This window comes from Triticum dicoccoides, chromosome 4B (genome assembly GCF_002162155.2).
Source record: "Triticum dicoccoides isolate Atlit2015 ecotype Zavitan chromosome 4B, WEW_v2.0, whole genome shotgun sequence".
Classification (NCBI taxonomy): Eukaryota; Viridiplantae; Streptophyta; class Magnoliopsida; order Poales; family Poaceae; genus Triticum; species Triticum dicoccoides.
The window spans coordinates 681,287,410-681,348,701 of NC_041387.1; the positions used below are offsets into that span (position 1 = coordinate 681,287,410).

A 61,292-nucleotide genomic window follows, 5' to 3' on the forward strand; every position below is an offset into this window, starting at 1 on the left:
ACATGGATTAGATGCAAGTAGAGGCAACATGTGGTGCACATTGAAAGTACTACAACCAAACTAGATCAAGTTTGGAATTAGTAGTAGTTTCGACATGCACCACATGTTGCCTCCACTTGAATCTACTCCACATTCATTTCACCCACTGTTATATATAGTAATTAATCATGGTCATAAAATCATATGATGAAAGTACTGTACATAAAACCACAACGAAAATAAGTTGTATTTTCAAAAATACAGAAAAAATTAGCAGTAATGCTTTTCAAAATAAACACTACTGCTACTTACTATTATCAGTAGTGCTTTCCGATAAAAGGGCTACTGCTAACTAGGTATAGCAGTAGCACTCGCTTTCTAGCACTACTGCTAACAGTTAGCTATAGCAACTTAGTGGTAACGCTTGTACAAGTGCTACTGCTAGCTACAAAACAAGTGCTACTACTAGGGTTTTACCTAGTAGTGAGTTTGACAGTTATTTCTTACTCAACATTGACATTGACAGATTATATATACACGAGACATTTTTTTAAAGGAGGCGCACCCACGGCTTCTGCATCTCTTGATGCACACAATCATTTATTAAAAATAATAGGTTCAAACAAGTAGTCTCGAACATAAGCAAAAAATCAAAGTAAATAAATGTCACAACCCGCGAAAACAGGGCTAGATGACTAAATACCTATCCTATTATTAGACTGCCATCCAAACCGGTTGTATGTATCCCGTGCAACCATCTCCTATCGGCTGCACTCAATATCCATATGCGCCCTATGGTCCGCATGGCTGAGCAAGGACCACGTACGAATCTAGGTAGACGCTCTGAAGATGACCTGCAAAAAAGTTATGATCGATTGTCTGTTAAAGGCGACGTCATTTCGACAAATCCATAACGCCCAAAGCAATGCACATGCTCCAACTCAAATATGTGCCGCGGTGAGGTGCTACCCCAGCCAACCAGTTCTCAAAAAGATGTGATACTGTGAGAGGCGGAGTGATGTTAAACGCAACGTGAATAGTTCTCCAAAATAACTTAGCAAGTGGGCATTTGATAAACAAATGTTCTATTGTTTCATCATTATCACAAAAGCAACATCTTTTACTTCCTTTCCAACTACACTTAGCTTGGTTATATTTAGTTAGAATTACACCCTTGTACGCAAACCACATAAACACTTTTATCTTTAGTTAGGATATACACGAGACATGTCTGGACACCAATTCACATGGGCTATTAATCTGACAGAGCCAACGATTTCTACTAATCGACTCACCCGCATGCGCTCCCGCGACCCACACACCCGCCGCAACCACACCGCCGCCGGTCCGTTCCTCACCCGCGCCCCCACCCATGCAGCTGCCGCGACTCCGCGGATCGGACCGGCAGGCGCCCCTCCCCGCGCACCTATACTGCAGGAGGTGGATTTTCGCCTTCCCTTTGTATACGAAGCTTTTCCGGAGACGTTGCGCCTGATCCGCTCGGTATCGGACGAGATGTTGCGGGAGACGAGGGAGCAGAGGTGGATGGAGCGGGCGAAGCGGATCCGAGACGACTCCTTCTCGTGGATGCAGTGCGAGAAGGAATGGAGGGAGGCGATGGAACGTCTGCAGGCGGAGTCAGATCCAGATCTCAAGCTCTTGAAGGAGAGGTATGTTCAAACTTGTCGGATCCAAGCAGATCAAGAGATGATGAATCTGTCGAGGAGGATTCACTTCGAGGGGTCGCCGGAGAAACGAGCTCGGATGCCGCCATTTCCCACATCGCCGGCGATTGCGACAATCCAGTGGGCGAAAGGGGAGGGGCGCTCGCCCGACCCGCGAAGGAAGCGAAGATGGATTTCTCTGATTGGGCGTCAACCAACAAGTGTTCCTCCGCCACCGGAGGCAGTGGACCCTCTCCCGTATCTGTCGCCGGAAATCTGAATCAGCCCGACGGCGAACACAGGAGCAAGGCGGGTAAGGAGACGGGGGCAAAAGATGATCCTGACACTTTTGATCCGGGTGGAACAATCAGAGTGCGCAGCGGGGAGAAGAGAGATAAGCCAAGAGGAAATCAAATTGGGGGCAAATTTTGGGCTCTAGAGCAAAGTGATGATTAAGATGGAAGAGAAGATGTTTCTGAAGAAGTTCAGAGAAGTCCGTACCTAGCCACCATTGCTGATGCTTTTGCTTGTGCCAAGAGAGGGAGAATCAGGAAAAACAGAGGTGTAGAGATTTCGAAAGAAGTCAAAATCAGAGAACCAACTGTGATGCAGTCAAGCAATAACTCAACGAAGAAGACCCCAGCAAAACACAAAATGCCAGGTACTGATCGTTACAGAAATACCACCTTCCCCCATGTTCACTGCAAATCTGTTCGGGTTGATAGATGGTATCAAGTAATTCAGGGTAAAATTGTTGATGCTGGAGTTGGTTTAGAGCCTAACTGGGTGCTTATGGGACGTGGGCGGGAGGGGAAGATCAGATTAACAAGGTCGTTAGCTGATTTCCCCCTTTCCATACGATCGTCTGCACGCCAGGAGGGAGAGACAGGGGATGATTTTGAAAAAAGGGGATATTCATATTTCTATTCGCACTATGGACCGGTGAAGGGGAGAAGGCCGTCCCACCGGTTTGTTGTTGGGAAAGCCCACACGACCTGGGAGTGATGGTGTGGCTATACATCCTGACCAGAGTCAGGGCATGGATCCTAACCAGTTCTTGAGGTCTAGGGTTTCCCACTTGTGATGAGCTCCCTCCCGAGCCGCCGCAGAAAGTAGTGGAGAGAACCAAGAAAACATGGCGGATCATTTCGGTCCTGGTCGCGGTGGTGGTGGGAGAGATGGAGGAGGCGGGAGCAATTGAAGGCCGACGCATGGATTCGAGAGAGATCCAGCGTATGATCGCTACGATCAGGGCTTCCAGGCGCGTTCGAGACCTCCTTTCAGAAATTTCCCAGGTAACCAACACAACCAATCTTATGGTAGAAGGGAGGGGTTTGGAGATTGGAATCAGAATGGTGGAAATTGGGATGCGTGTCCCCCTCCTCGCAGGCCTTTTGTTCAGAGTGATTTGCTCACAGCGGCTAGCACTTATCAGCTGAAGGTGAACACAGTTGTCAGTGGGGGAGGAGGATGAAGTGATGCTCAAGTCTCCAAAGCAAATTCAGTAGGTGCTGTGCTGACAGGGAATCAGGGATCTGTGGTTGTCTCTGAGAGAAAAACACCAACAAATGACAAGATCATGTGCCACAAGTGTGGAACGAAAGGACATAACTCCAAGGGCTGTGAAGCAAAAGTTAAGTGCGTGATCTGTTCTAAAGATTCCCACATCTTTGACTTCTGTGCCTGGGTACATCAGAAAAAACCAGTTGCTACTCTGGTTGGTTTTAGAGGGGAAGGGCTCGGCATTTTTGTGGCTGAGCATGCCAAAGAGATGACAGGCAGTGGTAAGAATGACACAGTGGCTCTAGTGAGATTAGGGGAGGGTTGTGATCTGAAAATTGAAGCTGAAAACTTGATCAGATGCTTGGCAAAAACTTATCCGTGGAGATGGGATTGGAAAGCTAAGAAGGTTTCTGAGGGGGTGTTCTTGGTTAATTTTCCCTCAACGGCAAGAATCAATGAAGCTGTTGTGTATGACTGGGTCCCTCTGAAGGTGGAAACATCAGTGTGAACGTCAGGGTTTGGAATGATGATGCAATGGCGGTGGGCAAACTATCGATGGTCTGGATCAGAGCAAAAGGAGTTCCAAAAACCATGAAGAACTACCATGGTTTGTGTGAAATTGGATCAACTATTAGTTACCTCCAAGTGGTTGACATGGAGCTGATGAGCAAAATTGGTCAGGTTCGCCTCAAAGTTGCAGTGGTGGATCACACCAAGATTCCCAGATGGACCAAGCTGACAACTCCTGACTTAATGGTGTTCAGGATTTTCTTTGAGGTTGAAGAGGTGGTGGAAAATGGCTGGGCTAAAGAGGAAGATGAACTGTCACAAGGATATGAGGAGTGGATGGATTTTCAGCAAGAAGAAGAGGAAAGCAGAGAGGCTAAAAAAGCAAAGATCAATGAAGAAGGGGTGTCCCAGAACCAGTTATGTGCAAGTACAAGGACCATGATAGCTGCGGAAGAGAGAGATGCTGCTCTGAAAGAACAGGAAGCTGCTGATTTGTTGATGTATAGCAAAAATACAAACAAGGACAAGCCAGGTAACATGGAAGAGGAGGTTGGGTCGGCGTCTGTTAATGGGGAAGGGAAAAAACTGAGGGGGAAAAGTTGTTAAACGATGGATCTGGTGAGGCTATGGAAGAGGAATACGAAGCATCTCAGTCCGTTAGCCTTGGCACTAAACTTGGGATATCAAATCCTGATGGGGAGAATAAAGAGAATGAAAAAGTTAACAATATAGATCAAGGAGGACAGAGCTATAGTGGGAGAATTGCGTCAAAAAACAGAGATGACATACCTATCTTGGACAAAGCCATGACTTTAGCCAGAGCCAAAAATATGGGTCTATCTGAAGCTATGGCTTCCAATCCTGGGAACTCTGAAAATATTTATGCCGAAAATATAAAACTTATTGATGTAGTTGATGTTTTAGGCATAGATTTGGGGGTTACTTTAGACATGGTGGAACACAATTTGGATTTTTAGAACAGGCTAGGAGAGACCTCTTTTGGCCAGTTCTAGAGAGCGCCCTAATAGTCAAGAGGAAGATCTCATCTTGGAATCTGAGGATGTTAATGACATCCTTCAGGACCTCTTAAGTTTGAGTAAAGATGGGTATGATGAAAATATGGATGAGAGGATGGATATCATTTTTGGAGGGATTAGTATGGGCGCTTAAAGCCAACAGTGCTCAATTTGAGGTTGTAGCTGTTAAAACCCCAGTTAAAATTGTGCTGAGAAGAAAGAAAAAAAGGAGCATTCACTAACCCCAGTTGGGAAAAGTGTTTTTGTACCCTTTTATTGTTTTCTTTTCTTTGGGTTATAGTCTTCTATTTTTTTGAGGAAAGAGGGGTGGCCTTAGTGTATATTTGGCTAAGATGTTAAGTGGTTTAATTTGGAACTGCAGAGGGATTGAAGAGAAGAAGAAGAGAGACTTTATCAAAGAACAAATTGGGAAGAATAATTTAGATTTTGTTGGTATACGAGAAACTATGAAGACAAATTTCAAGAAATTGGATTTGTCTGATCTTAGTGCATCAGAAAATTTTGTGTGGGATTTTCTGCCATCTAAAGGAAGATCTGGGGGAATTCTAGTTGGCATTAATAGTGCCACTCTCATTAAGGAGAAAGTAGAGCAAGGGGAATATTTTGTCAAGATTAAAGTCAGGAACATTGGGGATGGGTTTTGCTGGGACCTGGTTGTGGTGTATGGAGATGCTCAACCAAAGGGCAAGCCTAAATTCCTAGTGGAGCTGGTCCACATCTTCAAGAATTCGAAACGCCCCATGCTGGTAGGGGGGGGGGGATTTTAATATGACTAGGAAAGATAGTGATAAAAAACAAGCCAGGTGGTTATAATAAATGGAGTATGCTTTTTAATTCAGTAATTACTTTTGGGGAAATGATGGAGCTTCCCTTAGTGGGGAGGAAATACACTTGGTCTAATAATCATGAGGACCCCACTTATGCCTTATTAGACAGAGTACTGATTTCCACCTCATGGGAGGATAAATATCCTTTGGTCTACATTGAAGACTTACCCAGAGAGCTATCTGATCACACTCCACTTCTCATGAAAACTGGAAATGCACCTGCGAAAACTTCTGTTTTCATGTTTGAAAGCAGTTGGTTTCAAAGGCCAGATTTAGATGAGATAGTTAGGAAAGTGTGGGAAACTAAATTTGGAAGTTCCATCCTGGACAGGTTTCATAACAAAATGAATGAGTTAAGGAAGGTTTTAAAAGGGTGGAATCTGAATATTGAAGCAATCTTTAGAAGAAATAAAAAAGACATATTGGAGGAGTTGAATAGATTAGACAAAATGGAAGAAGAAGGGAAATTATGTGATAATGACAAGGAAGTAAAAAAGGAATGCCAGGAGTCTCTGAAGGGAATTCTTAAAGAAGAAGAAATCAAATGGCTTCAGAGATCCCATGACACAGAACTGTTGAAGGGAGATGCAAATACTGAATATTACCATGCAAAAGCGAATGGCAGACTTAGGAAAAATAGAATTATTAAACTTGTGCAAGACGATGGGGTGATTGAAGGGCAGGATAATCTGAAGAAATATATCACCCTCTTTTACAAAGAACTTTTTAATGAGCCTGAAATCAAGACTTTAAACATGGACCCCAGTGGTGTGGAAACACTCACTGCAGATGAACAGGAATTCCTTGTCAAGAAATTCACAATGGATGAACTGAAAAAAGTTGTTTTTGATATGGAGAAGAACAAGGCGCCTGGTCCGGATGGGTTTAATATTGAATTCTATCAACATTTTTGGGAACTTGTTAAAGGTGATCTATTTGCATTGCTTGAGGAATTATATGAACATAATCTAGACCTAGACAGGCTGAATTATGGAGTGATTTCTCTTTTACCTAAAGGGAGTGATGCAGATAGGATACAAAAATATAGACCAATTTGCCTCCTGAATGTTATTTTCAAGATAATCACCAAAATTCTAGTGAATAGATTGATTATAATAATTTCTGGAGTAATCAGAGCCTCTCAAACTGCTTTTATAAAAGGTAGGTACATTTTAGAAGGGGTTCTGGTATTACATGAAACTTTGAACTCTATGCACAAAGCAAAAAGAACGGGGCTTCTTTTTAAGATTGATTTTGAGAAGGCGTTTGACAAGGTTAAATGGCCTTTTCTTTTTCAAACTCTTAAAATGAAAAAATTCCCGGACAAATGGATTAATTGGGTGATGAAAACTGTGGTGGGAGGAAAGGTAGCTGTCAAGGTGAATGGAGAGATCGAACTGTATTTCAAAACACATCAAGGTTTGCGGCAGGGCGACTCGATGTCACCTTTGCTTTTTGATCTTGCTGTGGACAATTTAGCTATTATGATGGATAGAGCGTTTGAAGGGGGTCTAGTCTGTGGCCTGGCCAAAAACCATAAAGAAAATGATATTTGCATTCTGCAATATGCAGACGACACTATTCTCCTTTTCCAAGATGACTTGGAACAGGCTAGAAACATCAAGAGAATCCTAAGCATTTTTGAAATCATGTCGGGACTGAAAATCAATTTTCATAAAAGTGAAGTGATATGTGTACGACCCTGATTAACTCTTCCCTGACTAGCCTAGTCCTTTTTATGCTCTCCTTTTATGGGTTACCAAAGGGAGTCAAAAAAAGATTGGACAGGCCCAGAGCAAATTTTCTTTGGAGTGGTGAGGAGAACAAACATAAGTATCATCTAGTTGCCTGGGAGAGAGTGTGCAGGCCAAAAGATTTAGGTGGTTTGGGGATTTTAGATTTGGATTTTATGAATATTGCACTGCTGTCTAAGTGGTTGTGGAAGGTTTTTAATGAAGAAAGCTTATGGCAAAGATTGATATGGAATAAATATGTTAAGAACTCCACCTTCGGACAGGTTAATAAAAAACAAGGTGACTCACATTTTTGGCAGGGACTGCTAAAATGCAAACCTTTGTTCTTAAACTGTTGTAGATTTAAGGTGGGAAATGGAAAGAAGACTAGATTTTGGGAAGATTTATGGCTTGGGAAGCAGAAGTTGTCTGACGCTTTCCCTGGTTTATATAATGTTTCCCTAAATCAACACATTACAGTGCATGAAGTTGTTTCCTCCCAAATGTCTACTCTCCAATTTAGAAGAGCGTTGGTGGGGGGAAAAGGAAATTCAATGGCAAGACATGATTGATTTATGTAGATTAGTGAAGTTAACCGAGGAAAGTGATAAACTACACTGGATCCCTGATAAAATAGGGGTGTTTAGTGTGAAATCTTTCTACTCCGTTCTTCAAATAGGGGATAAATGGCCCAACAGTTTCCTTTGGAAAGTTAAAATTCCTCCGAAAATCAAAACTTTTGTCTGGTTGGTCTTGAATAAGAGTATACTAACTAGAGATGTTTTGTTACACAGAGGAGGGAAATGTGAAGCGAAATGTCTTTTTTGCAACGAAAAAGAATCAATCAATCACCTTTTTTTTCCGATGTCCGCTTGCCAGATATATGTGGAACGTTATCAGCTATTGCATTGGTTTCAGATGTGACTTCAGTGACATGGACACGTGCATTCACATCTGGTTAGATGCCTTTGGGAAAGAAAATAAAAAGAAAGTTTTTGTCGGGATAGCAGCGCTTTTTTGGAGCATTTGGAAAGCTAGAAACTCAGCGTGTTTTCAGCATATATGGCCTAATGATCCTAGTGTCTTGATGCTTAGAATGTCGCATTGGATTAATGACTGGAGTTGCTTGCAGGTGAAGGAGGACGCAAAAGTGGAACTGCAACGGGGCGCAAAGCTGCTGGATCGAGTCGCCAGTGAAATTTTTCAGTCAAGACGAGGTTGGGCGACTTGGGTGCCAAGACTGGAGAATGGTTGAGGTGGAAGTTTGGAACTTTGGATAGTTCGCTTATCTTGTTGTCTGATGGATCTTTGAGTTTATTTAATAAGGTAGTCTGGGAGTTGATGGTGGTCCTTTTCTCCCCCTCCCCCTATGTGCTGCTTTTCTTCTTAGCATGCGTTGGGGTGGTCGTTTTGTTGCGTTTTGGATGTATCGAACTACTTGGTTTCTTTAATGAAATCGGTGGAAAGATCCCTTTCTTTCAAAAAAAATGTCCCTATGGATGTTGGATGGGAATTAAAATTTCATTTGGTAACAATGCATGTTGAATCCATACACGAGATATATCTGGACTCCAATCATTCTTCATGTTGGGTCTTCAAACCTTACCGTGAGACACGACTTATTGGAGTTTGAAATGGAATCAGTCTTGCTAGGTCTCAGTCAACTGAGACTTCATTAAGTTTTACTCGATGCTATATACGTGAGATCTTACATTAAGATCTGTGCAAAATTTTCTTTTTGGTTTTTCCTTTCTCTCTTGCATGTTATGTCACTTGACTGGGATTTGGTTAAATCTCAGTTGACTGAGACCTAGCCACACCCAAATGAAATAGCTGTTGTGTGAAGGCTTTGTTGTTCTATTCAACAAGGTTTCAGATAGGTTGACGATTAGTCGATCTCCTTCCCAAAGGTTAAACTAAAACAACTCTGCAACAGTAGCTCGCATGCATGATAGGCATTAAACACTTGTGGCATGTACTAGAAAAAGTCATCCATGTCGGCCTGTCGAAAGAAAATAATAATTGGCCGAGCACTACATCTCCAGACGGTTTAAAATTGTAAGAGGTATATATGTGTTGCAAAAATAAATGTTCACGTATATGAAAAATGCTCATGCATCAGAAAAAACAATGCCCGTTCATCATAACAATATGTATTCACTTATTTAAAGAAAAGATAGTGTGTATTCTTCTCCTGAGAAGATGCTCCGCAAATTCCGACTCCATGTCATGGTTGTTTTTTGCGATCAAATCAGAGAGCTTTATTCAACAAAAGAGTTTCTTGGACAGTCAGCCAGAAGGCTTGATACCAGGAAGCTCGGGGTTTTGTCATGGTATGGAATTGTGACATAAAGTGATGTCCATGTAGTATATGTAAAGTTGTCTTGGTACAACCAACACCTGTTGTGACCTGCTGCCTACACCCGTACGTTCCACCGAAGAAGAAGAAAAACGCTGCACACGGCGCAAAACATGGCCACGTCAGGTCCAGGTCGTAACAAGAGACGAAAACATGAGGAGACGATCGCGTTTGGACGCTTGGCATCACCTTTGGATGATGCGCACATGAATGGAGTCGTCTGCTAGCTTTGGCCTGCCGCCCACCGAGTCCGAGCGAGCGCAACCTCTACCGACGAACCACCCAGATGATCTCTACCCATAAGGCTTGAACGCACTACCTTGGTCGGCGGCGATGGCCGCGTACGCTGGCTACGTGCCGCCGCATGCCGAGCCCGGACCGTGCGTGGCCAGCGATAAATACGTGCCCCGGGATCGGAGTCCCTAGAAAGTAGAAACAGCTGCCACTGCGAGAGCGAGCGTGTGGTGTGAGTAGATCGACGACGACGACAGAGACAGACATGGCGATGAGGAAGGAGGCAGTGGTGGCCGTGATGCTAATGCTGGTGGTGCTGGCCCCAGGCAAGGCGTGCGAGGTGACGCAGCTGGCGGTGTGCGCGTCGGCGATCCTGGGCGGGACGAAGCCCAGCGGCGAGTGCTGCGGCAACCTGCGGGCGCAGCAGGGGTGCTTCTGCCAGTACGTCAAGGACCCCAACTACGGGCACTACGTCAACAGCCCCCACGCCCGCGAGACACTCCAGACCTGCGGCATCGCCCTCCCGCACTGCTAGGCCTCCTAGCCGGCCGAGTGTACTCAGCCAGGCTAGCTTAGCTACCTCCATGAGTCTATCTATAACTAGCCTCGCTGAGTAAGTGGATGTGGTACGCAAGTACTCACTCGTATGTTGGAATAAAACGAAGGCGATCTACGGTGCCAGGCTGCTGGCCAGTAAACTTGTGTTGAAGCTTGCATACGAATCCATTGACTTTGTGTCACTATCACTGCTCAGAGCATCTACCGTCGGATTTCGCAAATCCGCCCCTTTTCCATGAATGTCCGCATGCATGTCCGGTCGCGTATCCAAACAGTGTCAGGCGACCCTCATATGTACTGCCGGACAGCCACTCTCTTCATATCTAGGCCCTCAAATCCATCTAATCCATGCATGTGGATCATATAGTACAAACTGTTCACCAGTTCAACAATGTAACAAAGCAAAATCAACCATAATTCAACAATTCGAACACGGAATGAAATTCAACTTCATGGTCACGGTTGGACAAAGTGAAGAATCACTCGTCGGACGCCATCCGTGCCTCATGCTCGGACGTCATTAATGTTGTGTAATCTGCCGCCATCCATGGCGCCTGCGTCGCCTAGTATTCTGTATGCATGTTGATATCCTTCTTCCTCCCCTGAAGCCACTTCTTGCCTTCCGCTTCCAAGAGGCATGCGTCCGTCAGCATTATCATAGAACCCTCCGTGTCTCGAGCAAGTTGCAATCTTGCCTTCTCAATCTCTATTGATCTGAATGTCCAGGTTTCTCGAGCTCCCATTTGAGACACACCTTCTTATTCTTCAACTATCTTCTCCCTATCAATTTCTAACTTGTTGCTTTCAATGTGCAACTTGTTGTTCATCTTCTCCTGGTCCAAATCCATCATCTCTTTGTGAGCATCCAACATGAGCTTGTACCTCTCATATTTCTTGTCCTCCCTTCTGGAAAAATACCTATCCATGTGGTGGACATTTTTACGCCGCGACATTATGGACGATCCTACCCTTCCCCCACTTGTTTCCCATTACTTTCCGGTTATTCATTGCCATGGTGGCTCTTTCATTCTCTTATACAACTTCTTCCTCTTCCTCATCCAATCCAATGGACTGGTGGAGCTTGAGCCATCATTTGTCTTCAACTTCTTGTTGCCTGATGAAAGGCTTCACAGATCATGATGAAAGAGGCTATGTGGAGAATAGAGTTCGGGGCAAGGTGGTGGAAATCCAGCCCATAGAGAAATATGAGACCCCTGACGAAAGGATGGAGGCGAAATTCTAGGCCTCGGAGGAAGTGGGAAATAAAGACCACTTGCTCCCCCTTACGAGGAGCAGGAATGGCAGAGGCTAAGCGGACCTCATTTACGTGGAGGGGGGAACATAACCTCGCCGTGGCCGGAAGGTACCCGTCCGCTTGGAGCTCCGTGATGGTGCCAACGGTGACAATGGACCTTAGCCACTCTCCCCTCTGGTTGGCAGCCTCGAGCACTGGAGCAACCCCGTCTTTTCCCTCTCCGGCCATTTTTGGTGGTGAGGAGGGAGGCCGGAAGAAGACTGGATCTCAGGGCGCTGGAGCTCTGGGGAAGCTTGGAAGCGGAGGAACAAAAGCGTAAATGAAATCGGTTTACCCTCTTCCCTTTTTATAGATCAGTAAAAAAACAAAAGGTTGCCTCACTTCGTAGTAAAATCGCCAATTCCCTATACATCGTGCAGTATATGCGCGTGAGGATTGAGGCACTCTCGTTGATGATATCACTAAAAATCCGGGGCACAATCTCTTTATTGATAAGACGTGCCAATGAAAACCATCTTGAGCCATGATATGTCCAACATTAATTGTTGATGAGATGGCTTGGCTTGGCCTCCAGCGGTGACGCTTCGATTCTCGGGCAAGGAAGCGATCGAGCCTGCCCTAGCAAGCCGACACTGCTAAGTTAAAAGGATACCTCAGCCCATGCCACCGAAGAGGCCCTGTAAAAAGATATCTCCTCTTGATTCAATGCATGTACGTAATAGGGAGAGCCAAAAAAGACCTATAGGAACCAAGCATGACCTTGGAATCGGAGGCCGACGTAGAAGATAGATCTCGTCTACGAAGCCGAAGACTTAAACTTGTGAAAGTTACCCCGAAGAAGATGCCCGATGTCCTCGGCTTGAAAGTTATGGGATGGCCTGATGACCCACCGAAGACTGATGAATGGGCCCTGCTGGCCCTGACCCTCGGTGTAATCAAGATGAAGATCTCCTGAAAGCTTAGCGTACACTTTAAGCATATTCGAATAATCAACATGTTTATTCCTAGATTGTAACCGATCATGTGTAAACTCTAGGTACCCCCAGCGTCTATGTAAGCCGTGGGGTTTAGTCTATAGAGGCACGATCGCAAGGTTTAGAGCTTAGAACAAGTTCATATACGACCTCGAGGTAGATCACATTGTAGTCTGTACCCCATCACAATCAATATATGAGAAGCATGACATAGGGTTTTACATTATCAAGAGGGTCCAAGCCTAGGTTAAAGCATCGTGTCCCTACTCTTTCATGTTACCATCTAACTCTGATCACCAAAGCTTGGGACCCCCTATCCGAGGTCTAGCGGTCTATCACCGACATGGGGTACATCGCATGGCGCAACCGCAAGATGGCATAAACATGATGCCCGGAGCAGCGGGGAATGGGACGTTCAGACCAAATAGAAACTGCAACACAGATCGCAAAACTACCCTAGCAAACAACAACCTGAACCAAAGTGATGTCCGAAATCTCAAAATCCATCACTGGGCATGCCAGGAGCAATCAAGACGATGCCTTCATGAAGTCGCCGTGACACATAAGCTTTGCGTTTGCGTATTCACTAAAAAAGGACTATGATTCAGTGCTCTTTTTTCCCCTCATATATTGTATTGCTTAAACAACAGTATACGTGCAGTTCAACGCAGGTGTATATGTATATCATGTTGGCGCGAACAAGCCATGCCCAACGGTTGTGACCGGCGAGACGGCGTCCAGGTCCTGGGGACGAGCGGGCGCGCTCACCATCGTGAGACCGGAGGGCCAGGGAGGCTCCGTGAACTACGTTTCTGTTAGCTAGTAGGTTATTTGCATGGATAAGTTAGTTGGTCGCATGAGTTGTGCAACCACTGGTCATGCATATCCTGCTGGAGAGATTCTAGGAGATGGAGTTAGTGCGTGCGTGGTGACTTAGTTAGCGGGTGCGTTGGCTGTGTACGTGCTAGTGGTGGCCGGTGTGGTGGCCGAGTCTTGGCTGGGTGTGTGCGTGCAGTCGGGTATAAGTAGCCCCCCATGCATTGTAACAGATCGAGGCTTACGAGTTCGTGCTCGTGGTAGTGGCCTGGCATCGAGTTTGTGCTCGAGGAATAGAGGAAGCCGTTCGTGCGGCTGCGACGTTCGTGCGCCAGAAACCTCCTGTGCCCCCTTCTCTTTCTTCCTCCTTCGGTTTGTGCCACAGAGAGAGCGAGCAGAGAGCGGAGGTGAGCTGGGGCGAGGCCACGGCAACAACATATCCCGCCAATTCTATCATCAATAAAGAGTATGAATTCATCCATTCATCTATCTCTGGCGCTCTTTACTTTTCGCTTGTAATAACAGGACCAAAGAGACTAGCGCACCACAACACACATATACGCATGCTGATCATCGTACACCTGTTTATTCAAGCGTACCGCGCCACCTTATGTGTGCAGGTCGAAGTAACAGACGGGAACATCACGGCGGTCCGCAGTGATGCAAGAGACTAGCTAGCGCGTTTGGGCGCTTCGCATCACCTACCTTTGGATGCCTCACATGAATGAGCTCCATCGTCCGCTAGCTTTCGCCTACCACCGACGGATCGAGCAGAGCCAGCGGGCAACCACCATCGGCGAACTACCCAGTGGAGTTGAATGCAGGACGTCCAAAGTGTGCCCGTCAACCATTCTGCTGACCCTAGTCATGGCGAGCTGGTGCAATTCAGTGCATGCTCTAGGGTAGAATTGTTTGGGCGATTCATTAGACGGCTTGAGGCAGGTGGGGTGTTCATTTGCAGTGATGGACGTCGTCGCATTTCACTTATTGCGCCTGCATCTTTCTTTAATCGCTCACCTGCTCCGTCGGCGGCGATGGCCGCGTACGCTCCCTACGTGTCGCCGCATGGCATGCACATGGCCGGCTAGCTCGGGCCACGGCAGTGCGTGGCCAGCTATAAATACCCCAGCCGGGAGCTCCTAGATCCACCTCCACACAACTACCAGTAGACTCCACTCCCATCACACACACGGACACACCTGCAAGAGGAGCGAGAGCGTGAACCATGGCGGGCATGAGGAAGCAGCAGGTGGTGGCGGCGCTGGTGCTGGCGCTGATGGTGCTGGCGGCGGCACCGGGCGGGGCGCGCGCGGCGTGCCAGGCGTCGCAACTGGCGGTGTGCGCGTCGGCGATCCTCAGCGGGGCCAAGCCCAGCGGCGAGTGCTGCGGCAACCTGCGGGCGCAGCAGCCGTGCTTCTGCCAGTACGCCAAGGACCCCACCTACGGGCAGTACATCCGCAGCCCCCACGCGCGCGACACCCTCACCTCCTGCGGCCTCGCCGTCCCGCACTGCTAGGCGCCGGCAGGCCCCTGGCGCATATGGCTAGCTAGCTGCCGCCGTGAGAGTGTCAGACTATAGCTAGCCTAGCTGAGTGCGTGTTGCGTCCATGAACGCATCTTCCTGTTATGTGGTTCGACTATGATGATGCTGGAGTGAATAAAATGTTGGGTACGGTGATGATCTACGCCGGCCATGTTGCTTCTTGGCTGCTGCTGCTGGTAATAAAATTTGTGTTGCAACTTTGATGAGATCGGCTGAGTTGTGTTCAATGACCAAACCAAACTGCCCGCATCTCTAGCGGACCCCGTATAAGTGGTCAAACCCGCAAAATTTTTGTGTTTTATAGTTTTGATAAAAAAGGTGTCTAGAACAGAAACCATAAGAGTGGTCCAACCCATAAAATTTTTAAGGGCCACCGAAAATGCACATCCTAAACCCTTATATTTGAAGGTTGGAAGGCCGAACCTAAGGGGCCCCGTATACCGGTCAAACCTCGTCGGAGCAAACATGCCGCCGCGAAGTTTGCCGAAATCCGCCCTAAACTCGCCGGAATTCATTACCGCACACCGAAAAAGACCGCTAGATGCCGCAATCGATCGCCGACGGTTCGAATTGGACGAGGTCGACATTGCTGTGGCCTCCCATGGCCTCAGCCTGGCCGCCGGAATCCTCCCGGCGCGGCAGGCAAAGGGGCACGGCTCGGCCGGCGCGGCTGGCAATATAGCAAGGCGCGGACGGCGGAGGCGACGGGGCGTGGCCGACGAGGCTGGGCACAGCCGGCGTGGTGACGGGGCACGGCCAACGGGCGACAGGGAACGGCCGGCTGGCGACGGGGCGCGGCCGGCAGGGACGAGGCACGGCCGACGAGCGGGGGGCACGGCTGGCGGGCGACGAGGCGCGGCCGACGGGGTTGGGCGCGGCAGGCGTGGCCGACGCCATCGTCCGGGGGAAGGGGCGGCAGCGGGCGGACTGTAGGAAGAAGCTCTTTATACCAGTTTTACAGTTTGTTTTAGTTCTGCAGTAGCTAAAATGAACTCTTAAAATGCGTTTTTTTCGACCCGTATCCCAGTTTTACAGTTTGTGATTTTGCGGGTTCTGCTAGAGATGCTATTAGAATTGGTAAATCTAGTGATGCGGTATGTAACGGCGAAGAATCAACCGTTAGTGTTATGGTCAAGAATGGCACAATGACTTCAGGTATAAGAGGTTTGAATGGAACACATAGAAATGCTTCTGGGCCCTCTGCATTCACCATAACTTTTTTCAAGAAACAGTGGAGGGGGGGATGATTGCATTTATGCTAGATATTCTTTCTCTCTATCCTGTACAACATACTTTTATTTTATTTATGTTGCAAGAATTTATTATAGATCTTTTCCAAATCAAAAGAATGTTCTCGATTTTTCAGTACTGTTTTAGTTCACAGCGAGAAGATCTTCGAAACAAGACAAATCATCAAATAACGTGAACTAGTTTTTATTTTATTGTTGCTATCTATTTGAAATTAGTTTTAGTAATTTACTCTTTCAATCGTATTTGAAATCATTTTCACATATTTTAAAATCCATTTCATGGATTAAAAACTGTTAGTTTCACACACTGAAATAAACATTTTAGGAAAATATAAATAAGTTTCAAACAAAAAAATATGTTGTATATATCAAATTACAAGTTTAAATACTGAAATAAGAAACTTCAGAAAATATAAATAATTTTTACAAACAAAAAGTATGTTTCATAGATTAAAAATATCAGTTTACGCACTCAAACAAGCAGTTTCAAAAATGTAAATTAGTTTCACTCATTGTAAAATTAGGTTTCACATTTATGAAATAGCCAGTTGTATTTTAGAAAAATTCACTTCAACATATTGATAAATAATTTCACGCATTGAAACAACCTATCTCACATATTCGACAAAAAAAATGTTCCATGGATTATAAATATCAGTATCATACACTTATGTAGCTTCCCAAATGGTAAATCACTTTCACTCGCAAAAAAAAACAACTTTCACTTTTTCAAAATAAACTATATATAAGATTTGAAGAAAATCAGTTTCACGTATAAAAAAAGGTTTCAAGCATTGAAACAGAAAATCCGTTTAGTGGATTCAACATATTAGTTTCACTCATTGAAATTATTAGTTTCACTTCACTAAAGAACCTAGTTTCACATTTTTTAAATAAAAATTTCACATATTTGAATAAAATTAATTTCAGATATTAAGAAAAATGTTTCACAAATGCAACAATCTATTTCACATATTTCAAAAAAATACAAATTGAAAATATCAATTTCACACATTGAAATAAGAAACTTCAAAAATTGTAAATGAGTTTCACTCACCGACAAAGGCACTTTCTTATTTTTTAAATAAGTTGTTTCACACATTTCAAAACACAAGACTAGCTTTCACACTTTGAAACAATTTGTTTCATATATAGGAAAACTAACAGTTTCACATTATTTAAACTAGTCATCAACCCGTGCATCTGCACGGGCTAGAGGATTTTACACATTGTACCTGTGATTTATAAATGTAACAGAAACTTAAGGTGTTCTTCGTAGGTTAGCATATTTTACAATTATACTTGTGAACTTTTGTGGAGAAGTTATACTTATGATTTATAGTTGTAAAACAAAGTTAAGTTGTTCTTGGAAGGTTATTATGAATGCGTAATGTTTTTGTAGTTAACCATGCATATAGGAGATGTGGTGTTGTATACGTTCAATCTGCTTTATGAGGAAATTAGACACCAAAAAGTAGCACCACAATATGAGGATTCTCTATCTTTTATGGAAATTTTAAATGAGGATCAACTAAAATATTGATGGTTCTTCCTTTTCCTCCCCAAGTATTAGCATTATTGGTAATTGTAGTTAGTTTCATTAGCCTAATGTCATGCATGTCTTACTCTAATTTCCTATTATGCATGCCTACTGATAGAATGTACTCATATTTACCAACAATTGCTAAAACATCATTTTTCTTCCAACTCTTGCATACCCTATGTACTCATCGATTCGTCAACTCTTTTCATGTGATTTCTATGTGACCTTTTACATGAGCATGCCCATGATAGTTCCGTCTGACCATATCTGTTTTATTTGCACCGTGTCGTATTTTCTAGAATAATTCCAATATTATAGTACATACTCGATAGGCTATTTTGCTAATGCATTCTCTCTCTGTCAATTTCGATCATAGTTTATTTTTAAGATCATGTTAATGTTCTTTTGCCTATTTCACTTCCATATATTTTGCAATTCAATTATAATTGACAAAGTAGACCCAACTCTCGGAGAGAGGAGTGGATATGCACTATCATCACCTAGAGTCACATTGGGGGCGCAGATGCACTCCATAGCCAAAACGCCGCTTCCATTGCATAGTCCCTTCTATAAAAACGTAAGACACACATTTTCTAATTGTAAACTTTGATCATATACGTTTATTTCATTAATACTTAAGAGAAAGATAATCACATTAAAGCTGGAATTTACCAATTAATCTCCTACATTTTCTTGTAGATGCAGTTTAATTGACATGTTATTTTTTGCAGCACAACACAATTTAGTCCCCATCATATGATACATCACCCAAGACATTGGAAAAGGCCAATCCGAGTCCATGTTGGGCCATGGTCTAGCTGCCTCGTATTAGTTTGCAATCGTAGGTGTTTCCTGTACATGTCCCAGTGGGATATGATTTTTTTTTTGGCAAGGTGGATATGACTTGTTTATTTAGGTGTAGACCGTGATGGATTAGAGTTGTATGTATTGTGCGTGCATGATCCAGCAGGTTGTCCACTTGCACGTAGCAACAACCGCTTAATTTGTACGATGTATATGTTACTTTTTCTATCATTTAATCTCAATCGCTAATATTTGAATTAATGAATCATATATTTATTTTCCAACTCAAATAAAAAGAAGGGATAATATATTTTTAACATATGTGGATGAATATGGTAGCTTGTTTTTTTCGCAAAAAAATATGGTAGCGTGTTTGTATAAGATGTGTATCCTCAACTTTTTTATTGGTGTAGATCTTTCCAGTAAATCATAAATCTATGAAGATATAATTTACGATTTTTCTGATAGAGAGTGCATAAATAAATAATAATACTAACTTTTATTGACGAAAAATAGAATAAGAAGTTGATTTACTTCTACAGAAGTTCAGTTGTGTGGACTTATTTTCTAACAGAAATTTTTTTGCGGATATTTTCTAACAGAACTTCAATAAAACTATACTTAAAAGATCAAATTATTCTTATTTATCATTATGTCTTGTCTTAATAATATACTCTATATACGCTTAGCCATATATATTGGCCATTAAAATGAGCATATATCACATACGTGGGAATTGTCTGATTTTCTGATCTGTTCGTGTCTATATATGTCTCCTCCTTCCGGAGAATAATTGGTCTTTGCATATGTTACGGTTCCCAACCGGATCAAGCAATTGCCCGGTTTAATTTTTTTACTGCTAGCGTGGGACCAGGCTGTGTTGTGAGTTTCTATTCACAAATCTCAACGGTTCACTATCCTATACTCTCTCGGTTCCTAAATATAAGCCTTTTTATAGAGATTTTAAATGGACTACCATATACGGATGTATATAGACATATTTTAGAGTCTAGATTTACTCATTTTGCTCCGTATGTAGTCGCTTGTTAAAATCTTTAGAAAGACCTATATTTAGGAACGGGGAGAGTACTTTTTATTGGTTAATCTTAACCAGTAGTTTTTTAGGCTAGTGACAGTGTGCGTGCTGCTGCATTTTTTTTGGGTGCGGGCCTACAGTCCAGCTGGTTTTGGACTCTCTCATTGTGGGCTTTCTCTCCTTTCTATTTATACCATCCTGGGCTTCAGCCTGATAGACTTCTTGGTTTATCTTCTAAACTTCCAATATTAGTCCCTTTAAATCTAAGCCGTTTCCTTTTAGGTGCTTAATCTAAGCCGTTACTTTCCTTCTGTTTTACTTATATACTAATAGATAGATAGATGCGTTCACACCTATAACATGGATGCTTTTGTAATACTTTCTTTTTACATGGTACTTATGGATTAGAATTTTTTTATATCAATTAGGAGAGAAAATTTATTACTCTATATATCAAGGGACAAAAACAAATTCTATTTTAGGCCAGCGAGCAGCCTGCCCCCCGCTAGACTCGTCCAAGTATTTAATACCAGTTTTTTCAGAACCCACGGTATTCCTAAAAACTCCGAAAATGCTTCACTCCCAAACGCACCCTTGTGTTATGTATTGCATTCCAAAGTACATGGGAGCAGATACATATAGGGTGTTGGGTGCAACCGCAGTAGTAGAGACGTGTAGCCGATCGGTGGTGCTGATCGTGGGAGTACAGGAGGGACGAAGTCCACGCTCTAACAGCAATGAGGGAGGCACGTTAGCGCAGAGGCGTGCTGGGGAGAATGCGGCGGTGGTAGTGGTGGGTATGATCGGGGAAGAAGGTCGCCGGGTCACGTTCGTGATTTCGGCTGGGTTTATTTTCCGCGTACCGAATTGGGAAGTTGCGACTCGCATCTCTGTACATGAACGCGCTATATCGCAGGATCCAAGATGGACGGCATCCACTGCATTTGGCAGTTTTGCAAATAAAAAATAAATTGGCGTGCCAAATACATATCTCGATAGATAAATATTTTTTTGCATGAGATAGATAAATAGAAAGATAGACACATACATGTCGCCTAAAAAACCATACATACATACATACATACATACAAGGTATTAACAAGTTATTCATATATTAATCAACTTTCGTAAATCTGTACGTGTGGGAATTTTGCATATAGATCTATCTTTGCAAAACTTGAGATGTGAATCAGAACCACTTAGAGATCTATCTTGTTTTCAAGAGACAGAAAAATGGTAAAAATTCACATGCAATTTGCCAAACCAAATACTACGTAGGAACAGTTGCTACAGTATTAATGATTCTTATTGCGCATAACAGACATTAGTATTTCTTGGGAGAAGCAAATATGCTAGTATAAGCAAATTCGAGAATTAAGGAGCAGGTACACGAGGAGGCAGTGGCGGAGCTAGCCGAGTCATCGCCACTGGTATGTCTTGTGAAGACGATGGGTTTTTGCAATCTGACTTGCAGTTATCCATAGTGTCGTAGCAGAAATCGTTTGCGAAACAGCAGAAGCAATACCCATGGCTGGTGCAACGGTAACGGCTTACATGAACGCATAGCCCATTTGGTATATCGACCTTCTCGCTGTGCATGCCATCCATGATTCGGCCTATATATATATATATATATATATATATATGAAGTAACAAACGAGCAGTTGTTATGCAATCGTTTCATTTCATTTTAGACTAGAATAAAAATAAATAAACGCACATCATATCATATTAAACAGGAAACAAAAGAAAAAGGCCTTTCACTTCACTACGACATACATACAATTAAGCAACAGCAGCAGCAGAACATATGAGATGTACTTATCATCGTCTTTGATTAACTTAAATTATCATTATTACCTGCTGCTCCGGACGATGTTGGCGGCGTTTGTCCCGCCGTGGTCGGAGCAGAGGCGCAGTTGCTGGTTGTTAGACTATGTATAGCTTCTGTACCTATGTACGTATATGGTACATATTGTAACGCAACCATTATATATAATGAGATAAGCCACCCCTAGAGGGTTGTGCTGGTTCCCCAAAACTTATTGTCTTACATGGTATCACGCTAGGTTACGATCGCTTCCGCTTCTAAACCCTAATACCCGCACCGCCGCCGCAGCCGCCGCCGCCTTCACCGCCGCCGCCGCGCCACCGATCGCGCCGCCGCCATGTCGAGCGCCGCCACCACCGGTTCCACTGCTGCGGGCTTCCTCCCGGCCTCTCTTGCGGCTCTGCTCAACCTCCCGCTCGATGCCGTCTCTGTTCCGGCTCGATCGGGACAAGGAGCATCGGCTCCGTCTTCTCCACGCCGCCGGCGCCCTCGCTTGGGCGTGACCTCGTGGTCCACACCGCGGCGCCGCCGTCCGCTGCGGACTCCGCAGGCGTCGTCCCGCCGCTCCTGCCGCAAGCGGATCACACTGCCCCGCTGGCGGGGTTGGCGGCGTCCGCCCCGGCCGCGGGCCTTGCGGCGTCCGCACCGGCCGCGAGCTTTGCGGCGCCCGCCCTGGCTGCGGTCCCGCCTCCTCCCGCATCGGCTTCGGTGCCTCCGGCTGCCTCCATGGTGTTTGCACCCCAGGCAGCCTCCTCGATGGGATTGTCTTCGCCGCCGTCGTTTCACTTCGGTCATCTCATCACCATCAAGCTCTCCGCCGACAACTACATCTTCTGGCGTGCGCAGGTTCTCCCGCTCTTGGGGAGTCACTACCTGCTAGGCTACGTCGACGGATCGCTTCCCTGCCCACCCGCGCTGGTAGACAGCGTGCACGGTCCGGTCTACAATCCGGCCCATCGCGTCTGGACGGGGCAGGACCAGGCGAACCTCTCCTCCATCCAGGGGTCGCTCTCGCCGGCAGTTGCTGGCCTTGTTGTCTTCGCGAAGACGTCTCATGAGGCCTGGACCATCCTTGAGCGCACCTTTGCAGCGCAGTCCCAGGCTCGTGTCTCTGCACTCCGTCGTCAGCTTGGAGAGTGTCAGAAGCTTGACTCCACTGCCACTGAGTTCTACAACAAGGTCAAGGGCCTCGCCGACACATTGGCCTCCATTGGACAGCCCCTCACCGACTCCGAGTTCAACTCGTTTATTGTCAATGGTCTTGATGAGGAGTATGATGCCTTAGTCGAGATCATCAACGAGCGGGGCAACTCGACACCCATGCTGGCACACGAGGTTTTCTCTCGGCTCCTTCTCACTGAGCAACGGGTCGAGACTCGCCGCACCAGGGGCACTGGCTCCCTCTCGGCCAACGCCGCCATCAAGGGTGGCCGCTCTTCTTCATCACCCCGGTCTCCCTTGGGGCTGCCACCGTCGCCCGCCTCGGCCCCCCCACCTACTGCGACCTTACCGGGGGCTGGCGGTCCACGTGTGTGTCAGCTTTGTGGCCGCGATGGGCACTGGGCCTCCAAGTGTCATAAGCGCTTCCAGCGAAGCTTCCTTGGTCTTGGCAATGACGGCAAAGATACACGCAACAATGCCCGTCAGGTCGCCATGGCTGATCGTCCCGCGCCGCAGAAGCAACAGGGACACACTCAGTCCTACTCCATCGATCCACACTGGTACATGGACTCTGGGGCGACAGAGCATCTAACCAGCGAGATGGGGAAGCTTCACACTCGTGAACCCTATCATGGCTCCGACAAGATCCACACCGCCAATGGAGCAGGTATGCACATCTCTCATATTGGTCAAGCATCTCTTCCCACTAGACATGCCAATAGGAGTCTTCAGCTTCGCAATGTTCTTCGAGTTCCATCTGTGACCCGTAATCTTCTTTCAGTTCCTAAACTCACACGTGATAATAATGTGCTTTGTGAATTTCACCCTTTTGATCTTTTTATTAAGGATCGGGGCACGAGGGACATTCTTCTTAGTGGGCGGTTGTGCCAGGGCCTCTACCGTCTGGAGCATCCTGGTGTCGCTCGTGTTTTCAGTGGAGTTCGGGTCTCTCCGTCACAGTGGCATGCTCGTCTTGGTCACCCGGCCACACCTATTGTCCGTCATATTTTGCGTCGTCATGAGCTTCCTAGTTTGTCTAGTCATAAAGATGTAGCAGTGTGTGATGCTTGTCAGCAGGGGAAGAGTCATCAACTTCCTTTTTCGGAGTCCAGTCGTGAGGTGAAACATCCTTTAGAACTTGTGTTTTCAGATGTATGGGGTCCTGCTCAGACTTCTGTCAGTGGTCATAATTACTATATCAGTTTCGTTGATGCTTATAGTCGCTTTACCTGGCTTTACCTGCGGATGCCACAGAGTACAGTAGCATTATTGGTGGACTTCAGTACTTGACGATCACGAGACCAGATATCTCTTATGCTGTTAACAGGGTTTGTCAGTATCTTCAGGCTCCCAGAGATACTCATTGGGCTGCTGTTAAACGCATTCTTCGTTATGTTCAGTTCACCCTGACATTTGGTATGCATATTCGGCCGACTTCCTCTCGGGTCCTTTCGGCCTTCTCTGATGCAGATTGGGCTGGTAGCCCAGATGACAGGCGATCCACGGGGGGTTATGCAGTATTCTTTGGCTCTAATTTGATCGCCTGGAGTGCTCGGAAACAGGCTACTGTGTCACGTAGCAGTACTGAAGCTGAGTACAAGGCTGTGGCTAATGCTACTGCAGAGATTATTTGGGTGCAGTCTTTGCTTCAGGAGTTGGGTTTGTCTCAACCACAGCCTCCTATTCTTTGGTGTGATAACATCGGTGCTACATACCTTTCTACAAATCCAGTATTTCATGCCCGAATGAAACACATTGAAGTTGACTATCACTTTGTACGGGAACGTGTATCACAGAAGCAACTCCAGATCAAGTTTATCTCATCTAAGGATCAACTTGCAGACATCTTCACTAAGCCTTTACCGCTGCCACAGTTTGAGGCTTGTAGGCGCAATCTTACCCTTCTCAGTTCTTTAGAAAGTAGCTAAGAATGAGGGAGGGTGTTAGACTATGTATAGCTTCTGTACCTATGTACGTATATGGTACATATTGTAACACAACCATTATATATAATGAGATAAGCCACCCCTAGAGGGTTGTGCTGGTTCCCCAAAACTTATTGTCTTACACTGGTGATGCTGAGCGGGATGCCGCACTTGTCGGGGAGGCCGTGGGCGCGTGTCTTGTTGACGTTGCCGAGCCCGAGCCCGAGCGCGAGGCAGAGGCACTCCGGCTTGGAGCTGACGACGATGGCGAGCTGCGAGCAGCACGACTTGGGCGGCGTGGTCTCGTTCCCCGTGATGTAGTTGTGGCACGGCGACATGTCGATCAGCGTCTGCATGCACCCGCCCGCCGTCGACTGCGCCGAGGCCAGGATCGCCGCGACGACGAGCGCCGCTGCGCCGAGCATCGACGCCGCCCTCGCTGCCATTTCTTGCTCCGCTTGCTTGCTTGAACAACACCGTACCGGCCGTCTCTCTCTCTCTCTCTCTCTCTCTCTCTCTAGGTGGAGAACAGTGGTGGTTGCCTTGCCTCGGGAGCTGTTCTTGTGGCCCGTGATTGCCTTGTATATACTCCTATATAGGTGGAGACTGGAGAAGGTGGCAGCAGGAACAAGACACGACCGAGATCGACTCCTACCGTCCTACGTGCTGGTTGGCTGAAATTTCCTATAGCTGCATGCCTTTTTCTATGACTTGTAGACACATGTCATGTGCTATATACTAGTGCTAGTACATGCCATGCATCTGTCATGGGACGAGTTATGTACGTACTCGTACACTGCACGTACGTACGCATTGGGGAGATGACAACTTGATTTGGCCACGTACGTATACAAGTCTATATATAGCTAGGCACGCCTAAGTTGGTGGTCGCCGGCCTGCTGCCTGCGTGTAGAGCCTTGCATTCATCAATCAAGAAGCCAGTTTGCGTGCAACATTTAGCAAGTGGTGAGTGCACTACGTACGTACGATAAAGCTAGATGGTTTGGTACGATAGTGACGACGCATTACATCTTTTCTTTACCATAAACTGCAGGTCGGCTAGCAACTTGCCCGAAGAAAGCACTGAGTGAACTTTCATTCGGCGCAGATTAGTTATGTAGAGTAACATCCAAGTACCACACCATGGCTCGTCTCTCCCAGATAGGCACATATCATTTTGAACAAGGAGCGAAATTGATATCCTCCGTGCCATGGTTTGGACAACTACTTGTTCTTTCAACTCATGCCACGGGTTTCCAGCTCATCGGAGTCCATAAGGTGTTACCCCCTTTTGATGTTTGGTTAATAAGATGGCCGCATGCATCTTTCTGATGCTGAGGCCGGGGAGCCCCCCTTTTCGAAAAAAAAGATGTTACCCCAAGTACCCACTAGGCACTCAAGCCTGGCTTTATCAGCCGCTACCGCTGATGTTTATGAGCGTCCGTTACCACACTAGTGGATACAAATTATTATATATTAAGGCACATGTAACGTAGCTAGCTTAGGGGGGCATGGGGTACATCCCTTCCGCCCGGCTACAGGTTCGGGACTCCTTTATTCTCAAACCCATATGCAATAAGAGCATAGTTAATAGTATAGCCAGCTGCTGGCTATAAGTCAGTGTCATGTCATCTACAATCCATCTTATAGCCAACATGTACAATAGTATACCAAGAGAGTGTATTACTTTTTTATTTTGTGGCTCACCTTTCATTCTCACAAAGTGCCTAGAAGCACGTGCTAGAGCTGGCTCTTCACCAAGAGTCCTCTTACCATCTCTCTCCTCTTTTCTTTCCTCCAACTAAGCAGAAATACACTAGTTTATTCCCTATAGCCCGCTGACTCAGCTCTATTGTACTTGCTCTAACACACCTCTCGGTGACTGTACATCTTTCCGTCCTGCTGCATTCTGTCTTGATACATCAAGCTCTTTTTCTCTACCCCTCTTAATGTCAGATTTAGCACCACGGCATGCTGCTTGGTCTTTTCCACATCCAACCACAAGTATGAATCTGCTCAGCTATCCTAGCGAGCATAGCTCAACTAGATCTGCCAGTGGACTAGCTCGCCTAGCTGCTGAGTGCGTGATAAGTCCATGCACGCACACATGCATGTTCATGTTACCTTTGTGGCTCGAGGATGATGATGGAATAAAATGTTGGGTGATGATGCTGGAATAAAATGACTTTTCCTGCCTTCTCCCGTGTTTCCGATTTCCGTCACTTGCTATAAGTTTTCCAACAAAAATAGCATAGGCCAACCATCAAAGAAAACTTATGAAATAACTACGAGTTTCTTAGACACAAATTAGCCGCTGATCAGGCTGTACATTACAGCAGAGACACATGACATGCTCTACAAGCTAGTAATTTCCTGGTACTGTTGCTTTCGATGAGATTGAGTGGACTATCACACCAGAGGGACACATATATTTGTTACTCATGTGCGTTGTATTCGTTCATCAACCTTTAGTTTGCCGATTTACCTCCCAATTAAGTCGAACTCCGTACAGTCAAGCCGGGACTGTGTTGGGGAAGTGCTACTCCCTGGCCTCTGCTTATCATGCCCAATTCATGGGGCCATGACCACTTGATTTAAGCCTGTCATTTGAAAATTTTGGGCTCCTAAAAATGTACTACCTCCGTCCTGGTTTATTAGTCCCCTTTGTATTCCATGCCAAATTTTGACCTTAAATTTAACCAACAATATGTTAATTCATGTCATAAAAAATAATATAATGGGAAACTATGTTGAAATACGAATCAAACAATATAATTTTTCGTGACATGCGTTAATATTTTGTTAGCTAAATGTTTAGTCAACGTTTGACACAAAATACAAAGGGGGGCTTATAAACCAGGATGGAGGTAGTATTCAAAACTGGGTATGGATGACAGGATCGTTTTGCCAAGCATGGATGGTTCAATTGTGGGCTTCACCCATTGTGCAACAAAATTATTGCATGGCTTTGATGACGCCAAGCTGCGTGGATAGAGGTGGTGCACGACGGGCGCAAACCGTGAAAGGCGGTGGTATCACTCATCAAACTTGTCTGTTGGAGGTATGGAATGAGTGCAATGCAAGGGTCTTCAATAGTGCTTCTCGGTTCCCCGGTCGTCATCTCCAATATACGAAATGAGGCGCGCAATTGGGTTTATGCCGGCTCGACACACTTGTGTGATTTAATGCCAGAATTAAAAGTAGCTTTTTTTTTCCTTCAGGCTTTCAAACTTTAATCTGAACTCTCTTTAGTTAGGACACTAGAGTAGGATGATGCGCGACCCATCATGCATCGTTCACGTCATGGTGCATGATCTTTTTTTTTTCAAAATCATGAATAACTTTCAAATTCGTATTTTTTTTCAATTTCTTGAACCTTTTTCAGATTCGCCATTTTTTCTTCTGATTTTCAAATCCTTGACAGCACGGAGCGGGCAGCCAACATGGGCGAACTACTGGGCTGACCTCTACCGAGTGGATTTGAAAGCACTAGGTACGTCCATACTCCATAAGTGTAGCCATGCATGCATGCATCAACCTTTTTGCTGACCCTAGTCATGCCGAACTACGTACTGCAGTCCATGATTCGCATGTGGGGCGTTAATTAGCTAGGCTGCCAGCCATCAAGCTCGGAGTCTCGGACCGTGCGTGTAAGCCTATAAAAATACACCGGTGTTGGCGACCACATGCAACCACGTGAGAGACCGTGCTGTTGTCGACGCCTCTCGCAGTGCCGCTTCCTCTTCTACCTCACAACAACCTCTCTAGAAAGTATCTTGTTTCTCTCAAGAACACACAAGACAAGGAGAAACTCTCTCTCACACACACACATACCAAGGGAGACCACAAAAGCTTTGCTGGGAGGCTCTTCCCTTGGTGCACACACGCGCTACATTTTTTGCCCAGCCCTCACGGCCTACGTCTTTTTATTAACTCAATGCAGTACAGCAGGTGTTGAACACACCCACAAACCCGGCCACCACGTTGGCCACTAACCCAACTAATTAGCTCCATGCACTAATTATATGCTAGCCATGCCCGCGCGGCGGCACGCCGTGCTTATTAATACATTATGTGAGAAATTTGGTGTCTGGTAATATTAAACTTTATCTGTTCGTTATTGATTAATTATTTAGTTTTTTCTTGTCTACTACATTTTGTATGTTATCATATTGGTATGGACGCTGAAATCTTTCATAACGGAAAGCTTCACTGAATGAAAAGAATTGGTACATTGTAAATAAATGGAACAGATATTGATAATGTATGATGGATTTTCAATTCTTCGGTAATTCATAGCATTCTTGTTCGATCGCCGCTGTTTGTTTCAGTGATGCAATGATACATAGATGTGTCCAACTAAAAATATATATGTGGTAAAAGGAAAACTCATGTGAACGTTTTGTGACCATCTGATTGGTTGCTAGTTTGGACAACACTTGTTTGCTCGGGGTTCAAGAATCATTGATGTGTAATTGAGTTTATCGGTTGGACGAAAGATTATTAATTTTTTGCGTCGATTGTACGGAAGCATATAGATTTGTGTCTTTTTTCCTTTAGCTCTGATGTATTAGTGTTTTCTACTCTTATTCAACAAACCCACAAAAGGCACTATTGAACGAAGCGTCTATCCATCATCCCCGCCCGCCGTTTTTGCATATGAGGGAATTAACTTTACTAAATTGTACCCAAGTAGTTATGTATGTAACATGATGGAGAACTTGGATGGAGTATCTTATATTGCAGTTAAGTTTTGGTAAATGTGAAAAAAAACATCAAACTATTTGTAATTATGGCCACCGAGTTCAATCATAGATTTCGATCAGGATCGGTAGTCTAGATCACCCTTCGAAAAAATATGCAAAAACATTCTTTGTATTGTTTTTGCAAGATAAATATTAAGTATATTCGCGTTGGCATTTTAGGTGCGGGCGTGCCAATATACGACTGTATACAAATTCAGTACTTCAAATACACGGAAATAGGAGACTCACTTTATGGAGTTATCAAAGGATTGCCTATTTCTATTTCACATGTATGCTCCATATTGCGCCTGAATATATATATCTGACTGAGACGATTGCGAAAGTCCTTAATTCCTGGAACCTCGAAAGAATTCCAGTTAATTCGATCTGCAAGTCTACACTCGCATAATACCTCCGATTAAGCTACATCAAATGGTCATTTATATTTATAAATCTCTAGCTCACGCCTTCACAATGATATGCATGGAAATAAAAGAAACCATCAAAGCACAGAGAGGGGACACACATTTTAACGTGGAAAACCCAAGTTGGGTAAAAAACCACGGTAGCACGAAGGCCAAATCCATTATGTGAAATGTTTACACGTGAGGGGATTACAACATCTCTGCAAATCATGATAAGCCTTTCTATAAAAGGTCGAAACAACTGCATTTCTCCATGTCAACATGTAGAGTCATGATGTATCATCAATGAAGGAATATTCAACTTCAGTTCTCCATGAGCCATCTTCTCAGTTAGGCTTTGTATGCAAACTCCGGCCTCATCGACCGCGAAAGAGAGTAAGTCAGCTGAGACGGAAATAATGAATTGTCGGTTGATCTGAGTAATGGTTATATAAACTTTAAAAATGGCGTCTTAGTTATTCCAATGTAGATGGCCATGTCCTTACTAACACGTGCTCAACTCGCAATGCAGTTAACTCTTGCACATCATGCTGAATCTTTCTTACAAAGTCTCTATACACCATCCTGATGCATAAGCATGATGATTCATCATGTAGACTTAGAGTGTGCATGTATGCATGTTGCTTTCCATGGAGCCACAGAATTACGTAGAGCCACAGAATTATGTCAAGAAGTACGTAGTTTTGTAGATCACCACAAGCCACAGAATTCTGCCATCAGGCATCCTCAAAGAACAACATCCACGGCGAGTCTGCGGCGGCGATTGGGCGCCAGGTAGAGCCGCAAGACGCCATAAATCTTCTTTTTACATATCGAGCTGTGACACATCCACGGCAACGATTTGGTGCCAGGTAGAGCCACAAGATTCCATCGCTCTATTTTCATACCGGATGAACTGACATCGGCGGCGACGATTGGATCGCCATGTTGAGCCGCAGAATGCCATCACTCTTTTTTTGTATGGTATCAACACACCTCCGCGGCGGCGATTAGATCGCCATGTAGAGCCGCTAGATGTCACCAACCTCTTCTTTTATATTGGATCATTATACATCCGCGGCGGCGATTGGTGCACCATGTAGAGCCGCGAGATGTCATAGACTCTCTTTTTATATATATTGAATCAACACGCATCGGCGGCGACGACATCGGCATGTTGAGCCACAAGATGCCACAAATCTGCAATTGTAGCAGAAAGGACAAAAAAAGGAAATAAATGAAATAACGGCATGTTACCTTCATGCGATTCGCTCACCTAGCAACGCCAATGATCGGAGACTCGAAGTGATGAAGATTGAACGGAGTACTGAACTATTGATCATTATACATTTATGATGGCGATTGGAGCACCATGTAGAGCCGCGAGATGCCATAACTCTTCTTTTGTTGATCGAAGGGAAGAACGCGCGACGATGATTCAATCGTCAGGTTGTGCCACGGGACACCACCAACGTAATTGTGTGTGTATGGCACTGTTGGCGGCGGTGGCGGCGGCATGGATGTTGTGAGAAGAGAAGTGCGCCATTGCCCTTGGCAGCGGCCCAAGAACTCCAACCCCACCTCCCCACGGCGCCTCTGACTCATTATATATGTCCCTCGTGAGGCTTATCCTGGATTAGATTCAACGGCCACTAACCAACAGCTTGCTCCGCACCTGTGGTGGAACTCCAGGATATCACGCATGCGTACTTATCCAACCAAACTAACTCCAAAAGTTCAAATCAATTCTGCCAACGGCTGTCATGTGTGCATGCATCTAAACATGTATGTGCACGTAGTAGTGAATGCTCCAAGTAATCCAGCACGTACCAATCAATCCACCAAGTGTACTTATTATTCCTCTAAGCTACGTGTCCCACTTATAAAATTTTTTTTTCTTAGAGAAAGCTGCCATCTACTAAGCCACGCAAAATTCTAAGCCACGCGTGTGTGACCTCGGTGTCTGATTGTCACCACCCCTGTACATCACTATGATTTCTTTTTAACTTGGCAAATGAGAACCAAGTTAATATTTTTTTCTCAAACTTCCAATTACGATTTAAAATTTGTAAACTTGCAAAACCATGACAAAATATCATCCAACATGTATGTTTTGTTTTCCTTTCTTAAAGAAAGAAGTTATAGCTTTGTAGCTAGAAAAATTCTAACTTGTTGAAGTTTCAAAACTCTCTGTTGAATTATGGTAAAAAGAAAATATCTAAACGGCGCATACCACAACCAACAACCGCATTCAAACTTGAAATACAACCGTGGTAATCAATGCTCACATTGTCACATTCCTTTCCCATGGTTGTAGGGATATGGACCGCATGCATGCGTATTCTCAGTGCATGCATGCATCAAATCAGGCCGAATCTGGCTCCATCACGTAGCCTAATAACATAATTCCACATGTGGTGAGCTGCATCAAATCAGTGCGAGTCTGGGTCCATCATCCGAGACGGAGGTGAGCGAGCTACCACCCGTGCCGGGTGCGCGACCTGATGCAGCTCAGCAGGCGCCACAACCCAATAACGCTAAACATACAAAGATTTACATGTTTTTACATGCTGACTATGATCTTTTCAGACTAATTAACCTCTCCCTCCTTAATCTCCAATCAAAATCCACCTTTATATAAAAGCATGTATCGTTTTGTACGTGTAGCATTACTTGGCCACAAGCTGACGCGCAAGCTGCTGAAACCCATCGCCACGGCCATAAATCGTCCACCCATCATATTGACATGCAAACTACTGTAGCGGGCGAGAACAACTGTCGAAGCTCCAATGTAACTTCCCCGCGCCGGTGTTCAACATAAGCCCACTCCACCTGTTCTCCCGCCGCTGCCACCGCCGAGAGCTTCCTGCTGCGGCAGGACATGAGCTACCTGAAGTTGCTGGACGCACAATAGATGGCGGCGGTGTAGTACGCGAGCTCTTCACCTGCATGTCAAGGCAAGACCCGGTAAAGACGGCTAGGGCATCACCCTGCGGTGGCATGTTCTTCCTCTGGGAGTTGCGGCCGGGCCCTGTCGTCGCGGACGGTCTAACGCGCATGCAGGTCATGTTAGAGGCGGCGACGCGCAGGCACGGCATCGTCGTTGAGTGTGTGCTTAGGCGGATGTGCTCTGGCATGCGATCGAGGCTGGATTCTGAATGCACGATGATGGAACTCGATGATAGAGACCGTGTGCGAGAGCGATCACCTGCGCATGGGCTCACCGGGATGGGACGGCACACAACCGCAGCTTCGCTTCCACATGTACGCACGCCATCGCTGATTCCTCTACCATGGCCTACACGCCCCTCCAATACGCCGTGTCTCCTCTATGCCCCACTATATCGGATGCGTGAAGCAGAGGGCTCCGTCGAGTCATGGGTCACAGACCAACCGTGAGATCAAGATGTATGGGCGTAGGTAGATGTTCCCGGGACTTTGATTTGGAATGAGGAGAATTTATAGGAGGATGAGGCGGTGACGGGAGTTTTCTGGAAAGAAAGAGAAGGAAAGCGGCAGCGTCTAAAAAAAGGAATCAACCCTTGGTCAAGACTGGCAACACAAAGTCTTATCGATGAAATAGCCACGTCAAGTAACTAGACAACACGCGAAACATCTTTCCGTGACAATACATGCATGCATCCATATCTGAACCACCTCAACCCATATCTGAAACTGACAAAACCGACGTAGTTAAATCAGAAATGCCACCCAGAGGATCATGCATACGATCATGCATGAAGGCCCATGCAAAAGAACAAAGCAAACATGAGTTGTTCACTTGCACAAAAAAACAAGGAAGTACCCTGACACAAAATCAGCATACATAAACGCTAAGGCCACACCAAAGCACCAACAGCCAGTTAAGAAAATTTAATTATGGAGCCTACAGCCACACACGATTTTTACCCTCCAGCCTCCCAAACTGATGCATGTGTCCATATTCCATAGGCCCCCTAGTCCCAATCTGCCAAGTGGGCAAACATGAAGGCAAAAACTTCCCGGGATATAGGGGTTTGGGTATATACCCACTGCATTTGCGGCCATGTCCAGTGCGTGTGCATCATTGACTCAACTCTACACGACCCATGAATGCATTCCAACGGACCAACTACTGTGGTATCCCCAGCCCATCAGGGTTCAAATCTTGGTGCTCGCATTTATTTTTGGATTTATTTCAGGATTTCCGGCGAGGCGCATTCAGTGGGAGGAGACGTTCCCGTCGACGACGAAGGTGCCTACGGTGACTTTGTAAATTTCAAGATGATATGTCGGTTCAGTCTTTCAGTGGTGCTCATAAGGGTAGGGTATGCGTGTGTGCGTTCACAGGAATGAGTGTATGCGCGTGTATATGAGCGCTTGTGTCTGTACTGATGTTTAAAAAAAACTAATACTAGATCGATTCTCCTGGCTCCAATCCAATCCAGCTAACCCATTCAACCGGGTCTGGCTCCAGCGGGGTGATTATCTAGCCGGCTCGCGGCAGGTGGGGTGTTATAATTAGCTAGGTTGGCAGTGATCGACGTGCATTGCACTTGGCGGCACATGGCTGGCGATCGAGCTCGGAGTCTCGGACCTATAAATACCTCGGGAGTCCCTACGTCCATCTCCACGCCACCATTGCAGCACTCCATCACACACAACACCTGCCACTGCGAGAGCGAGAGTGAGCGAGGAGTAGACCAACGTACCCACGTACGACGACGGCCATGGCGATGAGGAAGGAGCTTCTCCTGGTGGCCATGATGCTGGCACTGGTGGTGGCGGCGCCGGGTGGGGCGCACGCTGCGTGTGAGGTGGGGCAGCTGACGGTGTGCATGCCGGCGATCACCACAGGCGCCAAGCCGAGCGGCGCGTGCTGCGGCAACCTGCGCGCGCAGCAGGCGTGCTTCTGCCAGTACGCCAAGGACCCCTCCCTCGGCCGCTACATCACCAGTCCCCACGCCCGCGAGACCCTCGTCTCCTGCGGCCTCGCCGTCCCGCACTGCTAGGCGCCAGCTCGCCTAGCGCGTATGGCTCAGCTATAGGTAGGCTACCTCCGTCTTCCATGAGAGATGAAAGAGACTATAATAGCTTAGCCTAGCTGAGACCTGAGAGAGTGCATGCGAGCATGCACGCACGCATGTTGCTGTTCGATCCATGATCGGTGCTTGAATAAATTGACTTTTCCTACCTTCTCCTGGGTTTCCTCTCTCTGTCACTTGCTGTAATCTTTTCAACGAAAACCACGTAAAAGAATGGGCAACCGTCCGAAATACGCCCGAAATTACATGCGTGCATGGACGCATGCCGCTGGGTGCTGCACATTGCACCAGAAACACATGACATGCTCTACAAGCTAGTGATTGCTTTGTTGTACTGTTGGTTCCAACGGGATTGAGCACAAGAAGAGCACATCTTTGATTGCTTGTGTGGTGTGACTTTAAACACTGCGCTCATTAACTCTGCGTGCATTGAATTCATCTATCAACCTTTAGTTCGGTGATATACATTTTAAGTTCAGCTCCATACAATCAAGTCCGCACTTTTTGATTTGTTGTCAGAAGGGCAAAAGATTTGACAGATTCATTATTTAAGAAGGAGTTTAACAAAGTCACTAGCCAGAAGGCGAAACAGATGCCTACTCTCCCGACATAATAATATCACTCAAGTGCCGAGCCCCGGCTAACACCCACTTGCACGTTTCATCTCGGATCTTGCGGATGACTCTCAAGATGTTGTTCAAGACTCTCGAGTTGCATTCAAGCCAGAATAAATCATAGTTTATCTCATATTTCCTAACTAATCACGATAATCAACATCCCCCGCAGTCACAAGACAGCGGTAGCGATGCAGACGGTGAGATTAAAGAAGAATCCGAAGGTAAGCCGACGGGCATCCTCCCACACTCTTAACGGTCGATACATTGCTAAAGTCGTGGCTGGAGTGAAAACCGACAATGTTGCTCAAGCAAGGCCGTAGCCCTTTGTGCCGATGTCAAGGTAGCCGAGAGTGTAGAGTGGTGTAGCCGTGGTCGCGGTACCCGTGCGAGGGACGCCATGGTCGATGTCGAGTCGGGTGGCCGGTGTCTAGGAAGTCACCGTGGAACCGCGGGCACAAAGAGACACCGAGTTAGTCATGGACGCAGTGGTGTTGAAGTACTGGTAGACCGAGAAGAAGATGTTGTTGACGAGGCATTGACCCGGATTTGCCAAGCCCAAGGACACATAGTGGACGAAGGCACGAAGCATTGTTGCAAGTACCAGGCATGCGTAGACGGACGAAGGCGATGTTGACGATGCGCCACTCCAGGCTTGCCAGGCCTGGGAACACATTGGGGACGAACGCACGCGTCTGTGTTGCCAATACCGAACATGCAGACGGGGACCTGCACGAGCTGTAGGCCATGTCGGAGAAGTCGAAGAGGCCAGCATATAAAGACTCGACGACGGTTGTGGCACCAATCGACGTCGGACCGATGTCGCCAATGATAGTCGGAGTAGACAAAGTGGTCGGGGAAGATGACGGCGACGCTGGCGATGAGCTGGTGTTGGTCGAAGTCGAAGGGGGTGGATAGGGGCGGTGGTGGCGGAAGAAGAGCGGCAGCGGTGGCTATGTTGCGAGCGCGACGTCGATGCTAGAAGTAGATAAGGAATCCGATAGTGTGACGAAGACCGGCGCAGATGATGGTGTTCCCGTGCCGAAGGAGGCGGCGCGGGGCGTACCACGTGAAAGTCGACGCGCGGGGACGGCGGCTTGTACCACACGCTGCGACAGCGGGCGGGTCGGGGCGAAGGCGGGAAGACCTCGGGCGGCGGCGTGGACCAAATACCGCGGCGCTATGACTCGATGGGGTGGCGCAGCGGCGGAGTGCGGGGCGGTGCAGCGACGAAGATGGCTTAGAGCGGACGTCCTCTAGGTGACGGTGGAACACGGGCCGCAACACTACGCCCAAAGGGGCAACGCAGTGGCAGCACACTGGTCGATGCAGCCGCAGGGAGAACCATAAGACGATGACACTGCGATTCAAGACGATGCAGCGTTAACCCGTTGCTCGATTGTGGATGGACGCGCATACTTGGTGACGATCTTCGTCGACGAGCCTCGCCTCCACGTCCGACCGTGACCATTCTGTCTCTCTGACACATACGTCGCAGATTTTGGACAGAATCTGCTGCAGTATTTTGAAGTGCTAAACACCTAAAATACCCGGGATGCCTAAGTATACTACACTAATTGTAGTGTAGTATTTCAGTTCTGGGCCGTTGGATCACAGAAATAAACGATCCAAAGTGTTCTCACGTACCCTAAGCTGATCCTTTTTTTCGGTACCCTCCATCAACATGGTTCCCCGCATAATCTTATTTATAGTTCACTCAAAGAATCTGCCTAACCATCCGACTATCACGTGCGTAGCATCCGATTCGTTGCCTTCCTTGATCATTGGGCTTGTAAGTTGGTACGGCAGACATATATACTACTACCTTTGTCCTGGTGTATAAGTCATTCGCGTAGTTTTAGGTCGATAATTTAACTATCTAAATATGTATTATATGTAACAAAAAATATATATTTAGGAACTACATCCGCGTGGAAATCTAGTGGTATACTTTTCATGACATATAACACATATTTAATTCCTCAAATCGATGACCTAGAACTACGCGAATGACTTATACACCCGGACGGAAGGAGTACGCTTTTTTTGTGCAAACAGATACTCCCTCCATCTGAAAATACTTGTTATCAAAATGGATAAAAGGAGATGTATCTAAACGTATTTTAGTTTTAGATACATCCCTTTTTAACAATTTAAATAACAATTTAAATGGATAAAAGGGGAGTAGCTATGAGTACTACTTACTAACTAGTCTAGAGGAACATGTCCAAGCTGGAAAATATCTTGGACAAATTAACCTGCGTCTTAAAGAAAACACTTGACAAACATGCTACTTTGCCGAGTGTTTTCTCTACCGCGCGTCTTGGAGAAGTGTTTGCTGAATATAATGTTGCTGAAAACGCAAACGCAATTGGCAAGAGACCCATGAATCTTCAATTTTAAAGGGAGAAGTTGAAGATTCTATACCAACACGAACAAGCAAGGGATGCGTATGAGTAGAATCACTGAAAGGACATGATCACGAACACGTTAGCATCAGGAGCACTCAAGGAACACAATACCTTTTTCTTCATCTACCTAGGTTGGCCGGAGACGATAGATACTAGAGACGAACCCTGTCTCGCTGAACATTTGTACATGCTTAATAAGCTAATAAGAGAGCAAGAGATAGAAAGGAGATGATGGGTTTCTCCGGTGCTCTGCAATGGTGGGATGAATGGCACCTGCGTGTACTGGCGCTGGGCAGCCTCTTCATCCAGTACTTCCTCTTCTTCTCCGGCATGGTGCGCAGGCGTGCTCTTCCAGCTTGGCTCAGGCTCTTCATCTGGCTTGCCTACCTCGGTGGGGATGCTCTGGCGATATACGCGCTCGCCGCCCTCTTCAACCGCCCCCGGCAGCTACCCGGCGATGGGAGCGGGAGCGGCCTGGAGGTCGTATGGGCGCCTATCCTTCTCGTCCACCTCGGCGGCCAGCACACCATGACTGCCTACAGCATCCAAGACACCGAGTTGTGGATGCGCCATGCCATAACAGTGGCATCCCAGGTCTCGGTCGCCCTCTATGTATTCCGTAAGTCCTGGCCCGTGGAGAAGGGGTTATTGCTGGCCCCAATCTTGATGTTCGTCGTTGGGATCATCAGATCCTGCCAGAAGCCATGGGCTCTCAAGAGCGCCGGTGTCAGTGCCATCGCCAGTAGCAGTGTAACCATTGTTCCCAGCTCTCCATCCGCGCTAAGGAAACAAGGTATGGTTGCGCTTTTCTGGCAGGTCTGCACGTGCGGTTATGGCTATGGATTTAAATCAACCGGATTTCTGGAAGCAGTAGCCGAAGAGAAGGACATTTTGCCTCAAGAATTTGCAAAAGAAGCAAGAAAGTGTGTACTGGAGTCAGAGTTAGCCCATGATCAAGACAAAGCAGAAATACTAGCTGAACCTTCGGTGGAAACGTATGTCAACATGATACTGGGAGACATACCAGTTCCATACTCTACCCGGATTAAAATCTTACAGCATTTCATGGCCCTTGATTTTGCACATGCATATCACCTATCAGATCGCATGTTCCTTATGTCATTTTTGCTCCTCTACACAAGAAGAACAATTTTAATCAGTCGCCTTGGCTTATGTTTGCATCTCTTGCTCCCATTCCTGACCTTAGCTTCTGTGGTCATCCTCTTTTCCATGGGCCACAAATATCTTGGATACAAATACAACGTGACAGATGTCAAGGTAACTTACATCTTGTTCTCTTGTACTGCGCTGCTGGATTTCCTAATGCTATTGGTTGGTCGTTTCATCAGATTCATACCACCAGTCAGGGTTGCCCAGCATAGCCTCTTGTCGTGTGCTTCTCGCAACAAGAGGCCCACTATTTTGATGAAACTTGCCACAGTTGTCTGCTGCAAGGACTATGTTAACATGCATTGTTATATAGAACAGGCACCAGAAACATCCACAACCTATATTGTACATTTGGTTCATGGATATGTGAAGGATGGGTGGAAAGAACACATCCACAACGCTGACAGCTACAGAAGATTCAATAGCCGCGGGGGCCATTGGACTCTGAGGAAGAGGAGGCTTGGGCGCCTGAGGTGGAGCTTGAACATGGCATTCGATAGAAGCGTCCTTCTCTGGCACATCGCCACGGAACTATGCTATCGCAGCACAACCAATCGAAGTCCCGAACGCGTCCAAGTAAGCATGGTGATATCCAACTACATGGCTTACCTGCTCTGCATCCATCCTGAGATGCTAATGCCCGGGACCAGGAGCAGTATCTTCACTTTTGCCTGCCATGATGTTGAGCTCATGCTAGGCCATGAGTCTCCCTTGGGGGATCTGGTTCCCAATGCACACAGGCTTCATCACCAGTTGCTGGAGCTGCATGACGAAGGGGATAGGTGGGATGTGGTACAGGGAGTATGGGTTGAGATCCTATGCTACTCTGCCAGTAGGTGCAGGGGGTACTTGCATGCCAAGAACTTGAGTGAAGGTGTGGAGCTCTTGTCCCGTGTTTGGCTGCTCTTGTTATTCATGGGGATGGAGACATTCGCAGATAGGTTTCAGAGGCCCTTTACAAGGAGAGAAGTCCACAATGATGATGCAGGCAGAACTGACGAGAACGAGATTATTATATCTATTGTCTAAGTTATTTTTTCCAACCTTTATTTATTGTGTTTGTTGAGGATGTTGTGACGACTGAGGGACTTTCTTCCTAGTTGTAATATTTTATGTATTGCTTTTGTTTCAATGCAGTACTTTCTTCGTCCCAAAATTCTTGTCGCTCAAATATGTTGAAATAACCACGAAGTGCGTGGCACTGTCTCCAGATCGTACAAAGAAACAGTCGTCGAAGAGGATTAGAAGTAGAGACCGAGTAGGCTAGCTTCTAGGCAATCTTAAGCATGTTTATATGCGTGTACCGCTACCCCTTGTAACACATCGATTTGTGAATCAATAAAGCAAAAGAACAGGCTCGACAGGAGCATGTGGCTATCCAGATTGGTTCCGTTGTGTTGTGCTGGTTAGTACGTGTGCTAGATCGATTGGAACGCTTCCGGCTAAAAGTTCACATACGTACATAGTGCTAGTATACCTCCGGAAAAATATAAAAAGTCTCAAAAAACAACCCTTTCAAAAAGAAAACAGTGCACAAGCACCGTGGTTTTCACCCAAGAAAAATCCGAGCTCTCAAAACAATTCTTTCAGCAAGGCAATTTTCAAGCACAACCAATACAGGCCGAACCTTAAGTTTTCACCCTAAAAGTCCCGGCTCGGCACTCCACAAGAACCACCAAAAAATGAATTCTAGTGTTGCTGCCCCCACTTGACATTGCTGCTCCTGAGGGTTATCAAACACCTCGCTGACTTCATCGTCTCGAAGGCCCCGTGCGGCTAAAAGATCCTCCGATCTCAGCCACCATGACCTTCTTCACAGCTGTCCATACAATAGAAATCGAGAAGCCGACATGTCACATGGTGTCAACAAACAGTAGAGCTTCGTGTCACGCCCTCATGGAATCTCATAGGCTGAGATGGACGTGCATGGTCGAATTCTATCCGATCCGAATATCTTGGGCAAGATCTCCGATAGCAGTTCCGGAACACGTGGATGACCAGATCGAGGAGGACCGATCATGCAGGATGTTGAAGTGATGCGAGAGACGCACAAGGACCGTCACCTTTATTATCACGGCAGCAGGCCCCCACGCTGCCCTGATCCGGTCAGCTGCCGCCATCCGACAACAGCCGAAGATGGAGAAGTTGAATCCGATAAATCAACTAGTCCACGTCACAGGCGGTGACCGAAGCCTTAGCCACATGTGACGCTCCGGTCTGTGGCCGCCTAGATATGATGTCGGAATCGGGCGCGAACCACACATGGGAAACAAGATCAAGTCAAGGATGGGAGAGGATGCCGGCTACCAGCGGCGTTCCTGATTTGTATGTTTCGCGTGTTTGGACTTCCGCAAATCTCCCCTACTTTTTTCTTTGTTTTGCGAGAGAAACTGTGTCCGGGCCGTCCCATGGATCGACACAGGAGCGCGTTGGATGGCTTCGGCTGTACGGAGAGCGCAGTCCGAACGGTTGTGGGAGGTTTACGGGTTCGCCTTGGAGATGCCCTTAGCTCGTAACAAAGTCACACACAACTGATTTTCAACTAAGCTGATTTCATCATCTTACTGAAGACATTATCGACTTAGCTTGTATGTGTAGAAAGGTACGGTGGTTCCAAACTTTAATGCCATTTCTTCACTAATCATTTTCTACCAATTTAACCAACATGATTAACCACTTACACACCGTCGTAGACAACTATATATCACTTGTTTATTCACTCTGTCTAGTCTAGCTAGAAAAAAAATGTATGGCAAGAGGCCCATGGTACGCTTACCTTCTTTTAACAGTTTTGCTAGAACTCATCTAGATGAGATATAATTTGGTCTCATTCAGATGCGTGTGTGCTGACGTGAATTGTATCTGTTCTTATTTTCAAAATGAATGAGATCAAATTATATCTTATCTAGATGAGTTCTAGGTACTCCCTTCTTCTAATGGCAAAAGTAGTGGATTCTCGTCGTGCTGGTTTTAATGGGAAAGCAGCACGAACAAGCAAGGGATGCGTATGACTAGAAAAAGTAAGGATGTTGCGAATCATTGTTAGTACTATCATATATGTATCAGGTACACTGACCTATCCAAAGATGTGCGTAGCGTGCATGCATGGATTGTCGTCCGATGCAAAGGGCCATATATACCTAGCGGTCAATGGTGGGCACCTGATGCTTAAACTCCTTTTCAAGGAAGATAAATCAACCACCGAGTGGGATGCATGCACTCCATCTCTCTAGTCTAGATAAAGTAAGGGGCAGTGTGAATTAAGCCTGGAATATAATGAAGATCATGAGGAGCATGTGAACATCGCGCCACGGGCACGCAAAGTACACAAGAAACTTATTGCTTTGTCTTTTTGATGGCATGTATATATGCATCTTTTTGAGGCCGTGAGAGCCACGGAAGAAGAATGGGTTTCTCTGGCGCTGTGCAATGGTGGGATGACTGGCACCTGCGCATTCTGGTGCTGGGCAGCCTCTTCATCCAGTACTTCCTCTTCTTCTCCTCCTTGCTGCGGAGGCGTGCTCTTCCAGCTTGGTTCAGACTCTTCATGTGGCTTGCCTATCTAGGCGGCGATGCTCTGGCGATATATTCGCTGGCCACCCTCTTCAACCGCCACAGGCAGCCGCCCGGCGATGGGAGCGGGAGCGGCCTGGAGGTCGTATGGGCGCCTGTCCTCCTCATCCACCTCGGCGGCCAGCACACCATGACTGCCTACAGCATCCAAGACAACGAGCTGTGGGTGCGGCATGCCATAACCGTGGCATCCCAGATCACGGTCGCCCTCTACGTCTTCTGCAAGTCGTGGTCCGGCGACAAGAAGTTGCTGCAGGCCGCAATCTTGATGTTTGTCGTTGGGATCATCAGATCCTGCCAGAAGCCATGGGCTCTCCAGAGCGCCAGTATCAGTGCCATGGTTGCCTATTTGTCTCCATCCGCGCTAAGGAAACAAGGTATGGTTGCACGTTTTTGGCAGGTCTGCACTTCCGGATACAGCTATGGATCTAAGTCAAGTGGATTACCAGAAGCAGCAGCCGAAGAGAAGGACATTTATCTTCAAGATTTTGCACAAGAAGCAAGAAAGTGTGTGCTGGAGTCAGAGTTAGCCCATGATCAAGACGCAACGGTAAAACTAGCTCAACACTGCTTGGTGGACAAGTATGTCTACAGGCTACTTGCAGACATACCAGTTCCATACTCTAGTCGGATTAAAATCTTACGGGAATTCATTGCCCTTGATTTCCAACATGCACATCACATATTGGATATCATGCTCCTTTCCTCATTTGAGCATTTCTACACAAGAAAGACGATGCTAAATAGTGGCCTTGGCTTATGTTCGTATTTGTTGCTCCCATTCCTAGCCTTAGCTTCTGTCATCCTCTTCTCCTTAGGCCACAAATACTACCATGACTACAATGCAACAGATGTCAAGGTAACTTACATCTTGTTCTGTTGTACGACGTTGCTAGAATTCATAATTCTCTTGCTCGATCCTTTCATCAGATTCACAGAATCTGTCAAGGTTTCCCAACATAGCCTCATATCGTGTGGTTATCGCGCCAAGCGGCCAACTGTTTTGATGAAGCTTGCCACACTTGTCTCCTGCAAGGACTATGTTAACATGCATTGTTATATAGAACAAGCACCACCGGGATGCTCTGCCCTAATTTTGCAGCTTGTTCATGGATATGTGAGGGATGGGTGGAAAGAGTACATCCACAATGCTGCTAGTTTCAGGAACTTCAATGGCCGCAAGGGCCACTGGACTCTGAGGAAGAGGAGCCTTCCTCACTTGAGGTGGAGCTTGAACATGGCGTTCGATAGAAGCGTCCTGCTCTGGCACATCACCACGGACCTCCTCTCTGATTGTGACACCACAGCAGATCACATTCCAGAATGCGCCATTGGGGGTGTGGTGATATCACGCTACATGGCTTACTTGCTCTGCATCCATCCTGAGATGTTGATGCCTGGGACTAGGAACAGTATCTTCACCCATGCCTGCCATAATGTCGAGCTGATACTGGGCCACAAGTTACCCTTTGGAAATCTTGTCCACAATGCAGTAAGACTTCAGAAAGAGTTGTTGGAGCTGCAGGACGAAGGGGAGAGGTGGGAGGTCGTCCAGGGGGTATGGGTGGAGATGCTATGCTACTCTGCCAGTAAGTGCAGGGGATACTTGCACGCCCAAAAACTGAGCGATAGTGTGGAACTCTTGTCCCGTGTCTGGCTACTCTTGTCAAACATGGGGATGGAGACATTCGCAGACAGGTTTCAGAAGCCGTGGCATGTCAACATCAGAAAAGAAGCACCTGATGATGATAAAGAAGAAGAAGGCCATGAAGTTAGTGCCGACAGAGATGCCGACAACGAGATTAACATATCTGTTGTCTAAGTTATCTTTCCAATATTCACTTAGTTTTCGATAATGTTAGTTCTTCCTAGTCGTAATGCGTTATGTGTCATTTTTTTCCATGTATATGGTCAATCGACCACTTTGTGGGTATATTATGAATAACACAGCTAATCTCTTGGGTTTCCCCAACATCTTAACAATAGTCTTTTCGATAAAGAGTGGATTTTATTAATTCAAAATGAAGCATCAAGTGGATAAAAACATAATAAGCACACACCCGACAAATGCTTAATTAGGATGCACATACCCAACAGCAAACACACACAAAAAGAACATGCTGGCAAATAGCAAACTCATATATATAAGACCAAAGCTATTCCTAAGCGAAGAAAAGAATCCCGAAGGGATCTAATCCGCGAACGACAAACTAAAATTAAGATCACATGCGAACCAATCATCTCATAAAACCACAAGGAAAATGAAGTTCTTTCCCGGCAACACCTTCAGGAAGGGAGTGATGCTCAAGTGTCACCATGACTGTATCCAACCAACATAGGTTAGATTCTAGGTTTTCACCCTAAAGAACCAGTTCGAGCATATCCGAGCAATCTCTTCAATAAGGTGTCGGTGTAAAAACGTGTGGGTACTTCTGTACCCCTTACTTGTGCACGGAAGGTCGCAGCAACCCCTGGAGCAGGGCTTGGCGAAGCAGAGGAGGACAGCCGAAGGCAAGACAGGTGCAAAAAATGTCAAGACAGACACTCAAGGCAACAAGCAGCAAGAGGCAAGCAGGGCCACGCTGGCAACAAGCCTTGCCGAGGCGACCTGCGAGGCCCCCGACAAGCTCCTTGCCGGGGGAGCTTGCGAAGAGACCCGCAGGGCCACCACCGTTAGGGTTGAGAGCTCTGACACCATCGACAAATGTTAAAGACCAAGATTTGGAGAGCCGCATGCCTGGTAGCATGCAGCCCCTCACAAGGATTGGAAACCCACGCTTCCGTGTGGGATCAGAAGACGAAGACCCCCGGCAAGACCCTTGCCGCGGACGATCCCAAGGCCCCCGGCAACCCTTGCCGGGGACGATCGCTGATCTGCGGCTAGACCCGCGCTCGGCAAGGTTTCTCCACTTCACCACCAGTCCAAAGCGAGGATAGGCTTGCCAGCTAAGCAGGCGCCTGCGTGGTGGCATGCAGATCTTCGTGGAAGCCTACCATTTCGCCAACACAGCAGCTGGTTCACCAGCGTGGCACTGCATGCCTCGTCGGCCCGGACTCGTGGCGTGGCGAGGAGGAGCGACGAAGGATGTGATGGCCTCTGTTGCCGTCCCCAATAAAGCTAGAGGACACATAGGCAACGGATTAAATGCGTGTGTCCTACGTTGGTCGAGCGATAAGCTCGTACCACTGTAGCATGCCACCTCCTGTGTGCCGTTGTGGCAACCCCTTTGTGTACAAAAGGAGGCCCAAGGCGCACAGAGAGAAGATTAGATTTTTGGACAAAACACTCATCGTAGCTAGTTCAAGAGCTCAATAACACACATATAACCAGATAAAGCAGGACTAGGGTATTACGCATCCACGGTCTGAACCTGGATAAAAATCCTCTGTGTGCTAATGGCTCGACCTGCTCTTCTTGCAACTAACCCCCTGCCGAACGTAGAAGGGATCGTTGTGACCCGATAGGTGATCGGTTTCCCTGACATCTTTGGCGCGCCAGGTAGGGGGCGTGGTTGTGAGAATCTGGTCCGTTGGTTAGGGCAGCAGCTTCTTCGTCGCCATGGCTCCGAAGAAGAAGACGACCGCAGCGGCCAACTCGATGGAGGCCATCCGCGCCATCCTGGTGCAAAAGGCCAGGCGAGCGGCGGCGCCCACGGGCGCAACGACGATTTACACGGCAAGAAAAAGCTAAGTTATCTCAACTTTGAGTAATTCTTCCCTTTTTATGAGGTTATCCCCCTCCATGGTTTTGGTCCTTGTATGGAGAACTTGCACGCAAAAGGAACCCTGTCGTGATTGGCAACGCCCCTGTTCTGTTTCGAGTCCGCTCAACAGTTCGGGTGCTATGCTCTGCTAAAGAACGGTGGGGTGCCTTGCCGTGGCATGTCAACATCAGAAAAGAAGCACCTGATGATGATAAAGAAGAACAAGGCCATGAAGTTAATGCCGACTGAGATGCCGACAACGAGATTAACATATCTGTTGTCTAAGTTATCTTTCCAATATTCAGTTTGTTTTTAATAATGTTAGTTCTTCCTAGTCGTAATGCCTTATGTGTCACTTTGTTTTCCATGTACTAGCACATATGCCCGTGCGTTGCAACGGGAGAAAAAATAATATGCATTTAAAGTTTCTTGGTTTCGCATGTGAAAACCCTGTGTGCTTGTAAAAAGGGAACATTTAGCTTCTCGGTTTCGCCGGGTGTGGAGTAATCAATCCGCTATTTTTCCATTCATTGATCAAGGCATTTAAGTGTTTTGTTATGTCATCATATGCCAGAGAAGGCTCATGAATTATTCAACCTACTTTTCCATTCAATCGAGAAGATTTTAAGGTATGATGTTTTTGAATATTGTAGGAAACATGGAAATTTTTTTAAATCCTGAACAGGTTTTTGAAAATTATGTACACTTTCAGAAAAATTGGAACAAAATTTGAAATAGGAATATCATTTAAAATCCACAAACATTTTTTAAAAACACCAACTTTTTTTTATAAAAACATGGACATTACTTGAATTTTTGAATTTTTTTAAAACAGGAACATGTGTTGAAGATTCATAAATTTTTTTGAAAATGATTATCTTTTATACGCGAACATTGTTTTGAATTGTAAAAATTTCACTAAACAAAGAATACTTTTCAAATTTGGAGCATTTTTTAAGACTCCATTTTCTTTTTAGAAATCTCAAACAATTTTAAAAACAATATAAAATTAAAAAAAGGGGAAACTTTTTCCAAGTTCTGAATATTTTCAAAATAGCAACAAAATTTTGGAATCCTGAACATTTTCCATAAAAAAATTCTAAATACTGAACGTTTCTTGAGAATTTTAAATTTATTAAATAAATTCTGTAAGAAAAATATACTAGTAAGGCAGAAAGGAGATAGGGGAAGGAGAATAAAAATAGAAGTAAAACACAGAAACAAAGAATGGGCCAGGCCATTATTGGTTGTCATGTGCGAACCTCCGACTATTTGTTGCCCTGTGCTAAAAATAGAATTTTCCCAGTTGTATGGACAGAAAAATAAGTGGGCTGGCTTCGCTGGGCCACAGCGCACGGCCCACGTACGAAATTCTGGAAAATCCTTTTTTTCTACCAGACGAACGCATAAGAATTTAGTACCATCTCGGATAGAAAAGAAATTATTTTCGGTGGTGAACGGATGAAAAAATTGGTGAAACGCACCTTGCTTTATTAGTAAAGGTATATATATAGATATAGATATAAATATGGTCAATCGACCACTTTGTGGGTATATTATGAATAACACAGCTAATCTCTTGGGTTTCCCCAACATCTTAACAATAGTCTTTTCGATAAAGAGTGGATTTTATTAATTCAAAATGAAGCATCAAGTGGATAAAAACATAATAAGCACACACCCGACAAATGCTTAATTAGGATGCACACACCCAACAGCAAACACACACAAAAAGAACATGCTGGCAAATAGCAAACTCATATATATAAGACCAAAGCTATTCCTAAGCGAAGAAAAGAATCCCGAAGGGATGTAATCCGCGAACGACAAACTACAATTAAGATCACATCCGAACCAATCATCACATGAAACCACAAGGAAAATGAACTTCTTCACCAGCAACATCTTTAGAAAGGGAGTGATGCTCAAGTGTCACCGTGACTGTATCCAACCAACAAAGGTTAGGTTCTAGGTTTTCACCCTAAAGAACCAGTTCGAGCATATCCGAGCAATCTCTTCAATAAGGTGTCGGTGTAAAAACGTGTGGGTACTTCTGTACCCCTTACTTGTGCATGGAAGGTCGCAGCAACCCCTGGAGCAGGGCTTGGCGAAGCAGAGGAGGACAGCCGAAGGCAAGACAGGTGCAAAAAATGTCAAGACAGACACTCAAGGCAACAAGCAGCAAGAGGCAAGCAGGGCCACGCTGGCAACAAGCCTTGCCGAGGCGACCTGCGAGGCCCCCGACAAGCTCCTTGCCGGGGGAGCTTGCGAAGAGACCCGCAGGGCCACCACCCTTAGGGTTGAGAGCTCTGACACCATCGACAAATGTTAAAGACCAAGATTTGGAGAGCCGCATGCCTGGTAGCATGCAGCCCCTCACAAGGATTGGCAACCCACGCTTCCACGTGGGATCAGAAGACGAAGACCCCCGGCAAGACCCTTGCCGCGGACGATCCCAAGGCCCCCGGCAACCCTTGCCGGGGACGATCGCTGAGCGGCGGCCAGACCCGCACTCGGCAAGGTTTCTCCACTTCACCACCACTCCAACGTGAGGATAGGCTTGCCAGCTAAGCAGGCGCCTGCGTGGTGGCATGCAGATCTTCGTGGAAGCCTACCATTTCGCCAACACAGCAGCAGGTTCGCCAGCGTGGCACCGCATGCCTCGTCGGCCCGGACGCGTGGCGTGGCGAGGAGGAGCGGCAAAGGATGTGATGGCCTCTGTTGCCGTCCCCAATAAAGCTAGAGGACACGTAGGCAACGCATTAAATGCGTGTGTCCTACGTTGGTCGAGCGATAAGCTCATACCACTGTAGCATGCCACCTCCTGTGTGCCGTTGTGGTAACCCCTTTGTGTATAAAAGGAGGCCCAAGGCGCACAGAGAGAGGATTAGATTTTTGGACAAAACACTCATCGTAGCTAGTTCAAGAGCTCAATAACACACATATAACCAGATAAAGCAGGACTAGGGTATTACGCATCCACGGTCCGAACCTGGATAAAAATCCTCTGTGTGCTAACGGCTCGACCTGCTCTTCTTGCAACTACCCCCTGCCGAACGTAGAAAGGATCCTTGTGACCCGATAGGTGATCGGTTTCCCTGACATCTTTGGCGCGCCAGATAGGGGGCGTGGTTGTGAGAATCTGGTCCGTTGGTTAGGGCAGCAGCTTCTTCGTCGCCATGGCTCCGAAGAAGAAGACGGCCGCAGCGGCCAACTCGATGGAGGCCATCCGCGCCATCCTGGTGCAAATGGCCAGGCGAGCGGCGGCGCCCACGGACGCAACGACGATTTACACGGCAAGAAAAAGCTAAGTTATCTCAACTTTGAGTAATTCTTCCTTTTTATGAGGTTATCCCCCTCAATGGTTTCTGCCCTTGTATGGAGAACTTGCACGCAAAAGGAACCCTGTCATGATTGGCAACGCCCCTGTTCTGTTTCGAGTCCGCTCAACAGTTCGGGTGCTACGCTCTGCTAAAGAACCGTGGGGTGCCTTGCCGTGGCATGTCAACATCAGAAAAGAAGCACCTGATGATGATAAAGAAGAAGAAGGCCATGAAGTTAGTGCCGACAGAGATGCCGACAACGAGATTAACATATCTGTTGTCTAAGTTATCTTTCCAATATTCAGTTTGTTTTCAATAATGTTAGTTCTTCCTAGTCGTAATGCCTTATGTGTCACTTTATGTTCCATGTACTAGGACATATGCCCGTGCGTTGCAATGCGAGAAAAAATAATATGCATTTAAAGTTTCTCGGTTTCGCATGTGAAAACCCTGTGTGCATGTGAAAAGAGAACATTTAGCTTCTCGATTTCGCCGGGTGTGAAGTAATCAATCCGCTATTTTTCCATTCATTGATCAAGGCATTTAAGTGTTTTGTTACGTCATCATACGCCAGAGAAGGCTCATGAATTATTCAACCTACTTTTCCATTCAATCGAGAAGATTTTAAGGTATGATGTTTTTGAATATTGTAGGAAACATGGAATTTTTTTTTAAATCCTGAACAAGTTTTTGAAAATTATGTACACTTTCAGAAAAATGGGAACAAAATTTGAAATAGGAATATCATTTAAAATCCACAAACATTTTCTAAAAACACCAACTTTTTTTATAAAAACATGGACATTACTTGAATTTTTGATTTTTTTTAAAACAGGAACATGTGTTGAAGATTCATAACATTTTTTGAAAATGATTATCTTTTATACGCGAACATTATTTTGAATTGTAAAAATTTCACTAAACAAAGAATATTTTTAAATTTTGAGCAGTTTTTAAAACGCCATTTTCTTTTTAGAAATCTCAAACAATTTTAAAAAACAACAAAAAATTAAAAAAAGGGTAACTTTTTCCAATTTCTGCATATTTTCAAAATAGCAACATAATTTTGGAATTCTGAACATTTTCCATAATTTGTTTTTTCTAAATACTGAAAGTTTCTTGAGAATTTTAAATTTATGAAATAAATTCTGTAAGAAAAATATACTTGGAAGGCAGAAAGGAGATAGGGGAAGGAGAATAAAAATAGAAGTAAAACACAGAAACAAAGAATGGGTCAGGCCATTATTGGTTGTCATGTGTGAACCTCCGACTATTTGTTGCCCTGTGCGAAAAATAGAATTTTCCCATTTGAATGGACAGAAAAATAAGTGGGCTGGATTCGCTGGGCCACAACGTGCAGCCCACGTACGAAATTCTGGAAAATCATTTTCTTCTAGCAGACGAAATCATTAAGAATTTAATACCATCTCGGATAGAAAAGAAATTATTTTCGGTGGTGAACGGATGAAAAAATTGGTGAAACGCACCTTGCTTTCTTAGTATATAAAGGTATAGATATAGATATAGATATAAATATGGTCAATCGACCACTTTGTTGTTATGTTATAAATAACACAACTAATCTCTTGGGTTTCCCCAACATCTTAACAATAGTCTTTTCGACAAAGAGTTGATTTTATTAATTCAAAATGAAGCATCAAGTGGATAAAAACATAATAAGCACACACCCGACAAATGCTTAATTTGTATGCACACACCCAACACCAAACACACACAAAAAGAACATGCTGGAAAATAGCAAACTCACATATATAAGACCAAAGCTATTCCTAAGCAAAGAAAAGAATCCAGAAGGGATCTAATCCGCGAACGACAAACTAAAATTAAGATCACATGCGAACCAACCATCTCATAAAACCACAAGGAAAATGAAGTTCTTTCCCGGCAACACCTTCAGGAAGGGAGTGATGCTCAAGTGTCACCATGACTGTATCCAACCAACATAGGTTAGATTCTAGGTTTTCACACTGGAGAACCAGTTCAAGCATATCCGAGCAATCTCTTCAACAAGGTAACGATGCAAAAACATCATCATTGCCAGTGTATGTTGTGAGAATTGCACGATGTATTACTCAGGTGCAAACACACGTATATATGAAGTACAAAGGTGGGCCACAACCTCAACTATACAAGGCAATTAGGAGGTGGGCCCAATATACAGATATGCACAGCACATATACTCAACACCTCCTCGCAGTCGAACCGGCACCACTGCTGACGCAAAAACTGGACCATAACTCCTCAAATGACGCCGTAGGCAAGCTCTTGGTCATGATATCTGCAAATTGTTGGGAAGTAAGAACGTGTAGAACATGAATATGACCAAGAGCCACCTGTTCCCGAACAAAATGAATATCCAACTCAATATACTTGGTCCAACGATGATGTACCGGGTTAGCGGAGAGGTAGACCGCCGAGACGTTGTCACAGTAGACCATCGTGGCACATCGACAGGACAAGAGAGCTCCTGAAGCAGCTGGCGAAGCCATGAACACTCGGCGACGACGTTGGCCACAACACGATACACAGCCTCAGCACTGGAGCGAGAGACTGTAGGCTGCTGCTTGGATGACCACAAGATGAGCGAGGGTCCAAGGAAGACACAGTAGCCCGAGGTGGAGCGACGAGTGTCAGGGCAGCCCGCCCAGTCTGCATCGGACTAGGCGGTGAGGGCGGTGTCGGCCGAGCCATAGAGCGTGATGCCGAGGTCCATAGTGCGACAGACATAGCGGAGAATCCGCTTGACAGCGGCCCAGTGAATGTCCCGAGGAGCATGCATATGAAGACACACCTGCTGGACGACATACTAGATCTCCGGTCGAGTCAGAGTGAGGTACTAAAGAGCACCAACGATAGACCGGTAGAAGGCAGCATCCGAAGCAGGAGAAACATCCGTGCCCGAGAACTTGGCCTTTGTATCAACAGGTGTAGCGACGGGCTTTCAGTTAAGCATGCGAGCACAATCCAGGAGGTCATGAGCGTACTTCCGCCGATGAAGGAAGAAGCCATCCGGATGTCGCACCACCTCAACACCGAGGCAGTAGTGCAAAGGACCCAAGTCATTGATGGCGAACTTAGCGCGAAGACGAGTAGTGAGCTGACTGAGAACACCAATCGTACATGTTGTCAGGATGATGTCATGAACATAAAGCAGCAAGTAAGCCGTGTCGGAGCCCTGGTGATAGATGATACGTCTCCAACGTATCTATAATTTATGAAGTATTCATGCTATTATACTATCCTTCTAGGATGTTTTATATGCATTTATATGATATTTTATATGATTTTTGGGACTAACCTATTAACCTAGAGCCCAGTGCCAGTTTCTGTTTTCTCCTTGTTTTTGAGTTTTGCAGAAAAGGAATACCAAACGGAGTCCAATTGACGGGCCAATTTTTTATGATTTTTTATGGACCAAAAGAAGACCAAAAAGTATCGGAGTTGGGCCAGAAGAGTCCCGAGCTGCCCACGAGGGTGGGGGGTGCGCCCACCCCCCAGGTCGTTTGGGCCTACCTCGTGGACAGCTCGGGCACCTCCTTGACATGAGACCGACGCCAAAAATTCCTATAAATACAGAAACCTCGGAAAATTAACCTAGATCGGGAGTTCCACCGCTGCAAGCCTCTGTAGCCACGAGAAATCAATCTAGGCCCTCTCTGGCACCCTGCCGGAGGGGGCCATCATCACCGGTGGCCATGGAGGAGTATCCCGGAGGGGCCATCATCATCATGAAGGCCAAGGACCAGAGGGTGGAGGCCATGGAGGAGGAAGCACAAGGGGGAGAACCTTCCTCCTCTCTCTTGGTGGCACCGGAGTGCCATCAGGAGGGGAATCATCGCCACGGTGATCGTCTTCATCAACATCACAATCATCATCACCATCCTCATCTCTTTTACGCGGTCCACTCTCCCGCACCCCGCTGTAATCCCTACTTGAACATGGTGCTTTATGCCACATATTATGATCCAATGATGTGTTGCCATCCTATGATGTTTTGAGTAGTTATCTTTTGTCCTTGGGTTGATTGATGATCTAGATTGGTATGAGTTGTATGTTTTACTTTGGTGCTGTCCTATGGTGCCCTCCGTGTCGCGCAAGCGTGAGGGATTTCCGCTATAGGGTGTTGCAATACGTTCATGATTCGCTTATAGTGGGTTGGTGAGTGACTGAAACACAAACCCAAGTAAGAGGGATTGTTGCGTATGGGAATAAAGAGGACTTGATGCTTTAATGCTATGGTTGGGTTTTACCTTAATGATCTTTAGTAGTTGCGGATGCTTGCTAGAGTTCCAATCATAAGTGCATATGATCCAAGTAGAGAAAGTATGTTAGCTTATGCCTCTCCCTCATATGAAACTGCAATAGTGATTTTCGGTCTTGTTAACAATTGCCTAGGACAATTCCGCACACTGATCCACTATTATTCCACACTCGCTATTTATATTATTTAGTAATATATTCTAACTTTATGATAACAGCACCTACTTTTATATTTTAGCTCTCCGATATCATACAAAGTTATCCTCTTCATACCCACAACGTAGTTTTATTTCTCGTTGCTAGTTGGAAGCAAACGTTCGGTGTATGTAGAGTCGTATTAGTGGCAGATAGGGCTTTAGAGAATATTGATCTTACCTTTAGCTCCTTGTGGGTTCGACACTCCATACTTATCACTTCCACCTTTGGAAAGTGCTACGATGATTCCTTGCACTTGGGGATTATCAAGCTCTTTTCTGGCGCCGTTGCCGGGGAGCAATAGCGTGGGGTTGATATTCTCGTGTGTGCTTGTTTGCTTCCTTCACTAAGTAGATTTTGTTTTTCCTTTTTGTTTCTGTTTAGTTGCGGGTGAAACATAAAAAAATTAAAATAATGAAAATACAAAAAAAAATTACTTGCCTTTCATGCCTAAAAAGTTTTTCAAAAAAAGAGAAGTGATTGGAAGGTTTTGCATTGAAGAAGTGAGGGTCGACCTTGAGCACTTGTGCTCATGCTCACGGAAACAATGTAGAATTTTTTCATGGAAGTTTCTCTGTAAATAATTATCCCCTTGTATATATTCATTGTATTATAAAAATAATGTTCCAAGCCTTGGTTTTAGGATGATTAGATTGCTTGTTTACTATGTGCAAAACAAAAACAGAAACTTTGGATGTAGTGCGTGAATTTTCATTTTTTTACTGGAAAGTCAAATGGGTCTGAATCTTTTTGAACATTACTTCTGTACAAATTGTTCAAAATTTCAAATTTAGTTCTTAATTTTAGGAGTTACAGAAGTTTGGCAAACTTCTAGATTACTACAGACTGTTCTGTTTTTAACAGATTCTGTTTTTCGTGTGTTGTTTGCTTATTTCGATGAATCTATGGCTAGTATCGGGGGGTATGAACCATAGAGAAGTTGGAATACAGTAGGTTTAACACCAATATGAATAAATAATGAGTTAAATACAGTACCTAAAGGTAGTGATTTGTTTTATTACACTAACAGATCTCACAAGTTTTTGTTAAAGTTTTGTGTGGATGAAGTGTCCGAAGGTCGAGGATCTATCAATATGAGAATAATAAAGAGAGGCAAGAGTTCAAGCTTGGGGATGCCCAAGGCACCCCAAGTAAATATTTCAAAGGATACTCAAGCATCTAAGCTTGGGGATGCTGAGGTTGGCATCCCATCTTTCTTCTTCAACAAATATCGGTATACCTCGCTTTTTGTTTTGTTCACATGATTTGTGTCCTTTGTGTTTTTCCTTTTCTTCAAGAACCATGCTAGCATGAGATAGCCCTTCATTTATTTATAGAATACTTCATGTGCTTCACTTAAATCTTTTAAGTATGATCTTATAGAATTACTCTTTGTGCTTCACTTCAATTTTTTGAGTATGGTTTTATAGAATGCTTCATGTGCTTCACTTATACATTTTGAGCTTGGATATTGGTCAGTTGTAGAATGCTCCATGAACTTCACTTATACCTTTTGGAGTATGAATAATACTATCATTTAAAGTGAGTTTGGAAGAGTGTCAACTTTAGGAATTAGTGATCCCACTATTTTGGAGGATGTTTTATCTTAGTGTGATATTTATGAAAGTGGATTCGGAAGAGTGTCAACTTTAGATAGTAATGATTCCACTATTTCGAAAGAGGTTCCAATTGAGTATGAGAAAAAAGTTTCTATCCATGATACTACTGAAAATTATTATGAGGGAGGAATACATGCTTGTAGGAGTTGCAATAATATTAAGTTTCCTCTCTATGTGCTTAAAGTTTTGAAGTTATACTTGTTTTGCCTTCCTATGCTAATTGATTCTTGTTCCCATAAGTTGTGTGCTCACAAAATCCCTAGGCATAGGAAGTGTGTTAGATTTAAATATGCTAGTCATATTCTTCAAGATGCTCTCTTTGTGTTTCAATTCCCATCTTTAAAGTGAGCATCATTGAAATCATCATGCCTAGCTAAAAGGCATTAAAGAAAAGCGCTTGTTGGGAGACAACCCAATATTTACCCTTACTGATTTTTTGTGTTTACATGATTAATCTACTGTAGTAATAATGTTTTATATCTTTTGTTTCAATAAAGTACCAAGTAAGACCTTTAGGAAGACTCGGGTGAAAGTTAATGTGATCTTGCTGTAAAAAACAGAAACTTTGCGCTCACGAGAATAGATGTAATTTTTTTTACAGAAGAGTGCTTTTGAGTTGATTATTTTTGCAGAAGATTAATAGAAAATTCCTCACGTCCACCAATTTATTTCGTAATTGTTGGAGTAGTAGAAGTATGGTTATTCTTCAGATCATTACAGACTGTTCTGTTTCTGACAGATTCTGTTTTCATTGCATAGTTTACTTGTTTTCTAGTTTCTATGGCTTATATTTCTCAATATAAATTGTAGAAATTATATGGTACAGTAGGCATTGTGTGAAAACAATTATTAACCTTGTATTTGTCAGTACCAAAGTGAATGGTTTGCTCTTTATCATACTAACCTATCTCACGAAGTTTGGCTAAGTTTTGTGTGATTGAAGTTTTCAAGTTTTGGGTGAGATATCGATATGAGGAGAATAAGGAGTGCAAAGACCCTAAGCTTGGGGATGCCCAAGGCACCCCAAGGTAATATTCAAGGAAGACTTAAGCACCTAAGCTTGGGGATGCCCCGGAAGGCATCCCCTCTTTCGTCTTCAAAACTATCGGTACACCTTACTTGGAGCTATATTTTTATTCGTCACATGATATGTGTTTTACTTGGAGCGTCATTTTATTTTGTTAGTATTAGGTAGCTGATATTTATAATAATGTTTTGCATCTTTATTTTCAATAAAAATGTCAAAGATAGCCTTTACCATGCTTATTTTGCTAGTATACATGTTGCTGTTTGAAAACAGAAAGTTTACCGCTGTTGCAAAAATTCCCTAGAAAAGTCAGAGCATGATATAATGTTGAAACTTTTTGAATAGTGAGATCTGATAAATATACTACAGTGGGAATTTTCTCTCATAATTTTTGGAGTTAGGGAAGTATTGATACTCTTGCATTCTTTACAGGCTGTACTGTTTTGACAGATTGCTATTATGGTTGCATTGTTTGCATATGTTTGCTTGTTTAATGATTCTATTTGAGGATAGGAGTGTTAAATATGCAGAGGCATTTAGTATGAAATGTTGAATAATAATTTTAGTAATTTGTTACAGTAGAAAATGATAAGGTTTTGCATTGGTTTATACTAACCTATCTCACGAGTTCTTGTTGAGTTTGGTGTGTATGAAGCTTTTGAGATTTAGGAAACCGACATATAAAAGGAATTAAGGAGACACAAAAGCTCAAGCTTTGGGATTCCCAAGGCATCCCAAGACATTATTTCAAGAAGTCTCAAGCATCTAAGCTTGGGGATGCCCCGGTAGGCATCCCACCTTTGCTCTTCAACAACTATCGGTTAGTATCGGTTGAACCTAAGTTTTTGCTTCTTCACATGAGTTGTGCTATCCTTGCAATGTTATTTTATTTTGTTTTGCTTGCTGTTTGAATAAAATCATTGGATATGAAATATTGAATGAAAAAGAATCCTCCCATGGCTAGTTAATAATTTTACTACTCAGTGTTCTTCACTCATATCTTTTGGAGTAGTTTGTCATTTACCCTTGCGCTTCATGTATATCCTATGAGTAAATGAGGGAATGAATTGAATGTCATAAATCTGAATTTTTATATGTTTCATATGCTTATAACATGGTTAGTGATGACTTCACACATAGAAAGTATGAGGCATAAAAGTTATTGAGAGATTGGCAAACGTAGTTTTGGTCATCGTTGCAATTAATAGGAAGTAATAAGGAAAGAGAGGTTCACATACAAATATATTATCTTGGACATCTTTTATGATTATGAAGCACTCATTAAGTATGACATGCTAAAAGAGTTGACGTTGGACAAGGAAGATAACGTAATGGTTTATGTTTTCCGACATCTCAGTTAAAGTATATTGTCATTGAACTTCCAAACATGTTGAGCTTGCCTTTCCTCCTCATGCTAGCCAAATTCCTTGCACCAAGTAGAGATACTACTTGTGCCTCCAAATACCCATAAACCCAGTTTTGCCATGAGAGTCCACCATACCTACCTACGGATTGAGTAAGATCCTTCAAGTAAGTTGTTATCGGTGCAAGCAATAAAAATTGCTCTCTAAATATGCATGACTTATTAGTGCAGAGAAAATAAACTTTGTACGAACTTGTTGTGGAAGTAATAAAAGCGACGGACTGCATAATAAAGGTCCACATGCAAGGGGCAATATAAAGTGACGTTCTCTTGCATTAAGATTTGTGCATCAACCCTAAACGCGCATGACAACCTCTGCTTCCCTCTGCGAAGGGCCTATCTTTTACTTTATGTTTTTACTTTATGCTTGAGTCAAGGTGATCCTCACCATTCCCTTTTTAATTTTATCCTTTGGCAAGCTCCTTGTGTTTGAAAGATCATGATATATATATCCAATTGGATGTAAGTTAGTATGGGCTATTATTGTTGACATCACCTAAAGGTGAATACGTTGGGAGGCAACACAATAAGCCCCTATCTTTCTCAGTGTCCGGCTGAAACTCCATAACCACAAGTATTGCGTGAGTGTTAGCAATTGTAGAAGACTATATGATAGTTGAGTATGTGGACTTGCTGAAAAGCTCTATTCTTGACTCTTTCTGAGGTTATGATAAATTGCAATTGCTTCAATGATTGAGATTATAGTTTGTTAGTTCTCAATGAAATTTCTGAACCATGCTTGATATTGTGAATAGATTGTTACTTGATCATGAAAAGTTTTATGAGATAAGCTACTATTATGACACATATTGATGCTAGAAGAGGTGATTGAAATTACCTTTGATCAAACTTGTGCACCTGCTAGCATTCACACTTCATAAATTATTTCTTTTATCATTTACCTACTCGAGGACGAGCAGGAATTAAGCTTGGGGATGCTGATACGTCTCCAACGTATCTATAATTTATGAAGTATTCATGCTATTATACTATCCTTCTAGGATGTTTTATATGCATTAATATGATATTTTGTATGATTTTTGGGACTAACCTATTAACCTAGAGCCCAGTGCCAATTACTGTTTTCTCCTTGTTTTTGAGTTTTGCAGAAAAGGAATACCAAACGGAGTCCAATTGACGGGCCAATTTTTTATGATTTTTTATGGACCAAAAGAAGACCAAAAAGTATCGGAGTTGGGCCAGAAGAGTCCCAAGCTGCCCACGAGGGTGGGGGGCGCGCCCACCCTGCAGGGCATGTGGGCCTACCTCGTGGATAGCTCGGGCACCTCCTTGACGTGAGACCGACGCCAAAAATTCCTATAAATACAGAAAGTTCGGAAAATTAACCTAGATCGGGAGTTCTGCCGCCGCAAGCAGTAGCCACGAGAAATCAATCTAGGCCCTCTCTGGCACCCTACCGGAGGGGGCCATCATCACCGATGGCCATGGAGGAGTATCCCGGAGGGGCCATCATCATCATGAAGGCCAAGGACCAGAGGGTGGAGGCCATGGAGGAGGAAGCACAAGGGGGAGAACCTCTCCTCCTCTCTCTTGGTGGCACCGGAGTGCCATCGGGAGGGGAATCATCGCCACGGTGATCGTCTTCATCAACATCACAATCATCATCACCATCCTCATCTCTTTTACGCGGTCCACTGTCCCGCACCCCGCTGTAATCCCTACTTGAACATGGTGCTTTATGCCACATATTATGATCCAATGATGTGTTGCCATCCTATGATGTTTTGAGTAGTTATCTTTTGTCCTTGGGTTGATTGATGATCTAGATTGGTATGAGTTGTATGTTTTACTTTGGTGTTGTCCTATGGTGCCCTCCGTGTCGCGCAAGCGTGAGGGATTCCCGCTGTAGGGTGTTGCAATATGTTCATGATTCGCTTATAGTGGGTTGGTGAGTGATTGAAACACAAACCCGAGTAAGAGGGATTGTTGCGTATGGGAATAAAGAGGACTTGATGCTTTAATGCTATGGTTGGGTTTTACCTTAATGATCTTTAGTAGTTGCGGATGCTTGCTAGAGTTCCAACCATAAGTGCATATGATCCAAGTAGCGAAAGTATGTTAGCTTATGCCTCTCCCTCATATGAAACTGCAATAGTGATTATCGGTCTTGTTAACAATTGCCTAGGACAATTCCGCACACTGATCCACCATTATTCCACACTCGCTATTTATATTATTTAGTAATATATTCTAACTTTATGATAACAACACCTACTTTTATATTTTAGCTCTCTGATATCATACAAAGTTATCCTCTTCATACCCACAACGTAGTTTTATTTCTCGTTGCTAGTTGGAAGCAAACGTTCGGTGTACGTAGAGTCGTATTAGTGGCAGATAGGGCTTGAGAGAATATTGATCTTACCTTTAGCTCCTTGTGGGTTCGACACTCCATATTTATCACTTCCACCTTTGGAAAGTGCTACGATGATTCCTTGCACTTGGGGATTATCAATAGACGAAGAGCGATGCGTCCGAGAGGGTGGAGCGAAACCCGAGCTGGTGCAGAAACGCCATGATGCCCTGGTACCAAGCGCGAGGAGCTTGCTTGAGTCCGTACAAGGACTACGAAAGTAGGCACACGTGGCCGGGAAGTGCTGGATCAACAAACCCCGTGGGTTTCTTGCAGAAGACCTGCTCCTCGAGGTGACCATGAAGGAAAGCGTTGGAGACGTCCATCTGGTCACTACTAGGGAAACCCTTATACACAAAATCATAGCAGTAGCATTGGATAAAATAAAGCGTTGCTGCTACTTAGTAGTAGCGCGTGGCTGTAAAAGGCGCTATTGCAATCCTTTTAGCAGTAGCGCGTGTTAGAAAAAACGAGTTGCTGCTAAGTTTGAACTGGGCGCACATAGCTAGCCCCACTTAGCAGCAACGGATATCCGTATCCAGCACTACTGCTACTCTCCGTAGTAGTAGCGATTTTCTTCAACCTGCACTGCTACTAACCCTAACTTATCATCCCCGCGCGGCCGACCCTCTCACTCTCCCTCTCATTCACTTTCCCCCGCACTCGCGCCGTCCTCCGCCGTCACCGAACGCTCCTTCTCCTCTGGAACTGAGGTAGTCCCTACCTCCTCCCTCCTCCCCTCTCTCCTCCTCCCACCGCGCCCTCCTCCCTCCTCCTCCGGCTGCCCCTCCTCCCCCCTCCTCCGGCCAAGCCCTCCACCGGCAACCCTCCTCCCACCGCCCCTCCCGCTCCTCCTCTCTCCC

At 45.1% G+C, this 61,292-nt stretch overlaps 5 protein-coding genes across 5 annotated transcripts; 4 read left to right on the plus strand and 1 right to left on the minus strand.

Annotated features, from left to right (window-relative positions):
* Positions 1-10,058: 10,058 nt before the first annotated feature.
* On the plus strand, positions 10,059-10,544 carry LOC119294343 (non-specific lipid-transfer protein 2P-like). Its single transcript, XM_037572547.1, has one exon. The coding sequence runs from the start codon at positions 10,112-10,114 to the stop codon at positions 10,379-10,381; it is 270 nt and encodes an 89-aa protein (XP_037428444.1). The 5' UTR covers positions 10,059-10,111; the 3' UTR covers positions 10,382-10,544.
* Positions 10,545-14,581: 4,037 nt separating this feature from the next.
* Positions 14,582-15,198, plus strand: LOC119294345 (non-specific lipid-transfer protein 2P). The gene has a single exon (XM_037572548.1). The coding sequence runs from the start codon at positions 14,675-14,677 to the stop codon at positions 14,963-14,965; it is 291 nt and encodes a 96-aa protein (XP_037428445.1). The 5' UTR covers positions 14,582-14,674; the 3' UTR covers positions 14,966-15,198.
* Positions 15,199-24,673: 9,475 nt separating this feature from the next.
* Positions 24,674-24,988, minus strand: LOC119293094 (non-specific lipid-transfer protein 4.1-like). Its single transcript, XM_037571675.1, has one exon. The coding sequence runs from the start codon at positions 24,986-24,988 to the stop codon at positions 24,674-24,676; it is 315 nt and encodes a 104-aa protein (XP_037427572.1).
* A 9,332-nt stretch (positions 24,989-34,320) lies between these two features.
* Positions 34,321-34,863, plus strand: LOC119294346 (non-specific lipid-transfer protein 2P-like). The gene has a single exon (XM_037572549.1). The coding sequence runs from the start codon at positions 34,401-34,403 to the stop codon at positions 34,680-34,682; it is 282 nt and encodes a 93-aa protein (XP_037428446.1). The 5' UTR covers positions 34,321-34,400; the 3' UTR covers positions 34,683-34,863.
* Positions 34,864-42,316: 7,453 nt separating this feature from the next.
* LOC119293095 lies at positions 42,317-44,439 on the plus strand. Its single transcript, XM_037571676.1, has one exon. The coding sequence runs from the start codon at positions 42,317-42,319 to the stop codon at positions 44,303-44,305; it is 1,989 nt and encodes a 662-aa protein (XP_037427573.1). The 3' UTR covers positions 44,306-44,439.
* The last annotated feature ends 16,853 nt before the right edge of the window (positions 44,440-61,292 follow it).

Coding starts and splice junctions, on each gene's coding strand:
- LOC119294343 (XM_037572547.1), top strand. CDS start 10,112: ATGGCGATGAGGAAGGAGGCAGTGGTGGCCGTGATGCTAATGCTGGTG.
- LOC119294346 (XM_037572549.1), top strand. CDS start 34,401: ATGGCGATGAGGAAGGAGCTTCTCCTGGTGGCCATGATGCTGGCACTG.
- LOC119293095 (XM_037571676.1), top strand. CDS start 42,317: ATGGGTTTCTCTGGCGCTGTGCAATGGTGGGATGACTGGCACCTGCGC.
- LOC119293094 (XM_037571675.1), bottom strand. CDS start 24,988: ATGGCAGCGAGGGCGGCGTCGATGCTCGGCGCAGCGGCGCTCGTCGTC.
- LOC119294345 (XM_037572548.1), top strand. CDS start 14,675: ATGGCGGGCATGAGGAAGCAGCAGGTGGTGGCGGCGCTGGTGCTGGCG.